The sequence below is a fragment of the Nuphar pumila genome, chromosome 7, assembly GCF_984573655.1.
Source record: "Nuphar pumila chromosome 7, dmNupPumi1.hap1.1, whole genome shotgun sequence".
NCBI classification, from domain to species: Eukaryota; Viridiplantae; Streptophyta; class Magnoliopsida; order Nymphaeales; family Nymphaeaceae; genus Nuphar; species Nuphar pumila.
In genome coordinates this window covers 104,915,430-104,987,518 of record NC_143255.1, presented here as the reverse complement: position 1 = coordinate 104,987,518, position 72,089 = coordinate 104,915,430, and the positions used below count along the sequence as shown (strand labels likewise).

Sequence of the window (72,089 nt, the reverse complement as noted above, 5' to 3'; positions counted from 1 at the left end):
CTAGCTAAAGGGTTTTTTTCATGTTTTTCTTAAATCTGACCATACATGTGTGTTCCACATGGTTAATTTACTAGAGATGTCACTTGGATCATGTTTTCTAGATAAAAAAAAATATGATTTTTTAAGCATTGAATATTTATGAAAATCTTAAACTGTTGATTTTTAAATATTATAAAAACCTATTTGCATATCGGAATCGGCTGATCCAATAGTCAATTCCTATAAAATCAAGAACATAGAATAAATCTGTATCCGTATGGTCAGATTTAAGGAAAGCATGCAAAAAACCCTTTTTTAAAAGCCCCGGTTACACTACAACAGAGCAGTAGATTAGCGACGACCACCTTTCGTCGCTAATCCGTCGCTAATCCGTCGCTAACCATGTTAGCGACGGATTAGCGACAACGCGGCGACAGTATGCTTACGTCGCGAATATTTCGACGCTAACTGGCGACGAAATTATTCCGTCGCCAAGTCCGTCGCTAATTGCGACGGAATAACGAGCGCTATATTCCGTCGCCAATCCGCCGGTACTAAACGGCGACCACGGCGTGGCGACGGATTTAATTCCGTCGCTAAGCCGTCGCTAGATTAATATGAATAGCGACGGAATCATCCGTCGCTAATCCGTCGCAAAAACGAAAAAAAATAAAAAAAAATTTATTTAAAAATTAATTACGGAGAACTGTACAATTTATATTTCCTGTACAATTTATATTTCCTGTAAATAAAAAACAAACCACACAAAAAAATTCATATAACAAGTATCTATAATAATTAATCGTTCCACCTTAAAACTAAAAAGTTTAATTATTTACAATTCAACAATTACAATTAGGAAAAATAAAAAAAATAGAACTTCTTCAACACAGTCCTCTAATCATCGCCAAGATTTTGTGCGTCTTCTTGTTCATTGTCTTTATCTGTCCCTTCAGCTCCACTACCCTGATTATCGCTAGCAGCCTACACAAGAAAAGAACAGTCAGTATTGATAAACAAAATATAATGAAATAAATTACACACTATATGTGATTCTATCATGTGCTCATGTGTGATCTAAGGCAATAAAAAAACTCTATATGTGATTCTATCATGCTCATATGTGTGCTAAGGCAGTCAAAAAATTGAATATGTGATTATAGCATGTTCATATGTGTTCTAAGGCATATAAAAAAACTCTATATGTGATTCTACCATGCTCAGATGTGCTTTAAGGCAAGCAAAAAACTATATATGTGATTCGATCATGCTCGTATGTGTGCTAAGGCAGTAAAAAAATTGAATATGTGAATATAGCATGCTCATATGTGCTCTAAGGCAGGCAAAGCCAAAAAATTTATATGTGATTCTATCATAAATGATATATAACATGTTCATATGTGTTCTAAGGCAGTTAAAAAACTCTATATGTTATTATAGCATGTTCATATGTGTGCTAAGGCAGTCAAAAAATAGAATATGTGATTATAATATGCTCATATGTGTTCTTAGGCAGTAAAAAAACTGAATATGTGATTATAGCATGCTTATGTGTTCTAATGCAATCAAAAAAACTTTATATGTGATTCTATCATGCTCATATGTGCTCTAAGACAGACAAAAAGTTAAATATATATATATGTGATTCTATCATGCTCATATGTGTGCTAAGGCAGTAAAAAAATTGAATATGTGATTATAGCATGTTCATATGTGTTCTAAGGCATCTAGAAAAACTCTATATGTGATTCTACCATGCTCAGATGTGCTTTAAGATAGTCAAAAAAACTATATATGTGATTATACCTGAGAGGGACCTGGAATCGAAGATCCCCTATCCTGAACAGCGGCCTTGATCTCATTTCGGAGAAAGGGGGCGACGGTGTATTGGAAGTAGTTATTCAGTGATTCATTAATGATCTCGCGTACATCATCACCGGAAAGAATAGTCGGCTGCTTGGAGCTTATGTCGGCGCAAGAAGTTGGTGAGCCGTAACTGGAAGAACCAATAACTGGTGAAGTGTTCATATTACTCCCAAACCCGAACACGCGACCTTTTTTGGGTTCACCTGCTGCAGTCACCCATGCTGTAGGATCAAATGATGGATGCTGAGTAGCGTCTTCACCATATCGCTCTACCATTTGTTGCTCATATGCCTCCTACAAAATAATGTTTAAAGTATTCATTAATAATTAATGATAACATTATGATGACTTGCATATATATTGCAATGATTATTAATAGAATTAATACATACCGTTGTCGTTCTCGCCTTCTCTGATACGAAGACTCCCGTGGTCTTCCGTTTATGTGTTTCTACAAACACATCCTTATATGGTACACTGCCTCCTTTTTCTGCTTCCTGCGAAGTTAAATGACAAAAGATTTAGTACACAAATTTGCAACTATACTTATAAAATTAATATTATATATTGATGAGTTACCATTTTCTTTAGGTGGCTCCCAAATGTCTTAGATCCACCTGTGTGTAGATGGGCTTCGGGCATCTTCGATCGATTTTGTGAAGCCTTCGCAGAGCGATTTTTAAATGCATCTCCCGCCCACATATCGCACATTTCATCCCAGTAATCTTTCCTGATAGTAATAGGACCATGGCCCTTCCACAGTAATGGATCATCTACTACGCCAGATGCTTTTTTTGCTGCAGTCTTCATAGTGTGCAGCATGTCTGCAAATCGATTGGCAGCCACCTTCTGCCACACCTTCCTTGCATCATTTTCTTCCACCGTAGTTGCAAAGCGATTCGAAGCCTACAAATATTTTCAGAAAGTTAGTAGACATTGCTTAAATAAATTAAATATGAAACACATTAACTATGAGGAACAACTGTATACCATGAATGAGGACCACAATCTGTCTAATACCTCCTTTGGGTACTCTTTCCATTGAGCAACTGGTCCTGGTAGATGTTGAAGAAGTGAATTCCTAATCTCCCGTACTACTTCTTGTGGCTCAAACCTCGTGCTGCACATGAATTGTTACACAGTAAATATCAATATAAAATATTTAAAAGATATGCAATAATTGAAAACAAAATACTTACGGTCGATTATCGATATACACTATTCGAATGAGTCTTCTTGTGCCAGCCTGTGAAGACCCTGTTTCCTGTGTTGGCTGTTGACTTGTGCGATCAACTGGTGTAGGTGGGTCGTATACAGGCGCAACATCATCTGTAAAAAAATACACACCAAGTTCTCAGAATGTGCATTTGAACTAATCAAGCATCTAATTAGTTATATGATATACCTATCACAGGAGCCCGTGAAGATGAAGGTTGAGCCTGGCTACTACTGGATGAGCGACCACTATAACCTCCACGAACCATATTCTAACAAATAACATATGTCATACAATACATTCAAATAATTCACATCAAGTATTACAATGCATTCAAGTCATTCACATCAAGCATTGCAATGCATTCAAATAATTCAAATCATTGACATCAAGTATTGCACTAATTCAAATCATTCGTTAATTGCATAAATTATAATACATTCAGATAAATTACAATGCATTCGAATCATTCGTATCAAGTATTACAATACATTGAAATAAAATTTTTAATCATTCACACCAAGTATTGCAATACAACTCACATCAAGTATTACAATGCATTTAAATAGAGGTTTGTAGTATAAGATTTTTTTCACTAGCTTGAGAATTCTTCCTCGTCACTAGTTTGACTTTCTTCTTCTTCTTCTTCTTCTTCTTCTTCTTCTTCTTCTTCTTCTTCTTCTTCTTCATTGTTTGCCCATCCACTTGGTACATCATTTGGATCACATTCCTCTATGAATGTTTCATCAGCCAATGGAGATATGACATGCATATCATGCGCAACATCGTGACCATAAGCGAAGTCACAGACATCATCTGATTGATAGTAATCACTGTCTTCAGCTAACTCATCTTCTTGTAACTGATCATACTCGGGGTATAGTTTGGATTTCACCTTGCAAACTGCCCACCATTCATTTCTATCTGACTTTTTTATACTCGGATATGAAGTATAATAAACTTGTTGAGCTTGCGAGGCTAATATGAATGGTTCATATGTTCCAAACCTGGATTTATGATTCACCTCCACAATGCCTGAAGCTTTGTCGAGTCTTGTTGCAGTTGGATCAAACCAATGACACTTGAATACCGTAACCCTGTTATTCATGCCTAAGTAAGTCAACTCCATTATTTCCTCTATAACACCGTAGTAATCATGTTCATTTTCACCGTAGCTGCTACCCTTGACACACACGCCACTATTTATCGTTGATTTGTTTATACCGTAGTCTTTTGTATGGAATCGATAACCATTTACGATATACCCGTTGTAGCATTGCACAACTTTGGTCGGACCATTTTCTAAATCACATATTCCTTGATCTTTAACATCACCATGGCGAACCTACGCACAGACATAAACAATTATTGTGATCACGATCAATTAAGTAACTTAGTGTTGTTTATAAGTACAAAATTTATGTTAGCTTCTTTACCAACTGTTTCAACCACTCCACAAACTTAGTTTCACGTTCTTTTTGTACTTCTGCATTAGTGAGATGTGAAACTTTGCTTTGCAACTCCAGATCAAATCGTCTGCAAACCACAAATACTTATATTACCGAGCCATGTATCCACATATAGAACATAAAAGGATTTATAATTGAGTTGCATATACATATACTTACTCGATGTATGGGTCGATCGCTGAACAATTAAAAAGAATATAGATGTGTGCTGCATCTTGCTCTCGATCTGTCAATAGCCTTGATCGGCAACTACCAAATGCATGCCCAAGTCGTTGAAATATCGACAGCTTGTCAGCTACAGTTACTTGTTCTCCATCATCGTTACGGGGCGGGCATGTGTAACGTGTTGAAATATGAGGTTCGAAGTACATAGATGAGAAATTTGAAATCTCTTCTAAAGTGTACGCCTCACAAATAGAGCCTTCTACTCTTGCTTTATTACGAACCTTTTTTTTTAGGTCGAACATGCATCTGACAAGAATATACATTTCAAATTTTAAATATCTGTCATTAAAGAGACAAATATAAAAAAACATATACCTTTCAAATGGGTACATCCATCGATATTGCACAGGGCCACCAACCCTTAGTTCATATGGCAGATGTATGATCAAATGTTCCATAACATCGAAAAATGCTGGCGTAAATATCTTTTCTAACAGACAAACAGTGGTGATGACAGAGTCCTCGAGATTCTTTACATCTGATACAATGACCTCCGATGCGCACAATGTTCTGAAAAATCCGCTCAACTCAGACAATACCCCCCATATAGGTTTGTCTAACATATCATGGAATGCTAGGGGTATCAATCGTTGCATAAAGATATGACAATCATGACTCTTCAACCCATATAACTGTCCATCGTCAATCTTCACAGCCCGAGCAATGTTAGAGACATATCCATCTGGAAATCTCAGTTGTCTCAACCATTGACATACATGTTTTATTTGATCAGGTCCGAGCACGTACTTCGCCTTTGGTTTCAGTACTTTGCCATTATACTCTTTGAGTTCCAATTCTGGTCTTTTACATATTAATTTTAAATCCATACGGGCCTTCGGATTATCCTTCATTTTTCCTTTAATATTCATTACTGTATTGAACACATTATCAAACACATTTTTCTCTACATGCATCACATCCAAATTATGTCGTATCAATAGGGTCGGCCAATACGGTAGTTCCCAAAAAATAGATTTTTTCGTCCAATTGTGTTCCTTCCCAAATCCACGGAAGGGTGTAGGACTGCGGGCATCTGTTAATACATCTGGAAAGTATCGCAATCTTCTTAAAATCTCTATGCCAGACAATCTTGAGGATGGACCTTCCATTTCAGTTGTGCCTGCTGTAAATGCATTCTTTTGACGTCGGAACGGATGATCGCTGGGTAGAAATCGACGATGGCAATCAAACCAGCAAGGCTTCCTTCCATGCCTCAATCTAAAAGCTTTGGAATCCTCCATGCAGTACGGACAAGCCAACCTCCCATGTGTGCTCCAACCAGATAACATACCATATGCAGGGAAGTCACTGATTGTCCATAGAACAGCGGCCTTCATGTTGAAATTTTGTTTTTTGTGGGCATCATACGTGGTAACACCGTCATCCCACAGTACTTTTAATTCATCAATCAATGGCCTTAGATATACATCAAGATTTTGGCCAGGTGAGGTCGGACCAGGGATCAACAGAGACAAGAAAAGATTTGGACGTTTCATACACAAGCTTGGTGGAAGGTTGTATGGAGTTACAAATACTGGCCAGCATGAGTATGGAGTTGATCTACCCCCAAATGGATTAAATCCATCTGTACATAGACCGAGTCTAACATTTCGCACTTCCATTGCGAAGTTCTGATGAGTACGATCAAAGTGCTTCCAAGCTTCAGCGTCAACAGGATGCGTGATCTTGTTTTCATCGTGTCGAACTTTATTTGCATGCCATCTCATGTGTTTAGCTGTCTTTGAAGACATATACAATCGCTGCAATCTAGGAGTGATAGGAAAGTAGCGGAGCGACTTGTATGAAACTTCCTTTGATCTCGTGCTACCATTGCCTCTTGTCTTTGGCTTGAACCGAGGATGCCCACATGACGGGCATGATATGTCGTTTTCCTGCTCCTTGAAATACAACATGCAGTGATTTGGACAAGCATCAATCTTTTTGTAACCCATACCTAGAGCGTTGACCATAACTTTCGCACGATAGAAATTTTGTGGCAATTTCTCATCTTTAGGCAACATACTCTTCACAATCATGCACAAACGGTCAAAACATGATTGACTCAAATTATACTCGGACTTCAAATTCATTAGTTGAAGAACTGCAGACAAGATAGTGTGACTCTCACAACCGTTCCAAAGTGGCTCATCAGCATCTCTAAGTAAATCATAAAATCTACTAGCTGCATCGTTTGGTGATTCTTCATCTACGACAGTTCTTACATCACTAGAACTCATAGCAGAACCCAGTTCTGTTCCTGCAGCATCAAATATCAAATTCGTATATGGATTATCGTGCACCACATTCACCCGTGCATCAAAATCGTTTCTAAATTCTTCTCCATGAAACGTCCAGTTCTGATAATCACTCACAAAACCCTTCCTGTATAGGTGATGTCTAACGCCATGAGGTTCTACAAATCGATTATTCTTACAAATCTTGCAGGGACACCTAATCCGACCTGTGGGATCTACCGTACTGACACTTGCCGTTGCAAATTCAATAAAACTGTCGACACCATCCATATATTCATGCGATAACTCATTGTCTACTATCCTACGGTACATCCATTCACGGTTTGCAGTCATTCTGTCGTATGATGTTACGAATAGTATCCTAACCAGTTAAAAGAGAACCATCAGAATACTATGATGAAGAAAATATCAAATTTATCATGCAATATATGATGTTATACAATCACAAGAATTATGATGCATGCATTGATAACTTAATATTTTCATGTGCAAACTATTCATGACACGATACATTCATTTGAAGCATGCTTTCAGTATACAATTTCACATGGAAGACATAATCAAATTGAAAGTAACTACATGTAAGCATGGATACAATCACATCAAACATTGCAATACATCGAAATAATTCATATCAAACAAATATCAAACATGTACCTGCAGCAAACACACTTCAATATCCCACTAACTACTACCATGCATAGCATGGACTCCGTACTCCAAAAATAAGAACACTTCCATATTCATACATTAAAATCATGCTCAGCATGATCTCCGAACTCCAACAAAGTAGTCATAGATATCAACAACTAAGTGAGTGTGTGAACAATAAAGTGTTATATTCAATAAATTAAATAACATGTGATGCGCTTGCATCACTTACTCACCACGGGTATTTACCCGATTTGCATTGTTTTTGTCACTTACTTACCACGGGTGGCGGGGCACAAGCAAGTTCTGTTGAGAAATCTGCAAAAAAAAATGATGTTTTAAAATGAAGTCACCATGAAATTATTCGACCATATTAAATCATAAAACCTTAAAATACAAGAAAATAAATTATAAATAAACCAAAACATCATAAACTATAAGAAAAATAAACCATAAAATTAAATAAAAAAGCCACAATTTAAACCTTAATCAAACAAGGAAAAAACCTGCCAAAATCAAATACAAAAAAATCCTTCATCAAATTAACTAAAAAGTATTAATTAAAAAAATGTGATTTAAATCCCTAATTATAGAAAATAAAAATAAAAACTCTAAATAAATAAAAAAAACCTAATCAAATTAACTATAAAAGCCTTAATTAAAAAATTTTGATTTAAAGTCCTAACCAAATTAACTAAAAATCCTTAATTAAAAAAATTATGATTCAAATCCCTAATCATAGAAAATAAAAATAAAAGCTCTAATCAAATCCAAGAAAACCCTAATCAAATTAACTATAAAATGCCCTAATTTTTAAATTTTGATTCAAAGCCCTAATAAAACAAAATCAAATAAAAAACCCTAATTAAATTAACTACAAATAGCCTTAATTTAAGAAATTTGATTCAATTGCTTAATAAATGAAAATCAAAATAAAAAATCCTAATCAATGAAAATCAAAGAAAACTAAACAATAAAAATAAAATAAAAACCCTAATTTCTGAAAAAAGAAAAAAAAGAGCAAGAAACCAGGGGGTCGACCCCCGGCCGGACACGGCAGGGGGTCGACCCCCGGCCGGACATCAAAAGGGGTTGACCCCCTGCCGGACAAGGCAGGGGGTTGACCCCTGGCCGGAGACGGCAAGGGGGTCGACCCCGGCCGGACAAGGCAGGGGGTTGACCCCCTGCCGGACATCAAAAGGGGTTGACCCCCTGCCGGGGTTGACCCCCTGCCGGACACGGCGGGGGGTCGACCCCCGGCCGGACATGGCGGGGGGTCGACCCCCCCCCCGGCCGGACATGGCAGGGGGTCGACCCCCTACCAGGGTTGACCCCCGGCCGGACACGGCAGAGGGTCGACCACCTACCGGGGTCGACCGCCTGGCAGAGTCGACCCCCTGCCGGAAAACGCAGGGGGTCGACCGCCTGGCAGAGTCGACCCCCTGCCGGAAAACGCAGGGGGTCGACCGCCTGGCAGAGTCGACCCCCTGCCGGAAAAAGCAGGGGGTCGACCTCCAATCCATTTACGTACCTGCGGTTGCTCCGGGCAGCGACGGCGGCAGCGGAAGGTTGACGGAAGGAAGAGGGCGGCAGGAGGGAGAGGGCGGCGGGCGGGAGCAGCGAAAGGAGAAAGGAAAAAGAGGGCTGGGATTAGGGGTAATGCGACATATAGCGACGGCTTAGCGACGGATTAATTCCGTCGCTAAGCCATCGTAATTCAAAAAACAAAAAAGGCGACAGAAAATATTTCGTCGCCTAGGCCGTCGCTATGTTGCGACGGAATCTTAGCCGTCGCAATTCCGTCGCTAACTGTCGTATTTATTGCGACAAAACATTCTCTCGCAAAATCCGTCGCTACTTAGCGACGGATTTTGCGAGGGAATGTTTTCTGTCGCTAGTTTCGTAAAATTCTACAAATATAGCGATGGATTCATTTCTCTCGTTAATCTGTCGCTAAGTAGCGACGATATAACTCCGTCGCTAAATTCCGTCGCTAATCAACTATTTTTTTGTAGTGTTAGCTAGAAAAGTGATAGCAACTATCACCTTCTCTTCAAAATGTCGACTGTTTTGAAAACATCACTCAATATTAAGACAATAGAACACTTTTTGCCTAAATATTTGAATTTATATTTATTCTATATTTATAATTCATATAAAATGATATTTTACCGAGATCCTACCTAAAGAAAAATACACTTTTTTGAAAATATCACGAGATTTGTGACTATGGTTTTATCTTTTGTCTGTAGAAGAGACTAGATTTGATGGAGAAGCAGCACCAACCTAAAGAGGAGAGTGAAAGATGCAACCAAGTTATTGACAACACAGGGCCACCTTCTACGTTGAGACTAGAATCTGTGGTTGACCAACTACATGATGTCCAGCACAATTACATCATGGATTCGGAAGCTCTTGGGAAGCCTTTGTTTCTCATCGAATCTGGGCTGCATCCTTGCTTAGAAGGAAAGCATTTGATATCAATGCCTGCAACCATTTTCTATCATTCCTTGAGAAGTCCTGAGATGAACACTTGTATGGATCAGGATGATAATGGACTGTGTTTTACCCCCTTGGATATAATCAGTAAAGCTGCCATTGCTGCTCAGGCAAGGAAAAGAAGGGTAGAGATGAACAGAATGAAGGCCAACCAATGTTTTAAAATAAGAACCAGATGACATGGTCCTTTGTCTTTTCCAATGATGAGAGAGAGAGAGAGAGAGAGAGAGAGAGAGAGAGAGAGAGAGAGAGAGACTGTATCTTTTTTTAAAATCATGGTTATTATTTTTTTGATTTTGTAAATGAGCTATAGAGTAATAGTTTCGTGCTAATGTATCTAGCAAGGATAGAATGTTCTGAAGGGAAAAGGGCGTTGGAGAATAATATCTCCAAATACTTCATGCTTTTTTTTTTTTTGATAAGCGAGCTAAACTTGTGTCTGTTTTTTTAGATGATTCAAGGGAAAAAAAAAACTCCCATCACCGACCCCACATTGGCAGGATTCCGGTTGGTAAAACTCTGCCCACAGAGGAGTACACCCAGCTTGACCTCATACCAAGCGATGCCACCCATGGGTTTCGAACTTGTGACGTTCCTTCAACTTGGTGACATTCCCAAGTTGTCCCTACCAGATGATTTTTTGGCCTTTTGGCCTTTTCCACCGGGGATATTGAAATAATTTCCTCAACATGGAATATGATATCATAGGAAAATAAACAAAGGTCGAACATGCGATTTTGGAAAAAAATTTCTTATCAGTTGAAAATCATAGGATAGGAAGAATTTCTTTTCTAAAGGCTATGCTGGGAACAAGAAAAGGCGTCCTATTTCTTATACATTTTCCCTGCACTTAAGTCCAAGCCACCTCGGGAAAACTAATCTAAGAATCATTGGAGAGTGGATCGGGTTAGAGGCACCCTGAGTTGGGGGCTCTTGGATGTTTATTTATACTTTTTTATTTTTTATAACCTGGTGAAACTGCACTCAAGAATGGAGATATAGATCTCCATAGTGGTGTTGCCCAACTAGGTAGGTCCAAATCACAATATAAAAATTCGGCTATGTCCATGGACTTGCATGCAGCTTCGAGACCCAAGCTTTTAACCTGGTTCTTTCGACAATTATTCTGCTCCTTAGTGCTCTTAAGCACTAAAAAGGATGGTTCGCCACAAGTACAGACCTCTCTGAGAAAATTGAGTCACAATGGACTCACTTACAACAACACACAAAAATACAAACACTTGGCAAACCAAGTATACAAAATACAGAACTACACAGTTTCTGAGCGCAACTTTACTGATGCATAACTCCTTAAATAAATCACATCTAAGACTACAATTTGGTACAAAATTACAATGTAATACAATAAATTTACACACTAAAAATGAATCCCAGATCATACACGGATAGGGAGATACAGATGCGCAAAGTTCATCGGAAAACAAGATTGTACAGTACTGCAGAAAACAGAATATGCTACAGGTCGCCGGAAAAATAGCGCTCGGGCCTCCAACCCGTCAAACCAAGTGCAGTGCCACCTCAAACTTCATTCTGCACATATCAAACTATCAACAGGCATAGGTAGTCACCGGATGCAGGAGGCGTGGATTGTGCGAATCAGGCTTGCAAAGTCCGGACAGTGGCACATCAAACAGAATATGAACTGTATTCTGATAGGACACCGGAATGTGTCTCGGATCGGCCAGAAAACGGAGAGATCAGGTGTCGAGGCCAAAAGCAAACTTATAGAGCACAGATTTATCTTTTTACATAACCAAAGATCATCTCAAAGCTCGATCTGAGAACCGAGACATGCTCATTTGAACCTCTGCTCAGAAATACAACTCTATTTTGACGAAAAATGAGTCACCGGAAAATCGGACAATTTCGGGCTACTACGACCACAGCTGAGTGAGAGAGTGCTCAGGCAGACTCTAGATACCTCAAATACCAGAGATGAAGCTGGAGATTGGCCAAAAATTGAGATCTAGAGGTGGGAATGTTCATATTGCGGAAATAAATAGCTGAACAAATGGATCTTGTGAAAGAACAGATGTAAACCGGGAGGGCCCCATTTACTAGAAAATTATGTTACAAAGTAAAAATAAAAATTTAGAAAAACAAGGACTATGGAAAGAAATTGCATAAATTCAAGAAAATATTAATCATCAACTATGATAAAAAATCCTTATAATGAGTATTTACAGGAAAACATGACGAACCCTATGGATACTTTCTATCATAAAATGATCAAATTCTAAAAAATCTAATTAAAAACCCTAAACTAAATTGGATTCAAATGGATCTTTATAGACCCGGTCTTCTGCTCCACTGCTGCATCGTTTTTTCTGGATTGGAGAAGACTTGTCTCAAGTCTGGATTTCACTTGTGTCTTTTTCAATTTCATTATACCTTGTCGGTTATGAGCTTACAATATGAAACTAGATAGCTCTTCTGCTCAAAAAAACTATGTGGACTAAGAAAGATCTACTTTTATATGTATATGAAATCCAAGAATGTTCTTTTTGAACCATTCATGGTCTTCAAGTGCATCTTTTTGTTGATCTAGATCAAATGAATATAGTTTCGGTTTGATCACTCCAAAGAAACTCAAGTTTTAGGACAACTTTGGGTTAGGTGAGGTGGGTATGAATTAAGTTTAAATCTGAATGGAAGAATTCTATTAAGATTGGGTTAAATGGACTCATGTTTAGTTTCATGATAAAGTTTTAGGATATGAAACTATGAGTGAGTATCTAAGATGGGTTTAAGAAGATTCAATAAAATAAATTTGAATTATCACATGAATTTAGATTCAAATCTTTTCTAATTGGATCTAGGGTTGAGATGAGTTCTAAGAGTGGTTTTAAAGAAGGCTTCTTAGAACTATTCTTAGCATAGATATTTTCTATTTGGGTGTGAATAATTTTAAGGACATCAAGAGGTGTTGCTAATGCTTGTTTGTGAGGGAACATGTGGGTTATTTTAGACCAGAGAGTTCTTGTCCAAAATCGGAGTTGCCGCTGCTCTCTAACTTCTTTATTTGCAGTTTTAAGGTAAGATTTGCAGTTTTTGCGTTGTTGGTTTATTGGGCGAGTCCTTTTGGTGTTTAGTGTTGTATAATCAGATTTTATCTTGAACTTTGTTGCCCATCACACATCCTTTCTTAGTATATCACATCTCTCTCTCTCTCTCTCACACACACACACACACCTTCATTTTCTTCAATCCTGCAAGATGGGATAAAGGTTAAAGGTGGATGTGGTGTATGGGTGCGTTCTTGCTGTGTGTGTGCAAAGAGATTTTAGGGATTGTTTCTACTTCAAGCAGAAGATTGTAACTACGTGCAACCACCCACGAGTGGGATGGTATCGTACCCTTCGGATGAAGATAACGGAATTCTATAATTTTGGCACTTTGAACTGATTACTGCTTATGCTACTCGGAATTTGGGGCATTTGTGGATTTTTTTTTGGTGTCTCCAATGGTTTCCAAACAAAATTTTAGAACCACATATTTGAGGATTAATCGATTTTTTGATATATAGGAGAAGAGTCATAAACTCCACTCGGTTTTTATTGTGGGCGTGGGACTATACGATGCTTTGTGGACTAATCCATGCCTGGATTTCTGATACCCATCACCCGACATTCACCTTTGATGCTTGCCCTTTATTCTTTTGGAGGATTTAGGCATTTGGAGACGCAACTGGGCTTTGCCCTTTGATTGACTCGTCTATGTCAACTGCTGAGCCTTTCAACTCGAGCAAGTGTTTCTCTGCATCTAATGGGGCTTGTGTCCATCATAAAGCAAACAAAACGGCAAACCTAGTTACTGCCATGTCTCTGTTTTTCAGTCAAAATGTGGATGAACTAGGCACCTTCTCTGGATAAAAAAATGGTCGGAAGAAAAAGACTGATTGTGAAAGCAAAGTGTTCGTTTGGGAAGAGGTGTGCTACTGACCCTTGCTGTGGTTCAGATTTTAGTTTCCTCAGTTTAGATGGCGCAACTCTAAAAATCCAACTATCACATTCTGAGACATGTAGCATGTTCTTAAATCATTCTTTTTTTTTTGTCTGTTTTAGCAGTTTCAGCAGCGGGGCATTTGATGAGTAGGTTAATTGCATGAATGTAGTGGATATGAATATCTGTTTACATTTTTATGTTTTCATATACTCTTTGCTTTTAGTTTGTTGATTTGACTTACTTTTTGTGGAATGGGCTTATTTTCTCCCCTAATTCTTGATCTTTCAATCTGGTTAGGAAAATGATGTTTCATGCTTGAGTTGGTCCAAGTTGTGTGATATGGATAAGTCTCTAAGATATGCAATTTGGCTATGTTTGTGGAACTTTTTTTTTTTTTTTTTCAAAATGGCATCTGTGGATATGGTGCAAATTGAAAAGGGGTATTTGGAGATATACTTCCCTGTTGTATAACATAGGTCATGAATAGATATTTGTTTAGAAAAAGCAACTGAGCAGAAGAAAAAAAAGATCTCAAGTGACTATCTTTTAATTTTCTCTATTCTCATAATTGCCTATTTAAGATTAGCTATTTGTTTTATTTGTACACTCATTTTATATTTCTTAGCTGCTTCCCAAATCTTCCCTATATGGTTTGAAAAATCATTTTGGATGTCTGATCGATACAAATTCAACAGATTGATTCTGATCACCATTCACTTAGCATTTTCATGTTTGTGGTAGGCAAAATTTAGCTCCCAAAAGTTTTAATAGACATATGCGGGCTTTTATTTTATTTTATTTTGTTTTGTCACGTGGTGCTAGTTTTTGATAGGTAGATTAATGTGAGAGTACTCAGAGAAGGTGTCTATGGATGATTCAGAAATCAAATTCAGCAAAGCAGGTTCAACTCCTACTGGCTTAAGATGTCCACACTGTGCGGGACCACTTTCCAAAGACATGGTTGGTTCCCTTCCCTTGCATAAATTTTTTATTCTTTATTCTTTCCTTTTATCATTCCCGCATTGGGTTTGATGCTTCCATTTTCATTTTTTTCTTTGAAGCTTAGGAAGAGGAAATTTTGACTTCTGATTCACATTCTTGTCTGTCTTTTTAATTGTTCCAGGAAACCAGTAGTTGGACAGTTGCACCATTTGTCAGAGATAGTTTCTCTATGGTATTTAAAGAAGTTCTTTTTCCTGTTTGAGTGATTATTCTTTGGCATCATTTTTGTTATCTAATGAAAACTGTGAAATGCAGATCGGATCAGCTGTTGGAGGGACGGCAAGTGCATTTTATGGATTTAATCATGGTATTTGGTGATATTATATATATATATATATATATATATATATATATATATATATTAACCACTGTTTCTTCTGTAGTTATTACATTTTACACCATGTTGGAAAATGTTTAGAAAAATGTAGACAGGCGTTCACATTTTCTGGTCCTACTGGAGAATTAGTTTCATTGAGTTAATGTTAAACACCTAATCTGGGTTGGTTCCTCAGTTTATATGATTGTATCATATTTGTTTGGTAACTGTGCCAGCTTGGGTTGCTTACTCAAATTCCTCTGTATTATATAATAGTTTGTGGAAGAAGGGTTGCTTGGATCACTTTGACAAGAAGAAATCCTTGGCTCAATTTCCTCTGGCATAGTGAGAACCTTAGTTGGACACTTGGAGATGAAATGCCTATCTATAAGTTCTTGGTCTTATAGATTATTATGAAAATGCTCTGTTGCAATCATCTAATCTTGAAGGCAAAGGTCCTTGAATAACCATTTTAGGTGATCTGCTACATGGAAAACAATCTGTTTCCTGTCCTATTATGAAAAATTCTGCCTTTAATCACAAAGTTGTGCAACATAATGTATCATTTTTTTTCCGTTCATACTTGTATTATTCTATGAATATGCTGGCAACTATTTAATGTCTCATCAGTTATTCATATTGCTTGGGTTTTTTCGGTCAATCAAATTAAATGAAAATGATATTGTTTTTAGCTAGCAAAAAAAAACAAAGTTTTTTTTCCTAATATCTTCATTTGCTCTCTCAGTTTGATTTTGATAGGTTGAATGTAGGCTTTTGAATTGAAAGCATTTTTGTCACTGTTATGAGTTGTGTAGAAAAGCCTGTAGTCTTGGTCTTCTTAGGCACGGATCACAATATACATTTAGCTATTTGTGTTCTTTTTTTTACTCTTTGATCCTTGATGTATTCTTCTTATTTTTATTTGCAGCTATGCCTATTGTTAGAAGATGGATAAAAGGGCCCATGTGGTTGCACTTCTTTATTGGTGTAAGTGGTTTAATATTTTGCATGTTTTTAATCTCAGATATGGCTGTCTTAATGTTTGGATTTACTTTGCTATTTTACAAGTTTCAAATTTATTGCCTTAGTTTTGATGTTTTCACACTATAGTTTTATAGCCAAAAGAAGAGTACCCTGTCTTGAATTGGTAAAGGGGATATTGTGAATGAGAATCCTTGGCATACTTGAATGGGCAGAACATGAGCACCATAGGATATTAGGATAATGTGGAGATATGTAGAAGTACAAAAGGATATGCAGGATTACACATTCTCCCTCATATGACATGTTTGATGCTTCCCTTCACGGTGTAAAAACTTTTAAACATTTTCAATTTGCTCATCAGAAATCACAGTCAGCTGTGAGCTAGTTTTCAATGAAGATATCTACAATAATTATCTCATCTTGGTTTGATGGTTCTTGCCTTGTTGTTTTGTTTAGCTGATGGCTTGGTTTGTTTCATTTTTTTCTTCTGGGATTTAGGATATATTTTGTTCTTCAATGAAGGATCCACAACAAGGTTACTAGTTGTGACACAATGACACAGTCTCACACTCAATGATCTAATCATAATGATTTGCTAGACTAAAATTTCCCCGTTCTCCTATATAAATCTGTTAAAATGTAAACTGTAATATATATATATATATTATTTAATATTATTATATTTTCTTTTATTATTTTCTTTTTCTATTTTTCTTTATTTTCTTTTTTAGCATCTAGTTCAATAGAAACTAGATATTTGATCCAGTCAAGTTCCTGTTGGAACTTGACTGTGCAAATAGCTGTTGGACTGTAGTCCAACAGCTATAATAAATGTTGTTGGACTATAGTCCAACAACTATAATAATAAATGTTGTTGGACTGTAGTCCAATAGCTATATTAAGAGACGTTGGACTTCCAACGTCTCTTTTGGAGAGCTCAAAATGAGCTCTCCTCTCTCTTCCACTTTTTTGTATATATAGGGGTGAACCCCTTCAATGTAAACGACTATGCTTCTTAAGCATTTTGTTCATGAATAAAGTATTATTTATTTTTCAAGTGTTCTTCCTTTTATACCCTTTCAAGGGTCATGCTTGTAGTGTCTCCAATAGACACTTGTTTGTGAGTTATTTGTGCATTTGTTGAAGACCACCATTTCATTACATGGTATCAGAGCTACGAAATCCTTAGTTCTTGAAGTGTTTTGGAGAGCTCAAAGAAAATAATAAAAGAAAATATAATAATATTAAATAATATATATATATATATATATATATATATATATTACAGTTTACATTTTAACACTCCCCCTCAAACTTACGGTACAGTTTACATTTTAACACTCCTCCACTCAATGGCCATGTTCTTACAATCCATCTGATTGGGAACTTCGCAAATACCTCCTATAATTAGTGAACCAAACTATAGGAAACAAAACTGGGCCTGAAAACCTAATACAATAAAACCCAAAGATCAAAACTAACCAAAGGCGAGAAACAGAATCACAAAACAAATTTGGCGAGAAGAAACATGAACCAAATGCGCCACAAACAAGTGCAACGCAAAAGAAAGGATCCTTTTCAAACGGAATTGTGTGTCCCCATTAAATAAAATCATGGATATCAATGCACTCAAAATGGAAACATAAAAGGAAAACTGGAAAGAGGGGAACCTAATTTCAGCTTGTACAGAAAAGCCTCCTTCTCCTTTATCCCGACGAGGAGGTCAGACCTCGCGGCTTCAAGCAATAGACTCGATTTCAATTTTTTGTATCCTCGTTCGTTCTGAAGAGAAGGGGGGCAATAAAAAAAAACAATAATCAAAACCCTAGAAATAACAAAACCGATAATGCAGAAACTTCAAAACCCAATAATGTGAAGAATTAAAAGGATTTTCGACATTTACCTCCGTGATGGCGTCCCTGAAGGACGCGACGTCCTGAGACCAAAGGCTGTGCTGCAGATTGATACGATCCGCTAAGATTTTCCTCTCTTTGGAGAGGAATTCTAGCTGAGATTGCTTTGTCTGAATAATCTGAAAGAGTGCCGTCAAGATGGGGCGCAATTGATGAGGAATAGGAGGCAATTTTAGGGGATTTCCCATCATCAATGTGATCCGGAAGGATAACAGTGGGGAAGGCCTAATCAGGAGAGAGAAAACCCTCTCTCTCTCTCTCTCTCTCTCAAAGAACTGGCCGTTGGTTTGGGGCGGGATGAAAAGCAATTTGAAATAACCTGGTTTGGTTGCCCTTTCTTTTCAAGAGATTAACAAAAATATCCCCGGCTGACTAGGCCAGTTATGCTTTTGTTTTTTTTAACCCTCACCAAGAACTGGGTCACTTAAACGGGCCCACCTCCAAGTTCAGGACACCACCATCCAGCCTTACGTGCCTCTACTGTGATAAAGCAACGGCAGCCACAAGCAGCTGCGGGATTCGATCATGGTCCTTCAGCTTGACTAAGGACCTGCTGCGGCGGTTGGCTAGGGATATCGGGTTTACCCCAACCAAACCCTATAAGGTCCGGGTATGATGATAAATAAGAAGACCCCATTAAGACCCGGATATGGACCTGAAGGTCCGATTAATACATGAACCCGAGTATAGTTTATGAAATTTTATATCAGACTCAGGTCTGACCCAAGTTCCAATTAAGACCTGCAATTTTTCAATGTAAAAATGATACAAAATATTATTTTACCAAGTATGACCCGAGTCTGGTTCATATAGTTCTTATCGGGTCCGGGTATGGTTTCTCTTATGGTCGATCCGATTAGACTCGGTTCAGACCTGATACCATACCCGAAAATTGGGGCCAAGTCTAGTTCCACGTGGATCCGAACCAAACATGACCCGTTGACACCCTTAGATCCGTGTCAATAGGTGGGTGGGACCAGGCGAATCCAAGATTTTGCTTAAAGGGGACAAAAAAATCTATAATAAAACTAAAATATAAAAGGGAGCAATATAAATTTTCAGGATTTTGTTTAAAGATGGTTTTATAATAAACTAAAATATAAAAGGGAAAATATAAATTTTTATATTTCGCTTAAAGGGGGGCAAAATATAAATTTTTTATTTTGCTTAAAGGTAGGAAAAAAATATAATAAAATAAAATATAAAGTGGGGGAATATAAATTTTTATAATAAAATAATTAAAATTTTAAATGTTTTTAAACAACAACTTATCGACCTGAAAATAGCATGATACTTTTAATTTTTTTTTCTTACATTTTTTGGAAAAGTGTGCAAAAAATAAATGAATTTAAAATATGAAATTTAAAAAAGAACAAGATATTAAACAATATGCAAACAAAAACTTTTTGGCAAAGTATCAGCTAAAATAAATGAATTTATAATATAAAAATACATACAAGAACAAAACATTAAATAATATGCAAAAAATGAATAGCTGATATTTTGATGCTATTGTGCTGATATAAACGTACATATCATGATAAAATCATGACGCTTAATCTAAATATATAATAATGTTGCTATATTCTGAAAATGTCACGATATTTTGGCCATTCAAAAATAGCGAGTAAAATATTGCTTTTTCCTTTTTGTGATAGCCTCAAAGTGTCGCTTATATTTGTTACACCGTGCTTGAACTTCGGGCTATCAACAGGTTGCATATAGGTCGGGTTCGTGACCAACCTGGATCTGTATTTAAGGATTTGGCCCGCGCAGACAAAGTCCAATAAAAGGTGGAACCGGATTTGGGAGTTTATATACAGACTCGGCCGGATACAGGTCCAAATTTGACATTGGTAGAGTTGGGTCGGGCAACTATTTCTGCACTTATGAAAATTAAGTAAGCTTCGCCCGCGTGGTTAGCGGAGTGGTTGTGAAGGGTGCTGAGATGAAGGCACCTGATCAAACCTCGCCGGTGAATGGGTGTGGCCGCAGCTTTCAGAGGTGGGCCACGTAAGCACGGTGATTGTGGGGCCCGATCTGGGGTTTTCCTTGCTTCGGCGAGGGTTCTTCATCATAAAAAAAAAAAAAGGCAAGCTTGCACAGATAGGCTCAAGACCAGGCCTAACCACTTTACCAGTTTCTAGTTAATTTGGCTCCTGATGGTAATGAAGAATGCCAGTGTAATGCATTACAAGATGGAAATGGGTCAGATCCGGGATGGAGGTTTTGCAAATTTTGGTTGTTACAGATCCGAGACTCTCCGACATATTTAGATTTCCCAGATCCCAACCATTTGCATCCATTCACAGTTCACAATTAAGGGTATGTTTGATGGCTTGTCCAGGGTTAGACTAAATGGACAAAAAAGATGAAACAGAATATTGGTTCCTATTGTTCCTTAACAACTGTTCCAAGTCCAATGTTTATTTGGACCGTGCTCAAATATTATGTTCCAAATGTCCTTTGTTTGATGATGATGATGTGTGGACAACTTTGACAGTCATGGATAATGGGTTGAATTACTTCATTTTGGATCATATGACCTGATCCGTCTACCATTTTACATGTTTTAAGAAGTTTATTATGGTTTTTTGCTCGTATATGAATCCAATTACGAAATTATATCTAAAAATTATGAATTTTTGCATGGATTTGCAATTGAATATTTGCCCCAAATATACATTTTTGCCTAGAATATGAATCTTGAACTGGATTTTTGCTCCGAATATGGATCTCAAATTGGATTTTTGCCATAATATGATTTTTTGTCCTAAATATGGATCTCAAATTGGATTTTTGCCCCGAATATGGATCTCGAACTGGATATTTTCCCTGAATATGGATTGTTGCCTCGAATATGGATCTCAAATTAGTTTTTTGCCTCGAATACAAATCTCAAATTGGATTTTTACCCTGAATATGGATCAATAATTGGATTTTGACGAGAATATGAATTTTTGACCTGAATATGGATATCAAATTGTACGAGACTCTCTCTCTCTCTCTCTCTCTCTCTCTCTCTCTCTCTCTCTCAACGTGATACTAACACATTAAAACACATTTTCAACTTTTTAATATTGTTAATGTTATCCATAAATTTATTTATTTTTTACTGTTTTATATATACCGATATCCTCTCAACATGTTCTCCATATAACTAAATTTTGAAAATATCACAAGATTTTCCTCACTTCCAACACTTGAAATTCGCTCTACGTGGTGATCACGAATATCCCCATTGTGGGCGTAAGGAGGCAAAATGGATTGTGCCAGATTTTTCCAAGACCCAGACATAAAAGATTGTAAATTTATCACAATATTCCCAACGGCTGATATTATACCCCAAAAAACATGATATTTTCAAAATATCACATTTTCATCATACACTGGCACAACAAAAACAATTTTCAAGTATTTTTATATTATCTATATTTTTCGAGTTTATATCCATATATATAGGAATGTTTTCAAAAGATGTTTTCTAATAAACCAAAAACTTTTAAATTTCATGATTATTCTAAATTTTATCAATATTTTTTTTTTGAAAGGCAAGCTGGGGTTAGGCAGACCCCTACCAGATATCTTTTAAGCCGCATGTGGTAGAGGGAATCGAAACTGAGCCTTCAGCTTGGCACAGGACCCTGTTTACCACATGTGATACCACCTCGGTTTTTGTCGATATTTTCTTGCAAGAACAAGATTTGTACCGAAACCATGAGGGCAGCACTATGTAAGTTGAACCTAACCACATCAGTTTTTGGAGACACGATTGGACAATGTAATCTAGATTGTGGATTGCTCAGATTACAGGCATCAAAGGCGGAAAATGTGTCACTATCTTCATGTAAATTAAAATGTTAGTTGTGCACGCATGGACACACAGAGAGAGACAGGCAGGAGCCAATCAGACCATCACAACCAGCCTCCACCACCACAAACCAGACATGAAAGGATAAAGCAGTAAACTGCTGTGTTTATTACAAAGTATCAACATTAATAGTAGTGTCAATCCGCACCAAGTTTTTTTTTCTTTTTAATTCTGTGAAACACTTGTTTAAACACTCTAAAATTGCCTTGCTAAAACGCAAAGAAAATCACAGGGTCGTAGGGTTCCTAGACTTCTCCATTTTGCCGCCACTAGAAGAAGAGTTTGGAGTAGAGGAAGCTGAGAATACGGCATGGTATGATGAGGTAGCAAGTTGTGCTACCGCTGGCACAGCACCACCTGCATAAACCAAGCAAGTATCAAAATCCTAAGAACCAAACACTATTATTCACCGAAACCACTTCTGTTCCACTGTTATATCTCATTAATGCATACATTGATGCCAGAAGCAAGGACAATGAATACGGCACAAGGAGAAGCTCTTCAAAAAGTTACAAATTATTCCCGGACACATGTATCATGATTAGTTCCATAATTTGTCACAATGTTTTCAGTATCGGTGCGCATCGGCCCATACGCATCATATTGGCAGAAAATCGATAAGATTCACCCAGAATAGGCTATTTTTAAAATAAATGCAAAAAAATACTAAAAATTAATTTTATTATTATTATTTTAATGGTTTTAACACATGTCACTTTATAATTGACACAATTTTTTTATTATTTTCTGACCGATACAGAACGATTCACTTAAGTATCGGTATCGGCCGATACAGCTGAATCGGTGGCCCAACGATTCAGGGCCGGTACCGATACTGACAACATTACTTGGTCATACACATTGCCTGTATGCATGTGTACATGTACATTCTCAAAGACCAACATGCTGAATCAAAGGAAGTGGACATATCAGCATCAAATTCACTAAGTGTGCATTTTGCCAAATTAAAAACATGAACCTCCGAACCTTTTTTATTGTTCTGGAGTAAAACATATTTTTCACACAATATTTTGCATAAAACGAACACAAGACAAGACGACCAACTGAACTATAAAGAGGGCTAACCTGCCAATCCAGCACATGTGGAAGAAAAGATTATCACAGGTGGAGCCTGCATCCACAGATGAAGAAACATCAATAGAGCTTTTTTCTAATGATTTTGAGGCCAGATAAACATGAATCATTGTCATAGAAAAATATCAGTACAACCATGAGTACAGATTGAGTGACTTAGTGTTGATATTTTCAACTTTCTCTCTTTTTTTTTCATTTTTTCTTTATTTTGAGCCATACATGTAATAATTCAGTTAAAGCTATCAAGCCTCACCCAATACTGAACCAATAGTATTAGGGTTTGAATTCAGGATTTACTAACATAGGTCTGATTAGCTAATCAAGTCAAATCCACAAGATATGAGTAATATGTAGGATCTGGTTCTGGACCTAGTTTGAAAACTTATAAACCAGAGCCAAGCCCGAGCTAAGTTCTGAATAAGATCCTGCAAGTTATATATAAACATATTTTAAGAACTGGAGATTTTGCTTGATTAACAGGGTCTGGTCCATGTCACAAATCCATACCGGTCTCTGTTCCTGTCTAAGCCAGGTTAAACCAGATTTGGCATCAGCACCTCAAAGTCATACACGCCTGGATCTAACCTAATGATAGCCCAATTTTGTATAGGCAGCACAACAAAACTGAGTTCTTGATATTAGTTTTGTCAGGTCTCTCTTTACTCTTTATATGAACCAAATTTTATTATTCTTTACCTTAGAACAAGGAAAGTAATAGCAATATTATGTGTAGTAATAACAAAGTACTTCAGATTCTTCAAATTATCAATGAACAAAATGTCTACTACAGGGAGGACAAATGAGTATCGAATTTTATCAGAGAGGGCATGTAAATAACAACTGTCATAAGTTGCAGTAGTTCATGATATAACTGGAGTAGGTAAAGAACAATGTTAAAGAATTTGGATTGGGGGATACATTCTAGTAAATTTACGCATAAAGACCTTAGCTGCTCACATTAATACAGTTAGTGCCCTTTGCTTTCACAAATGGAATACCCATCCCACCCATAAAAGGTTCTCCATCTAAGCCAATATTCATTTGAGAGAATTAGTGATCAAGGATGTTCTAAAGCCTAAAACTGCCAATATATTGATATAAATCATGCTATCAGACTTCCCTTGCATCTTGCTCTTCATGTCCTCCAAAGATCAAGCTAGAGTTCTCGAGGCACAAGAATCCTACAGCAGCAAGATAACCACAGTTACAGGTTGACTATCTAGTAGGATATATCAGCTTACACTTGGGAAGTCAACAAGCAAAAAAATGTAGACCGCAGATAGTAGAAGCCACTTCTGAAATTGAAAGGAATTGATAAGGAATCATGATGCCTGTTTTTAGGAATGCAAACTCCATGAAATAGGAATCCTGGGTTCCTGGATACAAGAATCATAACTCCTAGGATGATAAGCCTTGTAAATTAGGTATGGTAAAAAATATTTTGATTTGCAATAGATGTTACAAAATACTACCTTGGTATCCCAAGTAAGCTTGTCATTCATAAACGTCATCCCAGTCTACAGTGATGCATATTGCATGTACATTTTTAGAGAATTTCTAATATAATGTATTGGCTTTATCAATTGCCAAATTCCCATTTAATGTCCATCTTATCACATTTCCACCTTTGGACATTACAAATTAGATGAAAATACACACACACACACACACACACACACACACACACACACACACACACACACAGAGATGCCAGGTGGTGACAAAGAGCATCTATGGAGACCATCATAGATAGGAAGCATATGCTAAAGTCATACCCTATGGCTGATGCTGAATGTGGACAAAGAGCCCATGTCTAATGCCAGACTTGGAAATCCAAAGTTCTAGCCTACATGATGCTGAATCTAAACCCAAAGGGCCCATGCCTTGTTAAAATGTAAACTGTAATATATATATATATATATATATATATATATATATATATATTATTTAATATTATTATATTTTCTTTTATTATTTTCTTTTTTAGCATCTAGTTCAATAGAAACTAGATATTTGATCCAGTCAAATTCCTGTTGGAACTTGACTGTGCAAATAGCTGTTGGACAGTCCAACAGCTATAATAAATGTTGTTGGACTATAGTCCAACAGCTATAATAATAAATGTTGTTGGACTGTAGTCCAACAGCTATATTAAGAGACGTTGGAATCTAATGTCTCTTTTGGAGAGCTCAAAATGAGCTCTCCTCTCTCTTCCACTTTTTTGTATATATAGGGGTGAACCCCTTCAATGTAAACAACTATGCTTCTTAAGCATTTTGTTCATGAATAAAGTATTATTTATTTTTCAAATGTTCTTCCTTTTATACCCTTTCAAGGGTCATGCTTGTAGTGTCTCCAATAGACACTTGTTTGTGAGTTATTTGTGCATTTGTTGAAGACCACCATTTCATTACATGGTATCAAAGCTACGAAATGCTTAGATCTTTAAGTGCTTCTGTCTCGATTTTCGTGCCACATTTACAAAAGGTGTTTCATCACCTTGTTCTTGGCTCAAGAAGATTTGTTTGAAGAAAGGCGAACTTGTGCTACAAAAATTTTTGGTTTTGTATCCTCTCTTATTCCTTTGTCTACTCTTTTTCTTTTCTTTTTATTTCTCTCTCTCTCTCCTCCTATTTATTCCTCTCTTACCCTTGTAAAAGATGGATGACAATGATAAGATCACAATCATTCCTATGAAGCTAAATGATACTAACTATGTAATGTGGGCTTCGATTATGAAGCACCACATTTGGGGAAAAGGTTTATGGGGTATAGTGGATGGTTCCGATTTGGAACCTAAACTATCTCTTATCAAGAAAGAGGGTGATAAAGAGGTTCCTCTAACGGAAGAAGAGAAGAGTAAGGCGTTAGCCACTTATGAAAAGAAATGGAAAGAATGGAGGATAGGGCATGCAAAAATTATGTCATGGCTCATCAATAGCATAAACATTAAAAAATGCTCTAGTCTAGCTAAGTTTGAGCATGCCGATAAGGCTTGGGAATACCTCAAAAACATGTATTCCCTTAAAGATATTGCACATGTATGCAATTTACAAGATAAAGTTCGGACAATGACTCAAAAAGATAAAACTATTCGAGAATATTATAATGAGTTGTCCGAACTTTGGGAAGAGTTGGCTCTTCTTGAGCCCAAATGGCATTGTGCCGAAGACATCGAGCTTCGCCAAAAGCAACTCGATATGGAACATTTCTATCAATTTGTGAATGGTCTAAGGCCGGAGTTTGAATCCACCAAATCGGCCCTTTTACATCGTGGAAAAATTCCTTCTATTGTTGATACTATAGAAGAGCTCACTATGGAGGAAAATAGACTTAGAAAAAGTACTCCAAAAGTTGATGATGACTCCGTTTTAGCTGTATCTAGACCGGGGAATCATACTCGTACTTACAAGCCGCCTCATTTTGAAAGGCAAAATGACGACTTTGATAAAAGAAAAGTTGATTGTCATCATTGTCATGAACCGGGGCACTATAAGCCTCAATGTCCAAAGTTAAAAAGAAGAGAAGAAAAAAGAGATGCATCTGTTGAATCCGAGTCAAAAGATCAAGATGCACCTGTGTTTATGGCTCAACTGATGGAAATCCTTCAACCTCTTCTCAAAGGGGTATCCTCCTCAACCGAAGCCTCAACTGGAGCGGCAGTTGCATCTTTCTCCGGTCCAGGTAACTTTCCTTGGCTTTTAGATTCTGGTGCTTCTTTTCATATGACCCCAAATGTTAATAGTCTATCCGAATGTCTTAAAAATAACTCAAGTGTGTCAAAGGTTTTTACAGCCGATGACACATCTCTTGAAGTAAAAGGAATAGGATGTTTTGAAAATCTTCAAAAATCCAAAAGATTTTTTATCCCAGAAGTTAGATATATCCCTAAACTTAATTTGAATCTCTTATCTGTCTCGCAAATATCTGATTATGGATGTAATATCTCCTTCTCTTCTCATGGTTGTTGGGTACAGGATCACCAGTCAGGGAAGCTGATTGGGGAAGGCCATAGAGAAGGAGGACTTTATTACATGGACTTTTTGAAATTACCCAAGAATGCATTTTGTTATAATATTCAGAAATTAGAATTGGATTTATGGCACAAAAGGCTTGGCCATCCTCATATGTCTAAAATTCAATATTTTCCAAGTTTGGAACAAATTTGTAATTCTGAAAATTTTTCTTGTAAAGACTGCATTTTTGGCAAAATGAAAAGGTTACCATTTCTTAGTAGAACTTTTGTTTCCTCACGACCACTTGAGTTAATACATTCGGATGTTTGGGGCCCCGCACCAGTTATTTCCAAAGGTGGTTATACATATTATGTCATTTTTGTTGATGACTTTTCTAGACATACTTGGATTTATTTTCTTAAACATAAATCTGATGTCTTTGCTAACTTCCAAATATTTCATAAAATGGTTAAAAATAAGTTTCAAAATGATATTTCTGTTTTTCGCACTGATTCAGGGGGAGAATTTATGTCCAACGAATTCAAAGACTATCTTAATTTACATGGTATTACACATCAAAGATCATGTCCACACACTCCACAACAGAATGGCCTAGCCGAACGCAAACATCGACACATTATGAAAACTGCTAGGACATTGCTAATTGCAAATCAAGTTCCAAAAAGTTTTTGGGCTGAAGCGGTCCTAACTGCCACCTACCTCATTAATAGGATGCCATCTTCCTCATTAAAGAATACAACTCCAATAAAAAAGCTTGTTAATTTAACTCCAGATTATTTTAGATTAAGAGTCTTTGGATGCAAATGTTTTGTTTTCACCAACAGAAATGACAAACTCTCTCATCGTGCAATCCCATGTGCCTTTTTAGGATATGCTGATAATAAAAAAAGGCTACAGGTGTTTCGATTTTCAAAATGACAAATTATATGTGTCAAGAAATGTATCTTTTTTGGAAAACGAAAGCTTCTTTGAATTTGAAAAATCCATGGATGTCATTGAATACTCATTTTTAATTGATCCAACTTCAAAATCCAATGAATGTGATGTTGGATGTGACCTTGACAATGATCAAAGTCCTATTGTTGTTGAAAATGATGATAATGAAGAGCAAATCCATAGGGATGTTAGTCTACAATATTCAAGACGTAGAGAGCAAAATTTTCCATGTGCATTACAAAAATACTCTGAAGTCTCACTTAGAAGAATGTCTAGAATCTCTAAACCTCCAGAAAAATTTGTGTCTTATGAATCTTTTTCACCCACGTATAGGGCCGCCATTACATTAATACAATCATATGTTGAACCATCATCCTATTCTCAAGCCAAAAATCATATAGAATGGATAGAAGCCATGAAAATATAATTGGATGCACTAGAAAAGGCCAATACTTGGACGATACAAGATATCCCTCCGAGTAAGAAACCTATAGGTTGTAGGTGGGTATACAAAGTCAAAACCAAAAGTGATGGGACCTTGGAAAGATATAAGGTCCGTTTAGTAGTAAAAGGATATGCCCAAGAGTATGACATCGATTATGAAGAAACATTTGCTCCTGTGGTCCGTATGACCACTGTTAGAACTTTAATAGCCTTGGCCTACATTAGAACATGGCCTATCTTTCAATTAGATGTCAAAAATGCTTTCCTGAATGGGAATCTCGTTGAAAAAGTATACATGGAAGCCCCACCTGGTATTAGTATCCCTAAAGGTAAAGCTCTTCGTCTAGAAAAAACTCTTTATGGTCTTAAACAGGCTCCAAAAGCCTGGTATGACCGATTTAGTCATGTTATGCTTGATATTGGTTTTCAACCTTGTTTAACTGACACTGCTTTGTTTGTTAAGAAATCTGATGCATGCATCATTATTCTTCTTCTCTATGTGGACGATATGATCATCTCCGGAGGCGACAAACAGGGAGTTGCAAATATCAAATCTCTTCTTAAAACTCACTTTGAAATGACTGACTTAGGTTTATTAAGATATTTTTTAGGCATTGAAGTTGCTTATTGCCCTCGGGGGTATTTGATATCTCAATCTAAATTTGCTCTTGATATCGTTTCCAGGTCTGGAATTACAGATGATAAGAAAGTAGACACTCCAGAAGTTGTCAATGTTAAAATGAAATTGATGATGGAGAACTTCTTGATGATCATACTCCTTATAGACAGCTTGTTGGAGCGCTTTCTTATCTTTCCATTACTAGGCCAGATATAACTCATGCGGTTCATACAGTCAGTCAGTTTCAGCATGCTCCCACCTCCGTGCACATGGGAGCGATTTTGCGTATTATTAGATACTTAAAATCCTCTCTTTCACGAGGACTCTTGTTGTCTGCTTCATCTTCATTAAATTTAATTGCATATACTGATGCTGACTGGGGAGGTGATCCCAATAATAGACACTCAACTACTGGTTTTTGTGTGTTCCTAGGTGAAACCTTAATTTCGTGGAGGTGCAAGAAGCAGCAGAAAGTCTCTCTTTCCTCCACCGAAGCTGAATACAGAGCCATGGCAACCACCACTATGGAGGTTGTTTGGCTCAGACGATTGCTAACGGATATGGGAGCTAAAGCAACGCAAGCTTCAAAGATGTGTTGTGACAACAAAAGTGCGATCTACATTGCAAGCAACCGGACATTTCATGAGCGCACTAAACACATTGAGATGGAATGTCACTATGTCAGAGAGGAATACTTACATGGAACCATTGATCTGCCATATGTTACATCAGAATATCAATTAGCAGACTTCTTCACCAAGCCTCTCACTGCTCCCAGATTTCACTTCCTCTTAGACAAACTTTCGCTCATTGTACCGTAAGTTTGAGGGGGAGTGTTAAAATGTAAACTGTAATATATATATATATATATATATATATATATATATATATATATATTATTTAATATTATTATATTTTCTTTTATTATTTTCTTTTATTATTTTTCTTTATTTTCTTTTTTAGCATTTAGTTCAATAGAAACTAGATAATAAAAGAAAATATAATAATATTAAATAATATATATATATATATATATATATATATATATATTACAGTTTACATTTTAACACTCCCCCTCAAACTTACGGTACAATGAGCGAAAGTTTGTCTAAGAGGAAGTGAAATCTGGGAGCAGTGAGAGGCTTGGTGAAGAAGTCTGCTAATTGATATTCTGATGTAACATATGGCAGATCAATGGTTCCATGTAAGTATTCCTCTCTGACATAGTGACATTCCATCTCAATGTGTTTAGTGCGCTCATGAAATGTCCGGTTGCTTGCAATGTAGATCGCACTTTTGTTGTCACAACACATCTTTGAAGCTTGCGTTGCTTTAGCTCCCATATCCGTTAGCAATCGTCTGAGCCAAACAACCTCCATAGTGGTGGTTGCCATGGCTCTGTATTCAGCTTCGGTGGAGGAAAGAGAGACTTTCTGCTGCTTCTTGCACCTCCACGAAATTAAGGTTTCACCTAGGAACACACAAAAACCAGTAGTTGAGTGTCTATTATTGGGATCACCTCCCCAGTCAGCATCAGTATATGCAATTAAATTTAATGAAGATGAAGCAGACAACAAGAGTCCTCGTGAAAGAGAGGATTTTAAGTATCTAATAATACGCAAAATCGCTCCCATGTGCACGGAGGTGGGAGCATGCTGAAACTGACTGACTGTATGAACCGCATGAGTTATATCTGGCCTAGTAATGGAAAGATAAGAAAGCGCTCCAACAAGCTGTCTATAAGGAGTATGATCATCAAGAAGTTCTCCATCATCAATTTCATTTTAACATTGACAACTTCTGGAGTGTCTACTTTCTTATCATCTGTAATTCCAGACCTGGAAACGATATCAAGAGCAAATTTAGATTGAGATATCAAATACCCCCGAGGGCAATAAGCAACTTCAATGCCTAAAAAATATCTTAATAAACCTAAGTCAGTCATTTCAAAGTGAGTTTTAAGAAGAGATTTGATATTTGCAACTCCCTGTTTGTCGCCTCCGGAGATGATCATATCGTCCACATAGAGAAGAAGAATAATGATGCATGCATCAGATTTCTTAACAAACAAAGCAGTGTCAGTTAAACAAGGTTGAAAACCAATATCAAGCATAACATGACTAAATCGGTCATACCAGGCTTTTGGAGCCTGTTTAAGACCATAAAGAGTTTTTTCTAGACGAAGAGCTTTACCTTTAGGGATACTAATACCAGGTGGGGCTTCCATGTATACTTTTTCAACGAGATTCCCATTCAGGAAAGCATTTTTGACATCTAATTGAAAGATAGGCCATGTTCTAATGTAGGCCAAGGCTATTAAAGTTCTAACAGTGGTCATACGGACCACAGGAGCAAATGTTTCTTCATAATCGATGTCATACTCTTGGGCATATCCTTTTACTACTAAACGGACCTTATATCTTTCCAAGGTCCCATCACTTTTGGTTTTGACTTTGTATACCCACCTACAACCTATAGGTTTCTTACTCGGAGGGATATCTTGTATCGTCCAAGTATTGGCCTTTTCTAGTGCATCCAATTATATTTTCATGGCTTCTATCCATTCTATATGATTTTTGGCTTGAGAATAGGATGATGGTTCAACATATGATTGTATTAATGTAATGGCGGCCCTATACGTGGGTGAAAAAGATTCATAAGACACAAATTTTTCTGGAGGTTTAGAGATTCTAGACATTCTTCTAAGTGAGACTTCAGAGTATTTTTGTAATGCACATGGAAAATTTTGCTCTCTACGTCTTGAATATTGTAGACTAACATCCCTATGGATTTGCTCTTCATTATCATCATTTTCAACAACAATAGGACTTTGATCATTGTCAAGGTCACATCCAACATCACATTCATTGGATTTTGAAGTTGGATCAATTAAAAATGAGTATTCAATGACATCCATGGATTTTTCAAATTCAAAGAAGCTTTCGTTTTCCAAAAAAGATACATTTCTTGACACATATAATTTGTCATTTTGAAAATCGAAACACCTGTAGCCTTTTTTTATTATCAGCATATCCTAAAAAGGCACATGGGATTGCACGATGAGAGAGTTTGTCATTTCTGTTGGTGAAAACAAAACATTTGCATCCAAAGACTCTTAATCTAAAATAATCTGGAGTTAAATTAACAAGCTTTTTTATTGGAGTTGTATTCTTTAATGAGGAAGATGGCATCCTATTAATGAGGTAGGTGGCAGTTAGGACCGCTTCAGCCCAAAAACTTTTTGGAACTTGATTTGCAATTAGCAATGTCCTAGCAGTTTTCATAATGTGTCGATGTTTGCGTTCGGCTAGGCCATTCTGTTGTGGAGTGTGTGGACATGATCTTTGATGTGTAATACCATGTAAATTAAGATAGTCTTTGAATTCGTTGGACATAAATTCTCCCCCTGAATCAGTGCGAAAAACAGAAATATCATTTTGAAACTTATTTTTAACCATTTTATGAAATATTTGGAAGTTAGCAAAGACATCAGATTTATGTTTAAGAAAATAAATCCAAGTATGTCTAGAAAAGTCATCAACAAAAATGACATAATATGTATAACCACCTTTGGAAATAACTGGTGCGGGGCCCCAAACATCCGAATGTATTAACTCAAGTGGTCGTGAGGAAACAAAAGTTCTACTAAGAAATGGTAACCTTTTCATTTTGCCAAAAATGCAGTCTTTACAAGAAAAATTTTCAGAATTACAAATTTGTTCCAAACTTGGAAAATATTGAATTTTAGACATATGAGGATGGCCAAGCCTTTTGTGCCATAAATCCAATTCTAATTTCTGAATATTATAACAAAATGCATTCTTGGGTAATTTCAAAAAGTCCATGTAATAAAGTCCTCCTTCTCTATGGCCTTCCCCAATCAGCTTCCCTGACTGGTGATCCTGTACCCAACAACCATGAGAAGAGAAGGAGATATTACATCCATAATCAGATATTTGCGAGACAGATAAGAGATTCAAATTAAGTTTAGGGATATATCTAACTTCTGGGATAAAAAATCTTTTGGATTTTTGAAGATTTTCAAAACATCCTATTCCTTTTACTTCAAGAGATGTGTCATCGGCTGTAAAAACCTTTGACACACTTGAGTTATTTTTAAGACATTCGGATAGACTATTAACATTTGGGGTCATATGAAAAGAAGCACCAGAATCTAAAAGCCAAGGAAAGTTACCTGGACCGGAGAAAGATGCAACTGCCGCTCCAGTTGAGGCTTCGGTTGAGGAGGATACCCCTTTGAGAAGAGGTTGAAGGATTTCCATCAGTTGAGCCATAAACACAGGTGCATCTTGATCTTTTGACTCGGATTCAACAGATGCATCTCTTTTTTCTTCTCTTCTTTTTAACTTTGGACATTGAGGCTTATAGTGCCCCGGTTCATGACAATGATGACAATCAACTTTTCTTTTATCAAAGTCGTCATTTTGCCTTTCAAAATGAGGCGGCTTGTAAGTACGAGTATGATTCCCCGGTCTAGATACAGCTAAAACGGAGTCATCATCAACTTTTGGAGTACTTTTTCTAAGTCTATTTTCCTCCATAGTGAGCTCTTCTATAGTATCAACAATAGAAGGAATTTTTCCACGATGTAAAAGGGCCGATTTGGTGGATTCAAACTCCGGCCTTAGACCATTCACAAATTGATAGAAATGTTCCATATCGAGTTGCTTTTGGCGAAGCTCGATGTCTTCGGCACAATGCCATTTGGGCTCAAGAAGAGCCAACTCTTCCCAAAGTTCGGACAACTCATTATAATATTCTCGAATAGTTTTATCTTTTTGAGTCATTGTCCGAACTTTATCTTGTAAATTGCATACATGTGCAATATCTTTAAGGGAATACATGTTTTTGAGGTATTCCCAAGCCTTATCGGCATGCTCAAACTTAGCTAGACTAGAGCATTTTTTAATGTTTATGCTATTGATGAGCCATGACATAATTTTTGCATGCCCTATCCTCCATTCTTTCCATTTCTTTTCATAAGTGGCTAACGCCTTACTCTTCTCTTCTTCCGTTAGAGGAACCTCTTTATCACCCTCTTTCTTGATAAGAGATAGTTTAGGTTCCAAATCGGAACCATCCACTATACCCCATAAACCTTTTCCCCAAATGTGGTGCTTCATAATCGAAGCCCACATTACATAGTTAGTATCATTTAGCTTCATAGGAATGATTGTGATCTTATCATTGTCATCCATCTTTTACAAGGGTAAGAGAGGAATAAATAGGAGGAGAGAGAGAGAGAAATAAAAAGAAAAGAAAAAGAGTAGACAAAGGAATAAGAGAGGATACAAAACCAAAAATTTTTGTAGCACAAGTTCGCCTTTCTTCAAACAAATCTTCTTGAGCCAAGAACAAGGTGATGAAACACCTTTTGTAAATGTGGCACGAAAATCGAGACAGAAGCACTTAAAGATCTAAGCATTTCGTAGCTTTGATACCATGTAATGAAATGGTGGTCTTCAACAAATGCACAAATAACTCACAAACAAGTGTCTATTGGAGACACTACAAGCATGACCCTTGAAAGGGTATAAAAGGAAGAACATTTGAAAAATAAATAATACTTTATTCATGAACAAAATGCTTAAGAAGCATAGTTGTTTACATTGAAGGGGTTCACCCCTATATATACAAAAAAGTGGAAGAGAGAGGAGAGCTCATTTTGAGCTCTCCAAAAGAGACATTAGATTCCAACGTCTCTTAATATAGCTGTTGGACTACAGTCCAACAACATTTATTATTATAGCTGTTGGACTATAGTCCAACAACATTTATTATAGCTGTTGGACTGTCCAACAGCTATTTGCACAGTCAAGTTCCAACAGGAATTTGACTGGATCAAATATCTAGTTTCTATTGAACTAGATGCTAAAAAAGAAAATAATAAAAGAAAATATAATAATATTAAATAATATATATATATATATATATATATATATTACAGTTTACATTTTAACAAGGCATGGGCCCTTTGGGTTTAGATTCAGCATCATGTAGGCTAGAACTTTGGATTTCCAAGTCTGGCATTAGACATGGGCTCTTTGTCCACATTCAGCATCAGCCATAGGGTATGACTTTAGCATATGCTTCCTATCTATGATGGTCTCCATAGATGCTCTTTGTCACCACCTGGCATCTGTGTGTGTGTGTGTGTGTGTGTGTGTGTGTGTGTGTGTGTGTGTGTGTGTGTGTATTTTCATCTAATTTGTAATGTCCAAAGGTGGAAATGTGATAAGATGGACATTAAATGGGAATTTGGCAATTGATAAAGCCAATACATTATATTAGAAATTCTCTAAAAATGTACATGCAATATGCATCACTGTAGACTGGGATGACGTTTATGAATGACAAGCTTACTTGGGATACCAAGGTAGTATTTTGTAACATCTATTGCAAATCAAAATATTTTTTACCATACCTAATTTACAAGGCTTATCATCCTAGGAGTTATGATTCTTGTATCCAGGAACCCAGGATTCCTATTTCATGGAGTTTGCATTCCTAAAAACAGGCATCATGATTCCTTATCAATTCCTTTCAATTTCAGAAGTGGCTTCTACTATCTGCGGTCTACATTTTTTTGCTTGTTGACTTCCCAAGTGTAAGCTGATATATCCTACTAGATAGTCAACCTGTAACTGTGGTTATCTTGCTGCTGTAGGATTCTTGTGCCTCGAGAACTCTAGCTTGATCTTTGGAGGACATGAAGAGCAAGATGCAAGGGAAGTCTGATAGCATGATTTATATCAATATATTGGCAGTTTTAGGCTTTAGAACATCCTTGATCACTAATTCTCTCAAATGAATATTGGCTTAGATGGAGAACCTTTTATGGGTGGGATGGGTATTCCATTTGTGAAAGCAAAGGGCACTAACTGTATTAATGTGAGCAGCTAAGGTCTTTATGCGTAAATTTACTAGAATGTATCCCCCAATCCAAATTCTTTAACATTGTTCTTTACCTACTCCAGTTATATCATGAACTACTGCAACTTATGACAGTTGTTATTTACATGCCCTCTCTGATAAAATTCGATACTCATTTGTCCTCCCTGTAGTAGACATTTTGTTCATTGATAATTTGAAGAATCTGAAGTACTTTGTTATTACTACACATAATATTGCTATTACTTTCCTTGTTCTAAGGTAAAGAATAATAAAATTTGGTTCATATAAAGAGTAAAGAGAGACCTGACAAAACTAATATCAAGAACTCAGTTTTGTTGTGCTGCCTATACAAAATTGGGCTATCATTAGGTTAGATCCAGGCGTGTATGACTTTGAGGTGCTGATGCCAAATCTGGTTTAACCTGGCTTAGACAGGAACAGAGACCGGTATGGATTTGTGACATGGACCAGACCCTGTTAATCAAGCAAAATCTCCAGTTCTTAAAATATGTTTATATATAACTTGCAGGATCTTATTCAGAACTTAGCTCGGGCTTGGCTCTGGTTTATAAGTTTTCAAACTAGGTCCAGAACCAGATCCTACATATTACTCATATCTTGTGGATTTGACTTGATTAGCTAATCAGACCTATGTTAGTAAATCCTGAATTCAAACCCTAATACTATTGGTTCAGTATTGGGTGAGGCTTGATAGCTTTAACTGAATTATTACATGTATGGCTCAAAATAAAGAAAAAATGAAAAAAAAAGAGAGAAAGTTGAAAATATCAACACTAAGTCACTCAATCTGTACTCATGGTTGTACTGATATTTTTCTATGACAATGATTCATGTTTATCTGGCCTCAAAATCATTAGAAAAAAGCTCTATTGATGTTTCTTCATCTGTGGATGCAGGCTCCACCTGTGATAATCTTTTCTTCCACATGTGCTGGATTGGCAGGTTAGCCCTCTTTATAGTTCAGTTGGTCGTCTTGTCTTGTGTTCGTTTTATGCAAAATATTGTGTGAAAAATATGTTTTACTCCAGAACAATAAAAAAGGTTCGGAGGTTCATGTTTTTAATTTGGCAAAATGCACACTTAGTGAATTTGATGCTGATATGTCCACTTCCTTTGATTCAGCATGTTGGTCTTTGAGAATGTACATGTACACATGCATACAGGCAATGTGTATGACCAAGTAATGTTGTCAGTATCGGTACCGGCCCTGAATCGTTGGGCCACCGATTCAGCTGTATCGGCCGATACCGATACTTAAGTGAATCGTTCTGTATCGGTCAGAAAATAATAAAAAAATTGTGTCAATTATAAAGTGACATGTGTTAAAACCATTAAAATAATAATAATAAAATTAATTTTTAGTATTTTTTTGCATTTATTTTAAAAATAGCCTATTCTGGGTGAATCTTATCGATTTTCTGCCAATATGATGCGTATGGGCCGATGCGCACCGATACTGAAAACATTGTGACAAATTATGGAACTAATCATGATACATGTGTCCGGGAATAATTTGTAACTTTTTGAAGAGCTTCTCCTTGTGCCGTATTCATTGTCCTTGCTTCTGGCATCAATGTATGCATTAATGAGATATAACAGTGGAACAGAAGTGGTTTCGGTGAATAATAGTGTTTGGTTCTTAGGATTTTGATACTTGCTTGGTTTATGCAGGTGGTGCTGTGCCAGCGGTAGCACAACTTGCTACCTCATCATACCATGCCGTATTCTCAGCTTCCTCTACTCCAAACTCTTCTTCTAGTGGCGGCAAAATGGAGAAGTCTAGGAACCCTACGACCCTGTGATTTTCTTTGCGTTTTAGCAAGGCAATTTTAGAGTGTTTAAACAAGTGTTTCACAGAATTAAAAAGAAAAAAAAACTTGGTGCGGATTGACACTACTATTAATGTTGATACTTTGTAATAAACACAGCAGTTTACTGCTTTATCCTTTCATGTCTGGTTTGTGGTGGTGGAGGCTGGTTGTGATGGTCTGATTGGCTCCTGCCTGTCTCTCTGTGTGTCCATGCGTGCACAACTAACATTTTAATTTACATGAAGATAGTGACACATTTTCCGCCTTTGATGCCTGTAATCTGAGCAATCCACAATCTAGATTACATTGTCCAATCGTGTCTCCAAAAACTGATGTGGTTAGGTTCAACTTACATAGTGCTGCCCTCATGGTTTCGGTACAAATCTTGTTCTTGCAAGAAAATATCGACAAAAACCGAGGTGGTATCACATGTGGTAAACAGGGTCCTGTGCCAAGCTGAAGGCTCAGTTTCGATTCCCTCTACCACATGCGGCTTAAAAGATATCTGGTAGGGGTCTGCCTAACCCCAGCTTGCCTTTCAAAAAAAAAATATTGATAAAATTTAGAATAATCATGAAATTTAAAAGTTTTTGGTTTATTAGAAAACATCTTTTGAAAACATTCCTATATATATGGATATAAACTCGAAAAATATAGATAATATAAAAATACTTGAAAATTGTTTTTGTTGTGCCAGTGTATGATGAAAATGTGATATTTTGAAAATATCATGTTTTTTGGGGTATAATATCAGCCGTTGGGAATATTGTGATAAATTTACAATCTTTTATGTCTGGGTCTTGGAAAAATCTGGCACAATCCATTTTGCCTCCTTACGCCCACAATGGGGATATTCGTGATCACCACGTAGAGCGAATTTCAAGTGTTGGAAGTGAGGAAAATCTTGTGATATTTTCAAAATTTAGTTATATGGAGAACATGTTGAGAGGATATCGGTATATATAAAACAGTAAAAAATAAATAAATTTATGGATAACATTAACAATATTAAAAAGTTGAAAATGTGTTTTAATGTGTTAGTATCACGTTGAGAGAGAGAGAGAGAGAGAGAGAGAGAGAGAGAGAGAGAGAGAGAGAGAGAGAGAGAGAGAGTCTCGTACAATTTGATATCCATATTCAGGTCAAAAATTCATATTCTCGTCAAAATCCAATTATTGATCCATATTCAGGGTAAAAATCCAATTTGAGATTTGTATTCGAGGCAAAAAACTAATTTGAGATCCATATTCGAGGCAACAATCCATATTCAGGGAAAATATCCAGTTCGAGATCCATATTCGGGGCAAAAATCCAATTTGAGATCCATATTTAGGACAAAAAATCATATTATGGCAAAAATCCAATTTGAGATCCATATTCGGAGCAAAAATCCAGTTCAAGATTCATATTCTAGGCAAAAATGTATATTTGGGGCAAATATTCAATTGCAAATCCATGCAAAAATTCATAATTTTTAGATATAATTTCGTAATTGGATTCATATACGAGCAAAAAACCATAATAAACTTCTTAAAACATGTAAAATGGTAGACGGATCAGGTCATATGATCCAAAATGAAGTAATTCAACCCATTATCCATGACTGTCAAAGTTGTCCACACATCATCATCATCAAACAAAGGACATTTGGAACATAATATTTGAGCACGGTCCAAATAAACATTGGACTTGGAACAGTTGTTAAGGAACAATAGGAACCAATATTCTGTTTCATCTTTTTTGTCCATTTAGTCTAACCCTGGACAAGCCATCAAACATACCCTTAATTGTGAACTGTGAATGGATGCAAATGGTTGGGATCTGGGAAATCTAAATATGTCGGAGAGTCTCGGATCTGTAACAACCAAAATTTGCAAAACCTCCATCCCGGATCTGACCCATTTCCATCTTGTAATGCATTACACTGGCATTCTTCATTACCATCAGGAGCCAAATTAACTAGAAACTGGTAAAGTGGTTAGGCCTGGTCTTGAGCCTATCTGTGCAAGCTTGCCTTTTTTTTTTTTTATGATGAAGAACCCTCGCCGAAGCAAGGAAAACCCCAGATCGGGCCCCACAATCACCGTGCTTACGTGGCCCACCTCTGAAAGCTGCGGCCACACCCATTCACCGGCGAGGTTTGATCAGGTGCCTTCATCTCAGCACCCTTCACAACCACTCCGCTAACCACGCGGGCGAAGCTTACTTAATTTTCATAAGTGCAGAAATAGTTGCCCGACCCAACTCTACCAATGTCAAATTTGGACCTGTATCCGGCCGAGTCTGTATATAAACTCCCAAATCCGGTTCCACCTTTTATTGGACTTTGTCTGCGCGGGCCAAATCCTTAAATACAGATCCAGGTTGGTCACGAACCCGACCTATATGCAACCTGTTGATAGCCCGAAGTTCAAGCACGGTGTAACAAATATAAGCGACACTTTGAGGCTATCACAAAAAGGAAAAAGCAATATTTTACTCGCTATTTTTGAATGGCCAAAATATCGTGACATTTTCAGAATATAGCAACATTATTATATATTTAGATTAAGCGTCATGATTTTATCATGATATGTACGTTTATATCAGCACAATAGCATCAAAATATCAGCTATTCATTTTTTGCATATTATTTAATGTTTTGTTCTTGTATGTATTTTTATATTATAAATTCATTTATTTTAGCTGATACTTTGCCAAAAAGTTTTTGTTTGCATATTGTTTAATATCTTGTTCTTTTTTAAATTTCATATTTTAAATTCATTTATTTTTTGCACACTTTTCCAAAAAATGTAAGAAAAAAAAATTAAAAGTATCATGCTATTTTCAGGTCGATAAGTTGTTGTTTAAAAACATTTAAAATTTTAATTATTTTATTATAAAAATTTATATTCCCCCACTTTATATTTTATTTTATTATATTTTTTTCCTACCTTTAAGCAAAATAAAAAATTTATATTTTGCCCCCCTTTAAGCGAAATATAAAAATTTATATTTTCCCTTTTATATTTTAGTTTATTATAAAACCATCTTTAAACAAAATCCTGAAAATTTATATTGCTCCCTTTTATATTTTAGTTTTATTATAGATTTTTTTGTCCCCTTTAAGCAAAATCTTGGATTCGCCTGGTCCCACCCACCTATTGACACGGATCTAAGGGTGTCAACGGGTCATGTTTGGTTCGGATCCACGTGGAACTAGACTTGGCCCCAATTTTCGGGTATGGTATCAGGTCTGAACCGAGTCTAATCGGATCGACCATAAGAGAAACCATACCCGGACCCGATAAGAACTATATGAACCAGACTCGGGTCATACTTGGTAAAATAATATTTTGTATCATTTTTACATTGAAAAATTGCAGGTCTTAATTGGAACTTGGGTCAGACCTGAGTCTGATATAAAATTTCATAAACTATACTCGGGTTCATGTATTAATCGGACCTTCAGGTCCATATCCGGGTCTTAATGGGGTCTTCTTATTTATCATCATACCCGGACCTTATAGGGTTTGGTTGGGGTAAACCCGATATCCCTAGCCAACCGCCGCAGCAGGTCCTTAGTCAAGCTGAAGGACCATGATCGAATCCCGCAGCTGCTTGTGGCTGCCGTTGCTTTATCACAGTAGAGGCACGTAAGGCTGGATGGTGGTGTCCTGAACTTGGAGGTGGGCCCGTTTAAGTGACCCAGTTCTTGGTGAGGGTTAAAAAAAACAAAAGCATAACTGGCCTAGTCAGCCGGGGATATTTTTGTTAATCTCTTGAAAAGAAAGGGCAACCAAACCAGGTTATTTCAAATTGCTTTTCATCCCGCCCCAAACCAACGGCCAGTTCTTTGAGAGAGAGAGAGAGAGAGAGAGGGTTTTCTCTCTCCTGATTAGGCCTTCCCCACTGTTATCCTTCCGGATCACATTGATGATGGGAAATCCCCTAAAATTGCCTCCTATTCCTCATCAATTGCGCCCCATCTTGACGGCACTCTTTCAGATTATTCAGACAAAGCAATCTCAGCTAGAATTCCTCTCCAAAGAGAGGAAAATCTTAGCGGATCGTATCAATCTGCAGCACAGCCTTTGGTCTCAGGACGTCGCGTCCTTCAGGGACGCCATCACGGAGGTAAATGTCGAAAATCCTTTTAATTCTTCACATTATTGGGTTTTGAAGTTTCTGCATTATCGGTTTTGTTATTTCTAGGGTTTTGATTATTGTTTTTTTTTATTGCCCCCCTTCTCTTCAGAACGAACGAGGATACAAAAAATTGAAATCGAGTCTATTGCTTGAAGCCGCGAGGTCTGACCTCCTCGTCGGGATAAAGGAGAAGGAGGCTTTTCTGTACAAGCTGAAATTAGGTTCCCCTCTTTCCAGTTTTCCTTTTATGTTTCCATTTTGAGTGCATTGATATCCATGATTTTATTTAATGGGGACACACAATTCCGTTTGAAAAGGATCCTTTCTTTTGCGTTGCACTTGTTTGTGGCGCATTTGGTTCATGTTTCTTCTCGCCAAATTTGTTTTGTGATTCTGTTTCTCGCCTTTGGTTAGTTTTGATCTTTGGGTTTTATTGTATTAGGTTTTCAGGCCCAGTTTTGTTTCCTATAGTTTGGTTCACTAATTATAGGAGGTATTTGCGAAGTTCCCAATCAGATGGATTGTAAGAACATGGCCATTGAGTGGAGTGTAAACCCTAAATATTTGATTGATGAAACTACTCTTCCACAGAGTATGGCAACTTCACCCTTTTGAAAGACTCTCAACAAATTCAAGGGAAATTATGCTGGTTGATAGTAAGAAAATTTGTCTGTGTTGGACTCTTTTTCTGTTTGAAAATTGTTAGTACTTTTGATCGATTGAGTGCTTTGATGAGCTCCAAACCAGATAATTCTCTTTGTAGAGGATAATTGGGTCCTACCTTAATAGATGCTGCTACTGGCATACCGATTTGCTTATTTTTACTTACCAACGTGACTGAATGGTCCTTACCATATTTGGGATATAGTAACTAATAATTTTGTTAGCGTGATGAAAACATCGACATTGAATTGGTGTCATTGATGTCAGACATTATTTTCCTTACCGATAATGCACATTTGGGTAGTTTCAGGCTTTCAGCAGCTTTCAGGATGCATTTCATGCAGCCTGACAATGGTCGGGTTGCCTGGGGCCTGGCCTGAAATGAATGGGCCTGGTCCGGCTTTCGGGGACCCAGCCAAGCTTGAACCAGGGATAGGCCTGACCTGTCAATTGGTCATGGGTTGGAAGGCCTTGTCCAAAATTGACCAGGGCCTGCCTGGCCCATCCTGCCTAGGGATGGCAGTGGACCGGGGCGGGGGATAAGGTCTCCACCCCTGCCTCGTCCCAAAGTTTTTCCCTCCATCCCTGCCTCCATCCGGGCATGGGTTTTGATTTTAATCTCCATCCCTGGTCCAAACGACGCGAGGCGGGGCCCCGTTTCTCTGGTCTTTCTGCCGTTGCCGCCTTCCGCCGTTAGATGAAGGAGAGGAAGGAGAGGAGAAAAATGGGAGCTCTTGCGGCTCGTTAGAGGAAGGAGAGATGAGAGATTCAAGAAATGATTTTATGTTACGGTTAGGAATCTCTCTCTCCCTATATATATATATATATAAGATTTTATAATATGTATAAGGGTATAATAGTAATTTTATTAACAGGGATCGGGGCGGGACGGGACGGGGCAGGGGCAGGGGCAAGAGTAAGTCCATCCCTGCACGGGTTTTGATTTTAACCTCCATCCCCAGTCCATTCTCCGTTTCGTGTCCTCCATCCCCAATCCAAACGGGGCGAGGCAGGGCCCTGTTTTTCCCCAGTCCACTGCCATCCCTAATCCTGGCCTATCCTGTCAGGCCTTTCCTATGGAAGAAGCGGATGACCAACAGGCTTCCCATGGCAGGGTTGCTTTGACTGGGCACGGACCTTTGACAGGCCTGCTCGACCTGTTGTCTAGTCCTATCATTTCATGCAAGAAGATGCATCATAAAGCTGTAATTTTGCATGAGAAATGACAAGGAATTCTGTTAGTAGTCTGCCATTTTTGATATGCCACGCTTGATTCTTTTATCCTTGATGCAATGCAGTCTTAAACAAGAACACCAAGAAAATTAGCTGTACCCATGTCCTTGTGTTCCGATCCAATGGTTTGGACAATATTTTCGGGAATGTTCTTGTTTCTAATTTATACCATTTATTTAGAAATAAGCATTTTCCATTCCAGGTATGGAGTAATTGGCTTCTTGGTAGTCTTGATGGATGTATGTGCCAGGTCTGCCGGCTAAATAAATTTTTAAGGGCATGAATTAACATCCAGTTAGTTATTGTTTTTGTTTTCCATGAGTTTCTGACTACCAAACATTTGTTGCTTGTTTTCTTATGTGCACAGGGTATGTGGAGAATGACTTGGAAGACATGAAAATGTGTACTGAACTGCACATGAAACACTCAAATAAAAGGGTATGCTAGTCATATTTTTGTTTTCTAAAAGTTTGTAAAACCATTTGTGGATATATCTTATTTCCTATATCTGTTTCTTCATTTTTCAGAAGATACAAAGTGAAAATGAGTGTATCTACTCAAATGGCAAGCGAAGGAGTGTTGAAACTGAAACTGAAACTGTAGTTGCAGAAGATGCTCTATGTGAGCTAAGGCGATTAAAGCATGAATATGAAAAGCTAACTTGTCAAAAGAGCTCTGAGGTTTCTGCGCTGCTGTCTGAACGGGATTTTGTGTGGAACCAGCTTAAAAGAATGGAAGATGAATACATCATCCTGTTAAAGAAAAAAAGAAAAGAGCTTGAATCTGCACATGCACATATAAACAAACTTGAAAGTGAGATGGAAAAACTGCAGTCTGCAACAAATGAGAAGGGCACAACCATTGCCAATTTAAAAGTTGACATTGTTCAGCGTGATGGAGAGGTTGGAAGGCTGTCCCAGGAACTATCTGTGCTCTCCAAGGAACTTGAATCCATAAGGTCCACAAGGAACACTTCTGTGGCTTCTGTGGATGATCATAATTTTGGGACTCAGGAAGATGGGTTGCATGAATTGGAACTTTTAGCCAATAAACAACCTGGTGGAGTGCAAGATGCTGATAAAGTAAGACTGTAAGAGGAAGATAATAGAGTATTTCATTGGCCTTTTTATTCTCTAAATTTTCTTCTAAACTCTCATGGGTATCAGATTAACTATTCACTGTTATAGTTCTAGAGCTTGATTGGATCCTTCTTTACCTTAAAAATAGTGATGAAATATGCAATGTACTTTCTGTAATGTTATATACTTGATCAAAGTTTGTTAACAAGAGACAATTTCCCAGAGGAAAGATGGGGATGTGGTAACTGTGGATAAATTATTAGCTAAACTGAAGGAGATGTCAAAGGAAATGGAGATAAAGCATATTGAGAATGAGAACCTGCGAATGCTGTGTTCTGAACTGGAATATCAACTAAATAAGCAAAAGGTATCATCCATACATTTTCATTCATCTTGCATTGCATAATATTTCTCAGTTTGTTGTTTTATGATATATTTTGAGACGTTTCCTTTTAAAAAATGATAGAATCATACAAAGCATGGTTGTGCTCCAATGGAGGTTGTTTCTAGAAACCTAATTGATGACTTAAAGACAGCTAGTACAGAGGAGGGGAATAGTGAATCATTCTCTGAAGTGAGCAATAAATAATCTGCAATTTCTCTCTCTGCTTGGTGAAAATTTAATCTTCACTTACATCTACACCTTTTCATATTTTGTGCTTGGTCAGACCTGCTATCAACGAAAGAAGGTACTAGATAAGGAGGAACTACTGAATGGTGATCCTTTGGTTGGTTCTCAAACACCAAACAATGTCGGAAAAGAAAATATAGTTCCAAAGGTATCGATATTCCTACTAAACTACTCTTAATTATGTGCTATCCTTTTGTTCTTTTATTTTTATTTTAATCCAGTGATATGTGAATCACTAGATCTTGTTCAGATTGTTCCGCTTGTAGATCATGGTTGTAAATATTGAGATTATCCTATCCATAGTGCATTTCTTTCTGGTAGTCTTTTTAATAGTTTTATGCATGAATATTTCCCATAACTCATTTGGTGTGCGGAGGTATCTTGAGTTGCTTCCTGGAGCTCCAGTGAGTCAAGATCTCTGAGACGAACGCTGCAAAGTGCTATCCAGTGGTCTTGAGTCATTTTGAAAAGCGGTCTTAAGAGGGCGAGCAACTTGTTTGTCCATAACTGCAAAGTGTTACCCAGTGTTGTGGAGGATGATTGCCTCATATGAAGTTAGGTTGGAAAGAAGTTGCTCTCATTGTGCTGCTGCCTCCGAGGTGGACTATTTTTCCCAAAAGCCATCTCAACTTACCAAGTGTTGTGTAGGATGATTGCCTGATATGAAGTTAGGTTGGAAAGAAGTTGCTCTCGTTGTGCTGCAGCTTATGAGGTGAACTATTTTTCCCAAAAGCCATCTCAACTTACCAAGTGTTGTGGAGGATGATTGCCTGATATGAAGTTAGGTTGGAAAGAAGTTGCTCTCATTGTGTTGCCGCCTATGAGGTGGACTATTTTTCCCAAAATCCATCTCAACCTCTCATCAATTGTGACAGCCACTTGACTTTGTAGGCATGGCACAACCACGATATCTGCCTTGACGTTTTTCCACATTTTCTATTGCCAGCGTATCACTAATTTTTATGGCTTGAAAATTTTATTCTTTACATATTAGTTGTGTGTGGATGCATGTCATGGTTCTATGCCATCTTGTTAATCTTGATACAGTTCCATCTGTTATATAAATGCACTCTTGTCAGAATTGCTTACAAGTTTCGAATTGGAATCACTCTCCCACCCACCCACCCACACACACACACTTGATATGGGGTCTTGATAACCATTTTCATGCATCAAATTCACAGGGTAGCTTTAGTTCAAGAAAGAAAAGGCCTAAGAGCGACTCTAAGATGGGGAGACCAAGCTTGTTTTCTTCGGCTTTCAAAGTTCCAAAGTTAAAGGTTTCCCATACCGTGCTTGTATAAAATGCTCTTTCTTTCTTGGAAAATCTGTACTATTTTCAGTTCTTTAAAGGGGGAATTGATGTTCGTATTATTCTTTAGCAAGGTGTCAACAATGATGTAAACTTCTTCTTTTGGTAATGTAATATTAATGATGTTTGTATTGTTTGTAAACAACCAGCATTATGTTTGTATTGTTTATGTCAGCAAACTGAACACGCCTCCCTCTCTGATAAGGTTTTAGTGCTGGCAATGCTGCAAGCAGAGGTATTTTTATGTTGGCAATGGTTGAGGGGACCTTCTCTGGACCTGCTAACATGTTTGGTTTGAGCCGGCATGAGGACATCAATTGAAATATGGCTATGTTTTGGGTCTCTAACAAACTTGTTGGTTAACAATAGCATCAACTTTCCAAAAAACAATAGCATTAACAAGATGGATGATGATGATGATGACAATAATGCCAAATAGTTGTGAGAACCCACATGGATAACTAGAAATTTTTGGGTATGCCCCACCTAGTGAATTCGAGTCTCTGTCGGGGTTAGAAAAAGAGAAAGCTACTGTAAAACATTGGGGCCACATTTTTATCTTTGGGAAAACACATCTAAAATATGCCCATTTCTTCCAAGAAATGTGTTTCACCTGAAGTGATGATTTTCTCTGAAAGGCTTTTCTCTCTTAAGAGTAGGGTGGTGGGCAACACGCCGGCTCGGTCTGGCCCAAGCCCATCGGGTTTTGAGTGTGACCTGACCTGACCTGGAAATGGCTCGGCCCATTTATTAAAAGGGCTGGGTTTGACCCAATTTTGAAAGGCTACCGATGGCCCGGTCCATTGACTCAATGGGCTAATGTTTAACGGTTTGGTATTGTAATGAAACAAAAAACAGTATAAAGGTTCTCTAAGGGCTACAAGAATGGACAAACACAAAGTGACACTTATGGGTCAATTACAATCTCTCAAGAGAGATATACAAGTATAATCAAAGGGGTCATTTATGAACATAATACAGTCTCACATTACACAAGCACCTTTAGAGAGCATGAACATAAAAAATATAAGATGGTATTAATTCATAAAATGCTTAGAGAAACATTGGTAAACAATGGGGAAGAACCCCCTTTAAAAAGGCAAAGGAAGTGCAACAAAGGGCTAATCAACGGCTAGAAATATAGCCGTTAGGGCTAGCCCAACAACTAGTTGGGCTATCCCTAATGGTTTCAAAAGCAGAAAAATATAAAAATAAAAATCTAAAAAACCAATTTTTTTTTTACAAAGCTGCCCCTACTGACTCTATTACATCTGTAAAATAAATAAAATACCTCTCAAGGTATTTCAGTTTACATACAAAAAAAAATATATGAACATTATATATATATATATATATATATATATATATATATATATATATATATATATATATATATATATATATATATATATATATATATATATATATATATATATATATATATATAGGTATCCTCAAACCCCTTTTTAAGTTAATTTGAAAATTAAGTTTACAGATTAATCTCAAAAGCAATGAAATTAATGAAAATGAAAAAGTTCACAATTTCATATTAATTTCAACACAATTAATGCAGTTGTTAGCTTTACTTTTTATTTTATTAAAAAAAGTAAAAGACGCTTAGGCCTAGGCACAGGGCCACTACATAAGCTTATAAGTCAGGCGGTAGGGCTCTATTTTTTCACCTAGGCTGCTTAGGCAATACCTAGGTTGTTCACACCTAGATCCCATATATATGGTTGTAATTTAAATTTTTTGTTTATCATTTCTTCTTCTTCTTTATGCACCAAAAGCTTTCCTTTTGTTCTCTCTATTTCTTTTTCTCCTTTTGCTTTTCTTTTTTTCTTCTTCCTCCTTTCACCCTTTCACCTTATCTTTTTTTCCCTCTTCCTCTTCTTTTTATTTTTCCTTTTTTCTTCTTTCTTTTTTTCTTTTTATTTATTTTCTTTTTCCTCCTCCTCTTGTTCCCTCCATTCTCTTCTTTATTTTTATTTTTGTTGTTTACATGTGTATGTGTTTTTTGACACACATACACATATAAAATATGTTTTTTCAGTTATATATATATATAAGAACAAGGTTCATCTTGTCCCTTTTTTTCGTTATGTCACCATTAAGACCCTCTATGTATTAAAGTTGTAAGAGCTTTATGCTCAATTTGAATAATTATATGTGTTTATTAGTACTTATTTATTGAGAAACAATATTTGTTTAAAAGTGATTTGATGTAAAATTGTGAACATTTTATGATGAAATTTTAGTACGATATCAATCAATGAATTCTTTACCTCTTTAAAATACACATGCATAAAAATGCTAAATCAATTACATATTCTCTATTCAATAACAATCATAAATACACCTAAGGGTTCAAATCAAGCATAAAACATTTAAAAACTACATCGGATGGTGTGCTCCAAGTTTTAATGTATGTTCAATATTATGCAATTTCATGAATTTTATGACATGTTACACAGAGTTACACATTTTGTCCATAGTTACAATCATATTTTTGTTACTAAATTCGAGAATTTATTATAATAATTTTGCTTTTATTGATGTTTTAGTTTTTTGGTCCCAGCTAAGTCCCAACTAGTCTTTTTAGGGGTCTTTTGCCTAAGCTTCGAGTTCATGCTCACCGAGACTCGAGCTCGGCCCATTTATATAACAGGCCGAGTTTTTCCCCGGTAGCTTAATTAGTGTGTTAAAGCGTAAAACCTTGACCCATGGTGGGCTGCGTCGACTTGGCTTGCCAGGTTACCCGACCTTTTGCCCACCCCTACTTTTCCTTTTATGATGAGGAGCCTAAGTGAAGAAAAGCCAGGGTGGTTTCCTACAACACCCTGCCTACTTGGCTCACTTCTGTAAGCTATGGCTCACTTGTGAAAGCTACAGACACACTTGTATGCCAATGGGGTTTGATACGATGCCTTCATCTCAGTACCTTCGCAACCACCCTGCTGGCCGCGCCGTTGCCCAGCCCTACTTATGAGAGGCTATTTAACCAGCTATCGATATATAGTACTGAACCCATGTCCCTTGATACGGTACTAGATAATCCAAGATCCTTCTGATCAACTAAAAAAACCTGCAGTAAATCCTTCATCCCAAGACCAATGTCACACAGACACGCTAGTTTGGGTGTGTGTTCCTGGTGACATAACGGGACACACTCGGATATGCTGACACAAACAGCGACACATATGAGTATTATTTTAATAGTTTTTATTATTTTTCTGTAAAAAATATTTTTACTGTTAAAATATTAAAAGATTGTTTTATTAATTAAAAAACATGTCCACGTGTCTTTATGACATAGCCTAAGACACCAGTAAACACACTTGTGCCAAGTCAAAATCTAAATCTGAAAACCATATAATAGATCCAAATTCAGTATCCAATAAAAAAGAGTTGAATCCAGTTCCAACAGTGGTGATATTGGACATGGACCATTGGGGAAATGAAAACCTAAAAAAATGGGCACAGTGTTAAATGAAACGTTTCATGCTAATGGATTTTTAGTGTAATTTTTGGAATTCAGACTCTATAGATGTGTTCTAACATGATTGATTTACTAGAAATGGACACTTGGATCATGCATTTTGGAAGAAAAAAATGGTATTTGAAGCCTAAAAAATTTATGAAAATTATAGGCTGTTGATTTTTGAAACCTTATAAAAAACCTATCCATGCATCAGAATCAAATTAAAGTGATTTCTATAAAAACAAACATATAGATCACATCTGTACAGTCAAAATAAATAAAAAAAAATCTGAAAATCCTGTTTCATTTATTATCGTACCCATTTTATAGGTTTCCATTTCCGTGGACCAATGTATTAAAAGAATAAAAACAAACTTCTTACATGTTCAAAATGAGGTTAAACAGAATTTTCTGGTTGAGATCAATTCCCACCTACCCAGAAAACCAGACATTGGATATGGACCAAAGTGGGTCCCATGCTCGCGCATTTTTATCAATTTGCCTTTAAGTTCTGACACTTATAAACACTAAAAGCCACCCATTTGCCCCCAAACTCTTTTGAAAATAGTGATCCAAATTAAAAATTAGATCATACTTAAAGTGTTGAGTGTCAGATTGGATCTTATTTTAAGGATCCAAATTTGAAAAATAACATGTCAAATTCAGGTTGGATGTAGGGATGGCAGTGGACCGGGACGGATCCAGGGGACAAGGTCGCCACCCCCGCCCTGTCTCAAAATTCTGCCCTTCATCCCCACATGGGTTTTGATTTTAACCTCCATTCCGCCTTCATCTCCGTTTTGATGTCCTCCATCCCCGGTCCAAACGGGGCGAGGAGGAGCCCCGTTTCTTCCTGGTTCATTGTCATCCCTACGGGTTTTGATTTTAACCTCCATCCCCGTTTCATGTCTTCCATCCCCGATCCAAATGGGGCGATGCAGGGCAGAGCCCCATTTTCCCCCGGTCCATTGCCATCCCTAGTTGGATGTCTCAATCTATCTGGCTTTTTCACTCATAATTCAAATGCACCCTTATTATCTTTCTCCGCAAGCAAATTTTTTTGTGATAAATTTCACTATTTACTTTAAAATATCGCAATATGTTTAAAATTTTAAAAATAAAAATGATAAAATTACAACTGAAAAGTTTGAGACTATTTTAAATTTAAATATGTTAAAAAGAAAATGTCTGTTATACTCATTTTCATGGCGATGCCATTTTGGTAACAGGCCCTTGGTGATACAATTGGACACGCTCTTAACACAATGACAAGGACGCTCACATGCATTGATATTAATTTAATAATTTTAAAATTTTAATAATATTTCACTAGAAAATGTTTTTTTATGTTAAAATAGCAAAAAATATTTTTTATGGATTAAAAAAGTTAAAGAATCCGTGCCTTTGTTTTCCTTTTCTTCAAAATCTTTGCACTTGTGTTGTCTCAAGTCCTACGTATATGCCCCAAAGGGGTTTTGGCCTAATGGGATGGGACCTAGGCAGCTAGGAAGGTGGTCTAGGTTCAAATCCCATGGCATGAAACTCTCAAATTGGTTGTTAGCGAATGTGTATTGGGTGGGCAGGGAGGACCTCAAGAGTTTTACCAACCGGTGGTTAGCGAGTGTGCAATGGGTGATGAGAGGTTTTTTTCCTTTGGATTATCGTAAAAAAAAAATCTTTTGGATAGTCAAATTGAGTCTAAAATAGTCTCAAATTTTGGAGTGGGGACATCCATGTAAGTAAACACCCTGCTGCTACTTTCTAACTATGGCAAGTCCAGGCATGGTGGTAGGATCAGTGTTGTGAGAGGGGTACGCCTCAGTACCTGAAGCGTAAGCCTCAGAGGCGAGGTGCACACTCAAGGTACTGAGGCGTGCTGTGATGCGTAAATTGCCCCTCATCAACCTCCTTCATCCCCTCCTTCATCCCCAAGTCTTCCTCCTCCGCCCGATTCGCCGGCTGTGCTAACCCCAAGTGCCGGTGGATCCACCGCCACGTGCTGGCCAACTGCTCCTCCGCCGCTCCATGCCTCCCCTCCCACCGCTTCACTTCCATACCAGTTGTGAGAGGCGTACACAGAGCCGGACCTGTAAAGAGGCCAATGAGGCTTGGGCCTCAGGGCCCCCGTGCCCAAAAAAAAATTAGGGGCCCATTTTTAAGGCCCGAGCTTCCCATTTGATATAATATAAATATTTAGAATATCATATTTGTTTAATAAAAATATAAATCTTATCATTATTTGAATGATGATACTATCAGGTAGGTTGTGTCTTATTCTCTTGACTTTTTTGTTTCACTGTAATTTCTGTTAGCAGTTAATTTTTGTTAGTTAATTACTATTAATTATTGTTAGTTAATTTTTGTTAATTAATGTTATTGCTAGTTAAATCTAAAAATAATATAAATATTTGTATTAATTAGTCTCTGTTAATTAATGTTGAACAACTTGATTAAATTGATTTTTTTTTCCACTAAAACAATCAGACGAGTATTGTTTAGGTAGTTTATATAAATATTTTATACATTTTTATTTAATATAATATAAATATTTGAAATATTATATTTGTTTAATGTGAATGCAAATTTTATTGTTATTTTGATTCTTTAAAAAAAATTCGGAGGCCCTGCCCCCCAACTCCTACTATTAATAGGGGGCCCATTTTTTCCCTCCGCCTCAGGCCCCATAAAACACAGGTACGGCTCTGGGCGTACACCTCAGTACCTGAGGCGTACGCCTCAGAGGCGAAGCGCAGGCTCAACGCCTCGCTTCGCCTCATCGCATTTAACAACCTTGGGTAGGATCATGCGTTTTCCATGCTAGGATAGTCAAATTGAGTCTAAAACAAGCTAGGATCATGCGTTTTCCATGAGAAAAAACAATATTTTGAAGACTGAAAATTTTACAAAGATTTTGCACCGTTAGTTTTGCAAACCTTATAAAAAAACCCACACATATGTTGTATTCAATCCCTAAAAAATCAAGTACTAAGATTACATAGGTACGATCAGAATTTAAAAATAAAACACAAAATAGCCTGAAAGCCTTGTTCAGCATGTTTGCAGTGGTTCTTCCCAACGCCCAGGTCGTGTTTGATGCTACTACTTTTAGACGTTTCAACTTTCAAGTCATGTTTTGCAAATCAAACCCCAACAGATGTTTTCAGCATGATCCACTTGCTAGGAATCTGTTGCTCATGCATCATACTTTTTTTGATGAAAAAACTTGTTTTTGGTGTCTTAAAAATATAAAAAAAAATGTGAACTCTTGATTTTTAAAGCCTATATTATACCTTGCCTTTATTATTAATACCAAATATTAGCACTTTATATATGTGTGTGAGAGAATGGGGATTGTGCTGTGAGGACCCTTAAAAAATTATAGTTCTACGTGTTTTATGATATATCTAAACTGTTAGACTTGTTTCTTCAATAGAAAACATGCATGTTTATGCTTAAGCATTCTTTATGCTCAAATTTGCATTTTAAAAATATTCACATTTCTACATCGAATGAATTCAAAATAAAGCTTGGTTTTTAATTAATAAGCAATGATAAACATACGTAACAGTTCAGACAAGGGGTCAAGAGATACATGACATCATTTGTCATATGATGGAATCTGCTTTAAAGAATAATTGCCGATCGTGCTTGAGGACTGAGGCTCAGGTAACTCGGTGAATCATATCCGGTAAGTTAAGGTTGAATCCAGATCCAAAATATATGTGGCAGTATGGATCCAGATCCGGTAAAATAAGATTAGAAACAAGTTATTTACATGTAAAAATTGCAACCACATTGGAATTTAATTTAATTTACATATAAAATGTTGTTCAAATCAGATCCGAATCTGAAAACTGTCTAAAATACTGTTTCAAATCTGATCCAAATCTGAAAACTGTCCGATCAAAAATATCTGAATGTCCACAAAAAACGGTCCAACACATCATGTGGCACATGATACCTCTTTCTCTCTCTCTCTACAAGTTAAAATTCATGACAGGATGATGGGAAATTCATTTCAGTGGTTTTTTTTTAAAACATTTCACATTTTTATTCTTGTATCTTGACAGTATCTTATTTTTAGAAAATTTACATTCCTTTTACTTTAAGTTCATTATGATCTTAATGAAAATTTTCCAGAAGAAGCAATTAGAAGAAAAAGGGCTCGAGACGCTTACCATTAATATCGTGAGACATTTGTGACATCGACCACAGCAGATCAGGTGCAATCACATCGCACACTTGCGCTGACTGCCCTCCATCTCGTCCTGCGGCTGGAGGGTGGATCATGAACAATCAGATTGCACATTTTTAATGTGCTGCAACACCTCCACACCCTCCATATTTTTCATGCAGCCTGTCAGACATCGGACTCAACAATAGAGGGTGGGTGCTTAAATGCAGCAGCACATTTGAAATGTGCACTGGGATTACACCTGACACCATCGTTAATCCATCGCTAACGTGTTTAGTGATGACTTAACGATGGATATTATCCATCGCATAAACCTTGTTGTTAAATAACGATAGAATTTATCTGTTATCAATCCGTCGCTAAATAAAGACTGATTTGGTTATACAGCAAAATTTAATCCGTCGCTACTCTGTAACGAAGGATATGTATATGTCGCTAATGTCCGTTGTCAATTTAGCGACGGACATTAGCGACGACTTAAATTTCGTCACAAACCAACAACTGATTTAAATTGGCGATGGATAATATCCATCGCTAATTTTAAAAAAAATATATATATATTTTTAAATATTATAAAACTCAAAAAAATTTCTCGTTATACAATTCATATAACTTGCTTATAAAAAATAAAGTACACAAAAAAAATACATATACAGGTGAAACAAATTTAACACAAGTTCTAAGTTAAACAACTTTAACAACCTAATACAGCCCTTGCAAAGTTATAATTAGTTACAAGTACGTCAAACAAATTAAACACATGAATTTAATCTTTGTCAAGATTCTGGACATCATCATCTTCATTTTCTCAATCTGCTCCTTCCTCCATCAGCTCCTCTACGTTGATCATCTCTAGCATCCTACACGAGAACCAAAATGTTAGTATTTATAAACAAAATATAATGAAATAAATTATATGCAATGCACTTAATCTAATGCAACAAAGTAAATGGTTAAATGACACATAGACTAACAATAAACTGAAGGACATTAATAGAATTCAGATATGTGTTCTAAGACTGGAAAATTTTTGTATAGTGATTCAATCATGCAAATATGTGTTATAAGGTTGTCAAAGAATGTTACAGTGATTCACACATGCATATATGGTTTACAAGGTTGTCAAATAAATATATTATGTATCACAATCATGCATATATGTGTTACAAGGCAGTAAAAAAACTTTCATAGTGATGAAATCATGCTTATATGTATTCTAATGTTGTAAAAAAACTTTCATAGTGATTCAACCATGCTCATATATGTTCTAAGGCAGTAAAAAAACTTTCATATTGATTCAATCATGCATATATGTGTTCTAAGGAAAATTTTATAGTAATTCAATCATGCATATGTGTGTTCTAAGGCAGTAAAACAATTTCATAGTGATGAAAGCATGCTTATATGTGTTCTAAGGTTATAAAAAAACTTTCATAATAATTCAATCATGCATATAAATATTCTAAAGTTGTCAAAAAACTTTCATAGTGATTCAATCATACATATATGCATTATCTATGATCATGATCAGCTGTGGGGGCCAATAGAAGATGGAGGGTAGATCAGGTGCAACGGCGGGCTAAACCAAGATTAATTGGCACATCAAGGCAATTTGTTGAATTTGACTATGAATCATGGCCATACTAATGAATCTACCTAAAATGTAAGCAACGAAGATTTAAGCTTACCGCCTTCAAAGAAAAGTTACTTAACCACCTCTTTGTGCATGCTGATTAGTCCATGACGATCATTTGGCTATCTATGTTTCACTAGTTCATGTTCTGTATCTTAGTCAAGGTTTGTGCTTGATGGCAGTATCTTAGCAATGGGAGGTTCCTGAATGCGGACGACCAGGCCGTGGTGAACTCTCACCGCAGCCGTCTGTCGATCGCTACGTTCCAGAACCCGGCGCCGGAAGCAATTGTGTATCCATTGAAGCTGAAAGAGGGAGAGAAGTCCATAATGGAGGAGCCGATCACCTTTGTGGAGATGTACAGGAAGAAGATGAGTCGTGATCTCGAACTTGCCAAGCTCAAGAAACTTTCCAAACAAGAGAAAGATCATAGAGAGGCCATGGACATCACCGAGCCCCAAAGAATCGAAGAAATACTTGGCTAAGCAAGAACAGTTACTAGGGAATTACTGATAACTACTGTTTGAGAAATAGTTTCCTTTGTTAACGGATTATTGCAGTGTGAGTGTCCTTTCGTAATGTGGTGCCACTTTGTTAATTTCTACATTTTGTAGTAAAATGTGTTAGACGTAGCTTTTATTTCTTACAGTTTCTCTGGTGAAGTTTCTTGTTTACATGTCTAAAATTAATAAAGCCCATGGATTTGAAAGCAGATTCAATGATCCCCAACCAGGTAGCGTCACCCTCAAATATAAACAAAACTAGTAAGCTCAACCCCAAATCTAAGGGGGCTTTTGTTTCATGCCCTTTCCCATGAAAGAGGATCTCTTCCATAGATATCTCTTTCCTAGGAACAAACCTGTCTATGAGAAATATATGGTAGGACCCACGCAATAAATGCTAAAAAACCAGTTTTCCTGTCAAAATGGGTTATACCTCCGGTCATGGTCAGAGAAACGCTTACTTATAAAAGTATAAGGTGCTTGCTTTAATAGTTTTTTTCTAAATGATGGGAACCACATGTTTAGTGTTTCTTAAGAATGTCACGAAAAATTTGTGTTTACCATTTTTTCCTATGGATCTTGTAGTCTAAAACCCTTGGTATTCCCTCCTGCACACTGAATAGGTCACCCCTTTGCTGCAGCACTAATGCTATGGGCGTGCATCCCAGGGTTTAATTGGTTGGTGGTTGTCCAGGAAGCCACTACGATCGCACGTGCCTCCTAACATGGTTTAGCATTCTAATTTACTTTGTAAAAAAGAATAATAGTAATGACATTAACAAATTTAATAAAAAAAAATCAAAAAGAAAGAAATTGGAAAGAGAATCGAGAGATCAGAGTTGGAAGTAGCTTTGGGTGAACACTGGTAAGCAAGTTCTGGCTAGCCTAGCATCCCGAGCCTACCATGCATGGTGCATTTTTCTTATAGAATGGTACAACTTAGTTGGGAGTTAGTCCCCAGTCTTGACAACTTAAGATGGAAGGCAAATCCTATCATCTGATATATGATGAGACCCACCTTACATTCAATCACAGTCATCCAACCATAGTTATCAAAAACGTGCCTCAAGGTGCAAATAGCGTGCTTGGCCTCAAGGCTGTCTGTGGCATAAGGCGCAGGCAAATAGTGCAACAAAAGAAAAAAAGAAAGGAAGGAAGAAAGAAATAGAAGGAAAGAAAAAAAATGAAGGAAAGAAAGAAAGGAAAAAAGAAAGAAAAAGAAGAAGAAAAAAGTATGAAGGAAAGAAAGAAAGGAAAAAAGAAAGAAAAAGAAGAAGAAAGAAGTATGAACCAAAGAAAGAAAGAAGAGAGAGAGAGAAAGAAAGAAAACTATTTATATTTACAATTTTTTGATAAAGACTATTTTTTTTAATTTCGCTATAAGAGAGAGTGAAAGACCGCTCTATTTTTTCACCTAGGCTGTGTAGGCAATACCTAGGTTGTTCACACCTAGATCCCATTTATATGGTTATTTAAATAAATTTTTTTATCATTTTTTCTTCTTCTTTATGCACAAAAAGCTTTCTTTTTGTTCTCTCTATTTCTTTTTCTCCTTTTGCTTTTCTTTTTTTTTCTTCCTCCTCTCACCCTTTCACCTTATCTTTTTTCTCTCTTCCTCTTTTTTTTTATTTTTCCTTTTTTATCCTTTCTTTTTTTTATTTTTCCTTTTTTATCCTTTTTTTTTTTTCTTTTTCCTCCTCCTCTTGTCCCCTCCATTCTCTTCTTTATTTTTTATTTTTATTTTTGTTGTTTACATGTGTATGTGTTTTTTGACACACATACACATATAAAATATGTTTTTTCATATATATATATATATATAAGAACAAGGTTCATCTTGTCCCTTTTTTCGTTATGTCACCATTAAGACCCTCTATGTTTCTTATTGTTGCACCGATAGATCTCGATGGGTTAGATATTTCAAAACCTCTATAGGTGACCTTTCTTTCTTCTCTGAACCTAATGAGAGAGAGACAATTTTCTTTCTTGATGGGGAGGAAAAAAAAAACAACCATTATATATGGTTTTGAGAATCGTAACCTAATTATAACCAACCTATAGTCTTCTTTCCAATTCAGCCCTTCATAAAATTGAAAATTGACATATGAGGGTACATGAGGTATCTACACATTATTATAACCATACTTTATAAGATGTCATACGACTCAACCATATAAGATCACTTTATATAGGCCTTTACCTTAGACATTTTATAATGTGTGATCAATTACATATGTAGGCCCACATGAAATATCTAACAATCTCCCACTTGGACCACATATGTTACCATACAATCACGCATTATACAATATCCTTATGAGCTCAAAAATACTATCTTACCAGATGACATCTTCAATAATCTGGTCCATCGATCATGTCAACATAGAACCAAAATGATCTTCATTACAATCATCGTAATTAGACCTATCAATGATCACGTATGTTGACATAACCAATGACATAGATCAAGTATGGATGTGAAGTATGAAAAATTACATGTGATGTGATTTGAACATGCCTATTTCCAATTGATCTTGCCTTATTCTTTAGTGATATCACAATAAATGAGTACAGAATTGGACTGAAACCTGAGCCTTATACAGAAGTAATGAAACTTTATTTTATCTCAGAACATTCGAATACAAACTCTCACTAAATCAACATATCATTAAATGATATAACAACCATTCGAGCGGTATGCTCGTGAAAGACCATTCTTCAATCGTGAAATACAAACTCCCAATTGGGTGGTAAACCTTTGGTAAGCAGATATGCAATCATAGAGTTTGTGCCAATATGTTCAATAGATATTTGACTATTCTTCACTCTTTCTTTAATGACAAGGAACTTAATGTCTATATGTTTTGATTTTGATGAGCTCCTGTTGTTATTAGAATATAGTATTGTCGAATTATTGTCATAAAACAACTTTAATGGTCTTTCAATATTATAAAAAATCTGCAATCTAGTGATAAAATTGCGTAACCATATTCCATGATTGGACGCCTCATAGTAGGCTACGAACTCTGCCGCCATAGTGGAAGATGCAATGAGTGTATGCTTAGCACTACTTCAAGAGATAGCTCCTTTGGTCAACAAATAAACATAGCCTGACGAGGATCTGCGACTATCTTGGCATCCTGCAAAGTCAGAATCAAAATACCCAATGATCTCTAACTTATTTGACTTCATGTATGCGAGCATATAATCCTTTGTTCTTTGTAAGTATCACATAACCCGTTTTGCTGCTTTTCAATAATCCATTCCTGGGTTACTCAGATATCTGCCTAACATTCCAACAATGTATGTTATATCCGAACGTGTATACACTTGAACATACATAAGACTTCTTACAAAAGATACATAGAATTTTTTTTCCATATCCTTAACTTTAAACTGGTGTTTGGGGCACTGAGCGAGACTAAACTTGTCTCTCTTAGCAACAAGGGTGTCACCTGGTTTACAATCCTTCATGACAAATTTGTCAAGAATCCTTTCGATATAGCTCTTTTGTGATAATACAATAATACCTCGAGAATGATCTCGATATATTTGAATTCCTAATACAAAAGAGGTGTCACCAAAATCTTTTATCTCAAAATTTTTTGTTAGAAATCTCTTAGTTTCATGGAATAAGCCTATATCATTATTGGCAAGTAGTATGTCATCGACATATAAAACCAGGAAAATGTATTTACCCCCATTGAATTTATGGTATATACATTTATCAACTACATTCATCTCAAAACCAAATGAGATGACAACTTGATAAATTTTATGATACTATTGACGGAAAGCCTGCTTGAGTCCATAGATGGTTTTTTTTAATTTGCAATTTTTTTTCGCTTGAGATAAAATATTCTGGTTGAACCATATATATTGTCTTATCAACGACATCATTAAGGAATGTTGTCTTTACATCTATCTGATGTAGTTCTAAATCATAATGAGTCACAAGTGCTATCATTATTCTCAAATAGTCTTTCGTAGAAACTGGAGAGAAAGTCTCTATATAGTCAATGCCTACCCATTAAGAAAACTCTTTTGCAATAAAGCATGCCTTATATCTTTCCACATCACCCTTCAAATTTTTCTTGGTTTTAAATATCCATTTACAACCAATGGGTTTCACACCTTCAAGTAAAGGGACAAGATCCCAAACATTATTGTCTTTCATAGATTTAAACAATTCATGCATGACATCGATCCATTTTTGAGAGTTAGAACTCTGTATAGATTGATGAAAGTTGATTGAATCATCTTCCATTAAGCGAGTATCACCTTCATGTTCTTGGAGAAAAATAATATAATCATTTAGAATTGCCCTAGTGAATTTTTTTAATGACATTTGTTCTTGAGTTATTTGATGTATTTCTTGAAGTATTTCTTGAGGTTGTTGAGTTTGTACTCGAGGAGTAAAAAATTGATTTTGGATAGGGAGATCTTGAACATTACCTTGCTCTGGATTTGTTTGAACAATGTTAAAAATTGAAATCTAATCATTGTCAACAACAACTGTAGGAAGTGAAATAGATTATTCTTTAAAGCAATGTCTTTTACCTTATCACCTCCCCCAAACTCAGCATCCTCAAAGAAACAAGGGTATTTCGTTTCAAAAAAGGACTTATTCATAGGGTTATAAAATTTATAACCCCTAGATCTTTAAGAATATCCAACAAAATAAAAGTTAACCATTTTTGAGTTCAGTTTCTTTTCAAGTGGCCTATATGGCCTTGCCTCAGCTAAACATCCCCAAATATGAAAATGCTTCATAGTAGGCTTCTTGTCTATCAACATTTTATATGGAGTTTTGGTTACTATTTTAGTTGTTATTCTGTTCAGTATATAAGTTGCAGTCTTTAGTATCTCTCCCTAGAGCGATTCTGGTAAAGTAGAATGACAAATCATACTCATTATCATACTCTTTAAGGTCATGTTTTGTCTTTCAGCAATACCATTCATGCTAGAAGTGTCTGACATGGTATACTGTGGGACGATACTACATTCCTCTAAGAATTTAGCAAATAGCTCTAAACATTGTTCACCTGATGCATTTTATCTACCATAGTATTCACCACCACAATTAGATCTGACAACTTTAATCCTTTTGTCAAGTTGAGTTTCAACTTCAACTGTAAATGATTTGAACACGTCCAATGACTGAGACTTTTCATGAATCAAATATAGGTACCCATAACATGAATAGTCGTCTATGAACATAATAAAATATTATTGACCATTCCAAAAAGCTATAGGGAATGACTCACAAATATCTGTATGAATAAGTTTTAAGACGCCTATTCTTCTGTCGGCACTTATTTTGATGCAGTAACACGATGTGGACTCAGTACGCTCTGATCCCCGATCCAAGATCCAAATGAATCTTGACACACGCAGAAGCTTATATGATAATAAGTCCGAACAGGACTCTGGTAAAAATGGAATTTTGGGACTCATGCACTCTGTTCTCATAGATGCAACCCAAATAAAAGTTGTGCGCAACTCACACAACTTTTCAACAAATTCAAAATCACTAGATTCAGATCAGCGGTGTCCGTTCTACGGACTTGAAACTGAGGCTGATGAACAAGGTTATGACAAACTTCCAGATTCTATCAGCAGTCTGTTCGATAGGGTTTTTGGCCCTGCAAACAGTGGAATTTGCAAAAATTCCTAACTGAAAAATTGAAGGTCGGATTCAGAACTTTCTAACAAACTAAAATTCAAAATTTTCTGAGTTTTCTACAAGGCTCTACGAATTTTTGAATTCTGGAAAATGGTATGAGCTATTAATAAAGAACTAAATTTTCCACTATTCGACAACAACAATGATTAATATTTTTGAGGCACTTGAACAAAAAATAAATTAAAACTCAAAACATGAACATTGTAGATATAGGTTCTAGCTTTCTACAAAAAAAAAGAATTTTCATGAGAATCTCCAGATAACAAAAAAATACCGAACACCACTAGGAGTGTTCTGAACCAAACAAGAGACTGTGGATTCCTGTCAGCCCAAGACTCTGATGACACTTTTCAGGGAGTCATATGGCCAATTCACGAAATAGCCTCAACTACAAAGTTATAGAAAATGTTTTAGCTTCCTGGGAAGCTAAAGAATGCAAGAATCCGATCAGTATCAAAGCCAATATAGGTAATTCTTCATAGTCATTTCGGACAATTCAGGATTTGGGAATCTGTATTTTGACAGAAAAATCTGAGTTATGTATTAACCAATAAAACTGGATATTATTGAACAATATAATCATTCTATAGCACAAAAGACTTTTATTCATTCACTAGAAAAATAATACATAACCTATTGCAACTCACAAGCAATATACTTTGATAAAAACAAAAAAAAAACACCAATGCTAAAACAACGAAGATGTAAGAACAAGAGAACTCAGGAATATGATATCTGGAAGACGAAGACAATGGATATCGCTGGGAAGCAACCGACACCGGGAAGAATTCTCTCGAACCGCAGCTCGAACCAACAGCCGACACGAACCACAAACGTCAACACGCCAAGGTCAATCTTGACAAGATCACCTTCACATAAAAAATGACATTCGTTTCCACCTTCACCAAAGAAGTTTTTTTTTCTCAAAACCAGCCACCAAAACAGATTTTTTCCCATCTTTTGAACCAGCCACACACTAAAAATGAAAATGAAGAAGCTCCCCCTCTTCTTGGTCGACCTCCACACATTAAAAGGCTTAGGGCTCGAGAAAGGGCTATATTAAAGAGCCAAATGGCCTTCTCAAGACAAGCTCCAAAAACAAGCTTGACTAGCCTATTGTTGGCCATGAGCATTAACAAGGGCCAACAATTATTTTTGACTTAGAATAGTCAAAATTGAATTTGAACCAAGCCCAAATTGGTCCACCTTAAAGTGGCGCCAACTGGGGCTCCACTGAGATGGATCGAGATCTAGATCCGGATCGTGCAGCGAATTGGATCCTGCACCAAAAATACATTAGAAAATGCAAATACGAAAAATAAAAAAACTACCCACGTTCCCCATACATCCTCTAGTACTACAAAATAATCATACAGGGTACCAGAACTATCCGGATCCGTAAAATCTGGCTCCTAAAAAAAATTACATGAAATAAATATAGCTGATACAATATAAAAAAATATGATTCCACGAAGATGTAATAGAATCGAAACAACAAAAGAAAGAGCACGCCAAGCATCAAAGAAATGGAAGATCCACTAGGATAAGGAACGTCTTGCATGCATGTGGATCGCCTTGGGTAGCGATGCCCAGATCAGGTCTGAGGAGTTAGATTAGGATCCAACTCCGCTTCTGAACTCTGAATCTCTAGATGCTCTGCATCATATTTTTCTTATGTTTGTTCGTTTCTCTTTTATGCACTCAACACAAATCTGAAAGTCAGTGAAATAATAAAAAAATCAAGAATTTCACTTATCACAAGCATTTTTATTCTTTATTTAGAGATGTGACCTAAGCGAATGTACCATAATAAAGCAGAATGCTCATTGACTAATTTTAGTTTTGTACCACGTGAACTTGAATGCAAGGTTTAATGATATGAGGCAATAATATTAAGTAAATATAGGTTATCGATCACAGATAAAGAATTAGTTCAAGTAAGATTTGAATTAAGAAATAACTTAAACTCACTATTTCTAAATAAATAAAAATAACAAAATTTGTCTAATGCGAAAATGAAAACTAAATTTCATCTAAATGATGGTATAATGTATGCTTCTTTTAAATATAAATAACAACCAGTCTTTAATAATAATCTAAAAGTCCCTATTGCCTTAACTTGAACTAATTTGTCATCACCCACATAGATAAATCTTTCAACATCAATTGGCATTCAACAACTTAGACAACCCAGCATAAACACACTTATGTAAGTGGTAGCATCAGAATTCATCTACCAAGTATGATTGGGTAAATGAGTTAAATTAACCGCATAACAAACCAAAGTAAGGAAAATACCTTTCTTTTCACGCTAAGCATGATATATGGTACCATCCTTCTTTATGTGACCCTCGCTTTTGCAAAAGAAACAACTGAACTTTGCATCTTGATATTTTTTCAGTTTCTTCTGCGATGGAGGGTCTACTGTAACTTCTTTATTCTTTTCTTAAATTTGTCTTTAGAGGTGACTGCCAAGTGAGCATTTTTTTCTTTTCTTGTTTCATCATTTCCTCTTCTTGCACACAATGTGAAATGAGTTCATTTAGAGTCTATTTATCTTTTTGACAGTTATAACTGACCTTAAATTGACTTTATTGTGTAGGAAGAGATATCAAAATTAAATACACGAATAAGTCCTCATACAACTCTAACTTTAGTACCTTTAGTTTTGAAGTAAGATGAGACATTTCCATAATGTACTTCCTTATGTTCTCTTTACCTTTATACCTCATTGAAACAAAATATAAAAGGAGAGTGCTTGTCTCAGCCTTTTCGTTTTTAGCAAAATATTTTTCAATTTCCTTAAAGAACTTCTTGGCATTAACCTCATCAGACATAGCACCCCTGAAGGTTTTCAGAATTGCACGTTTTATGATCATAAGATTCATACGATTGGATCGATGCAATCTCTTATGGTTCTTTTTATCCTCAGTGAAACCTCTATCTGTGAGAGCAATGAGTTGATTCTCTCGAAATGCAAGATCCAAATTCATGCACCCGAGAATAATCATAACATTCTCTTTTCAGTTTTTGAAATTTGTGTCATTCAAAAGAAGGATTGAATTGATATTTGCAGATATTGTAGAAGCAGAAGAATTTATAGAATCAAAAATAAAATAAACCACAATAACCTCACAATTAATATACATATTTACATGCATTAACAATAATTGACAGATTTAAATTGTGGTGAACTCCATCACATGATACCCAACACAACATTGATATTTAGTTTTTTGACAGAAATGTTAACTTATAAGTGATACTCTTATTACAATAATCAAACATGAACAATTAATCATGTCAAGCAACAAGCCTTTCTTTAGACCGACTCATTGGTCATATGAAAAACTTGATAATCATCCCATGTTTTATTACACAAAGTATATTTGAGATTGGCTAAATAGTAATCTTTCTTTAGGCTGATTACTATTCACATGAATCTTAAATATACAAATATCTTAATATTCCAAACAAGTCAATCTTCATAAGAGAGGTTACTTTGGTAACATGTTTCAATCAACTCATTTTACAATATCAGATCTTTATTTCGAAAAATAATATCAAAATTCCAATATAATATGTAATTACATGCATATGAATAGAAAAATAAAACCTTACTTCATAGGGTAAAAAATATCCCAAGTCAACTCACTAAAGAGACCCAAATTGCAAACCTAATAGCCTGGACCCAATAAAAAAAAATTCTTTTTTTTAAGGTTTCATAGCACATGCTTAAGGGTTTAGGCTAGCGGATCTGACCCGGCACAGATCGATCCCTGCAAAGCCTGACAGGGGGTCGAACCTGCCCATGCCCGTTGTCGGATCCGGGCCACCCAATGATGGCTGGGGTGCACAGCCGGTCCCAGACCACCGTTGCATGGCGTCCAGCAAGGGCGACCCGGCGAGGGTAGAGACCATCCGGCCCTCATCTGTAACCGATGTGAGGTTGAGGAGGACCGTCTGGTCCTCCATCTCTCCTCTTTTCTTGTGCAGGCACCTGATGGTGTCTGCATAAAATCGGACGACGTTCGGCGAGCCGCCCAATGCCATCTGGTGGCCTACGACCACCGAAAAAGGGTGAGCCACCCTTTACGGTAGGTTGTCGGTCCCATCAGCCCAATGCCCCAATCCTCGCCTAACCCCGCCCCATCCCCAGTCCTTCTAAAGGATGGCAATAGATTATGGGGAAACGGGCCCTGCCTCATCCCCGTTTGAACCAAGGATGGAGGACATGAAACGGGGATGAAGGCGGGGTGGAGGTTAAAATCCATCCCTGTGCAGGGATGGAGGTTCTAATCTTGAGACGGGGCGGGGGTAGAGACCCTGTTCCCCGCCCCCGCCCCTGCCATCCCTAAGTGGCTCAAACAGGAAGACTGGGAGGTTCCGGTGCAATGTGATTGCACACTTTGTGCTTGCTGCTGCATGGGTGACCAAGTGCAGCAGCACGCAGAAAAAGTGTAGGCTCACATTGCACCTGAGCTCAGGTGGACTGGAGGAGGCACTGAACAAATGCAATTGAGAATGGTCATCGGTCAACATCTGAGAAAAGGGCAAGCTCGGCTCGATATGATTGGATCACAGCAGGTCCATGCACCCAGGGGCGAGCTGGTTGAAAAAGACGAGATCAGGTGATATTCAAAATCACCATTCACGGTGATGTTCAATATCTACCGCTCATCCTAGTTGATCAAGGGTCGGACTCCAAATGTTTTATTCAAAACAATTTTGAGGGATTTGGCATCCGGCGCAAAGCACTGAATTTTTTATTTCCACCCAAAATCGGGTTGGAGGAAACCACGTGCGAGCGACCCCCACTCAAAATGTCCGCAGAGACGTAGACCTTCGGCTAGGCATCAAACCATCAAATTCAACCCTGCATTTTTCACAATATACTAAATTGCCATTCCTAGAGATTTTTCCAAATCGACGAGCAAAGCTGCTATCTCGACTCGACTCATCCCCCTAACCCAGCCCCCCGTTATCATACCACCCCAGAAATTTAAAAAAACATTAAAAATCATTTTTTTGTATTATTTGAATATTTTTAATACGTGTCACGTTTTTGATTGACATGAAATATTTGTTTATTATTTTGTGGCCGATACTGAATGATTCACTTTAGAGTATCGGTATTGGCAGAAACACCTTAACCCTTGGATGAACATCTTAGTTATTTTAACAAAAAACCAAGACCCTTTCCATGCTTCTGTCACTTTCTCTCTCCTTAGCTAACCACAAGCGTTCATTTTACCAACTATCACCTGATCGATAGTGGTTAGGTGAGCGACAACGCTGCGGGCCATCCCCATTCCCCCTTATTATGACATGCCCGTCATGCTCCTCCCAACCATCAACCCAGTGTTAGAGTGAACCAAGAGAGAGATGGGAGAAGGAGAGGGAGAGAGCATGACGCCCACAATGGCAGTGGCAGTGAAGGAACGGCCCTCGTCAGAGAAGCCGCCGAGGCCGTTCCTCCCGACGCTCAACGAAGAGACGACGCTGAGGCCGACGTTCATCCGCGACGAGGACGAGCGGCCCAAGGTGGCCTACAACGACTTCAGCGCCGACGTGCCCGTCATCTCGCTCGCCGGGCTGGACTCGGACCCGGACGGCCGGTCCGCCGTCCGGGACGCCATTGTGAGGGCGTGCGAGGAATGGGGGGCGTTCCAGGTGGTGGACCATGGGGTGGACCCGGCGCTCGTCTCGGCCATGACCGAGATGGCGGGCCGGTTCTTCCGCCTACCCCCGGAGGAGAAGCTCCGGTTCGACATGTCCGGCGGGAAGCGCGGCGGCTTCATCGTGAGCAGCCACCTTCAGGGCGAGGCCGTACAGGACTGGCGCGAGATCGTCACGTTCTTCACGTACCCGGTGCCCGGGAGGGACTACTCGAGGTGGCCGGACGTTCCCGAAGGGTGGCCGGCGGTGGCGCAGAGGTATAGCGAGGCTCTCATGGGGTTGGCGTGCCGCATGCTGGCGGTGCTGTCGGAGGCGCTAGGGCTGCACCCAGACGAGCTCAAGGAAGCGTGCATGGACATGGACCAGAAGGTGGTGGTGAACTACTACCCGCCCTGCCCGCAGCCGGACCTGACGCTGGGGCTGAAGCGACACACCGACCCGGGCACGATCACGCTGCTGCTGCAGGACGAGGTGGGCGGGCTGCAGGCCACCAGGGATGGCGGCAAGACCTGGATCACCGTCCAGCCCGTCGAGGACGCCTTCGTCGTCAATCTTGGTGACCATGGCCATGTGAGCCTCTCTCTGTATATATATATCAAACATGCTATTTTTCTTTTGCTTTTTCGGTGTTTTTGTTTGAGATTCTGACCCTTTAGATATGTTTAACACGGTCGATTTACTAGGATCATGCGTTTTCCATGAGAAAAACAATATTTTGAAGACTGAAAATTTTACAAAGATTTTGAACCGTTGGTTTTGCAAACCTTATAAAAAAACCCACACATATGTTGTATTCAATCCCTAAAAAATCAAGTACTAAGATTACATAGGTACGATCAGAATTTAAAAATAAAACACAAAATAGCCTGAAAGCCTTGTGCAGCATGTTTGCAGTGGTTCTTCCCAACGCCCAGGTGGTGTTGATGGTACTACTTTTAGACGTTTCAACTTTCAAGTCATGTTTTGCAAATCAAACCCCAACAGATGTTTTCAGCATGATCCACTTGCTAGGAATCTGTTGCTCATGCATCATAATTTTTTTGACGAAAAAACTTGTTTTTGGTGTCTTAAAAAAATAAAAAAATGTGAACTCTTGATTTTTAAAGCCTATATACCTTGCCTTTATTAATACCAAATATTAGCACTTTATATATGTGTGTGAGAGAATGGGGATTGTGCTATGAGGACCCTTAAAAAATTAGTTCTAGGTGTTTTATGATATATCTAAACTGTTAGACTTGTTTCTTCAATAGAAAACATGCATGTTTATGCTTAAGCATTCTTTATGCTCAAATTTGCATTTTAAAAATATTCACATTTCTACATCGAATGAATTCAAAATAAAGCTTGGTTTTTAGTTAATAAGCAATGATAAATATACTTGTTACAAGGCAGTAAAAAAACTTTCATAGTGATGAAATCATGCTTATACGTGTTCTACTGTTGTAAAAAAACTTTCATAGTGATTCAACCATGCTTATATATGTTCTAAGGCAGTAAAAAAACTTTCATATTGATTCAATCATGCATGTATGTGTTCTAAGGAAAATTTTATAGTAATTCAATCATGCATATGTGTGTTCTAAGGCAGTAAAACAATTTCATAGTGATGAAAGCATGCTTGTATGTGTTCTAAGGTTGTCAAAAAATTTTCATAATAATTTAATCATGCATATATATAGTCTAAGGTTGTCAAAAAACTTTCATAGTGATTCAATCATACATATATGTATTATCTATGATCATGATCAGTTGTGGGGGGGCAATAGAAGATGGAGGGTAGATCAGGTGCAACGACGGGCTAAACCAAGATTAATTGGCACATCAAGGAAATTTGTTGAATTTGACTATGAATCATGGCCATACTAATGAATCTACCTAAAATGTAAGCAATGAAGATTTAAGCTTACCACCTTCAAAGAAAAGTTACTTAACCACCTCTTTGTGCATGCTGATTAGTCCATCACGATCATTTGGCTATCTATGTTTCACTAGTTCATTTTCTGTATCTTAGTCAAGGTTTGTGCTTGATGGCAGTATCTTAGCAATGGGAGGTTTCTGAATGCGGATCACCAGGCCGTGGTGAACTCTCACCGCAGTCGTCTATCGATCGCTACGTTCCAGAACCCGGCGCCGGAAGCAATTGTGTATCCATTGAAGCTGAAAGAGGGAGAGAAGTCCATAATGGAGGAGCCGATCACCTTTGTGGAGATGTACAGGAGGAAGATGAGTCGTGATCTCGAACTTGCCAAGCTCAAGAAACTTTCCAAACAAGAGAAAGAGCATAGAGAGGCCATGGACATCACTGAGCCCCAAATAATCGAAGAAATACTTGCCTAAGCCAGAACAGTTACTAGGTAATTACTGATAACTACTGTTTGAGAAATAGTTTCCTTTGTTAACGGATTATTGCAGTGTGAGTGTCCTTTCGTAATGTGGTGCCACTTTGTTAATTTCTACATTTGGTAGTAAAATGTGTTAGACGTAGCTTTTATTTCTTACAGTTTCTCTGGTGAAGTTTCTTGTTTACATGTCTAAAATTAATAAAGCTCTTGGATTTGAAAGCAGATTCAATGATCCCCAATCAGGTAGTGTCACCCTCAAATATAAACAAAACTAGTAAGCTCAACCCCAAATCTAAGGGGGCTTTTGTTTCATGCCCTTTCCCATGAAAGAGGATCTCTTCCATAGATATCTCTTTCCTAGGAACAAACCTGTCTATGAGAAATATATGGTAGGACCCACGCAATAAATGCTAAAAGAACCAGTTTTTCTGTCAAAATGGGTTATACCTCCGGTCATGGTCATAGAAAGGCTTACTAAAAGTATAAGGTGCTTGCTTTAATAGTTTTTTTTAAATGATGGGAACCACATGTTCAGTGTTTCTTAAGAATGTCACGAAGAAATTGTGTTTACCATTTTTTTCCCTCGGATCTTGTAGTGTAAAACCCTTGGTATTCCCTCCTGCACACTGGATAGGTCTCCCCTTTGCTGCAGCACTAATGCTATGGGCGTGCATCCCAGGGTTTAATTGGTTGGTGGTTGTCCAGGAAGCCACTACGATCGCACGTGCCTCCTAACATGGTTTAGCATTCTAATTTACTGTGTAAAAAAGAATAATAGTAATGACATTAACAAATTTAATAAAAAAAAATTAAAAAGAAAGAAATTGGAAAGAGAATCGAGAGATCAGAGTTGGAAGTAGCTTTGGGTGAACACTGGTAAGCAAGTTCTGGCTAGCCTAGCATCCCGAGCCTACCATGCATGGTGCATTTTTCTTATAGAATGGTACAACTTAGTTGGGAGTTAGTCCCCAGTCTCGACAACTTAAGATGGAAGGCAAATCTCGAGCCTCTCTAAGGTAGAACATGAGTCCAGTAACATACAGCTTCTTTCAGGTGTACTCAGAGCTCTGAGAGTCTGGTAACATATATCATCTTTTAGGTATACCCAAAATCTCGTAGTTAAGTTATATGTGCATATTTTACACGAGTAAAGTCCCTTGCCTCAAGGTCAAAAGAGCAACCTCAAGGGTTTTATCAACTAGAGGCCAACCAATGTGTGGTCAGTGATTGGGTGCAGGGTGGACTATCCAAAAAATAAAAGGTGCCTATCATGGGCACACTCACATGGCTAGAGTGGTTGACCAAGTTATTCCAAACGTCCATCGTTCGATTCCCCATGTGGGCACCCATGATGAATCATAGTGGGGGGCTTTTCTGAGCCAGGGTCCACACCCTGGGGAGTGATTAGTTCCACCTAATGGTAGGAGGGGTGAAGTCTTACTTTTCATCTTTTCAAACCATCTTTTTAGGAATGTAATCGTACAGATGTGA

At 37.1% G+C, this 72,089-nt stretch overlaps 3 protein-coding genes across 3 annotated transcripts; all 3 read left to right on the top strand.

Annotated features, from left to right (window-relative positions):
- Positions 1-14,993: 14,993 nt before the first annotated feature.
- On the top strand, positions 14,994-38,021 carry LOC149832753 (uncharacterized). The gene is made up of 6 exons (XM_090013300.1): positions 14,994-15,086; positions 15,250-15,300; positions 15,384-15,435; positions 16,373-16,431; positions 37,116-37,161; positions 37,891-38,021. The coding sequence occupies exons 1-6, from the start codon at positions 14,994-14,996 to the stop codon at positions 38,019-38,021; spliced, it is 432 nt and encodes a 143-aa protein (XP_089869426.1).
- A 3,840-nt stretch (positions 38,022-41,861) lies between these two features.
- LOC149832752 (cytomatrix protein-like protein) lies at positions 41,862-47,105 on the top strand. The gene is made up of 8 exons (XM_090013299.1): positions 41,862-42,146; positions 42,268-42,379; positions 44,422-44,492; positions 44,582-45,136; positions 45,357-45,500; positions 45,600-45,707; positions 45,802-45,912; positions 46,949-47,105. The coding sequence occupies exons 1-8, from the start codon at positions 41,946-41,948 to the stop codon at positions 47,066-47,068; spliced, it is 1,422 nt and encodes a 473-aa protein (XP_089869425.1). The 5' UTR covers positions 41,862-41,945; the 3' UTR covers positions 47,069-47,105.
- A 21,181-nt stretch (positions 47,106-68,286) lies between these two features.
- LOC149832751 (naringenin,2-oxoglutarate 3-dioxygenase-like) lies at positions 68,287-70,593 on the top strand. Its single transcript, XM_090012574.1, has 2 exons — positions 68,287-68,823; positions 70,291-70,593. Exons 1-2 carry the CDS (start codon positions 68,287-68,289, stop codon positions 70,591-70,593), a joined length of 840 nt encoding a protein of 279 aa, XP_089868700.1.
- Positions 70,594-72,089: the final 1,496 nt, after the last annotated feature.

Excerpts from the sequence above, each read along its gene's own strand:
- LOC149832753 (XM_090013300.1), top strand. The coding sequence starts at position 14,994 with ATGGATGATTCAGAAATCAAATTCAGCAAAGCAGGTTCAACTCCTACT. Across the intron at positions 15,087-15,249 it reads GACCACTTTCCAAAGACATG|GAAACCAGTAGTTGGACAGT; the intron begins GTTGGTTCCCTT and ends TAATTGTTCCAG. Across the intron at positions 15,436-16,372 it reads ATTTTATGGATTTAATCATG|CTATGCCTATTGTTAGAAGA; the intron begins GTATTTGGTGAT and ends TTTTATTTGCAG.
- LOC149832752 (XM_090013299.1), top strand. The coding sequence starts at position 41,946 with ATGATGGGAAATCCCCTAAAATTGCCTCCTATTCCTCATCAATTGCGC. Across the intron at positions 45,137-45,356 it reads GAGTGCAAGATGCTGATAAA|AGGAAAGATGGGGATGTGGT; the intron begins GTAAGACTGTAA and ends ACAATTTCCCAG. Across the intron at positions 45,708-45,801 it reads ATAGTGAATCATTCTCTGAA|ACCTGCTATCAACGAAAGAA; the intron begins GTGAGCAATAAA and ends GTGCTTGGTCAG.
- LOC149832751 (XM_090012574.1), top strand. The coding sequence starts at position 68,287 with ATGACCGAGATGGCGGGCCGGTTCTTCCGCCTACCCCCGGAGGAGAAG. Across the intron at positions 68,824-70,290 it reads ATCTTGGTGACCATGGCCAT|TATCTTAGCAATGGGAGGTT; the intron begins GTGAGCCTCTCT and ends GCTTGATGGCAG.